The sequence below is a fragment of the Apis laboriosa genome, unplaced genomic scaffold, assembly GCF_014066325.1.
Source record: "Apis laboriosa isolate Shangri-la unplaced genomic scaffold, ASM1406632v1 scaffold68_cov148, whole genome shotgun sequence".
Classification (NCBI taxonomy): domain Eukaryota; kingdom Metazoa; phylum Arthropoda; class Insecta; order Hymenoptera; family Apidae; genus Apis; species Apis laboriosa.
This window is the reverse complement of record NW_025224135.1, coordinates 7,369,334-7,441,422: the sequence shown is the minus strand read 5'-3', so window position 1 is coordinate 7,441,422 and position 72,089 is coordinate 7,369,334.

Below are 72,089 nucleotides of genomic sequence, written 5' to 3'. Positions count from 1 at the left end.
GATATTAATTTTAATTAATATAATTGGAACTTCATAAATAGAAATCTATTTCACTTTTTAAATACTTTTTAATTTACATTTTGGATTTTTTCTACATTTTAAATTTTCTGTATAAACATCCACAACCTAATTATTAGACAATTATATTGCAGATTATATACACAAAATTTCTATCAAGATTTTTTTACGTTATGTGTAGAATAAATAAAAAAAAAAAAAAATTCAAAATAAGGAAATAGATTAATCCAAATCAATATTTGTGCACATCTAGCCATCGCAGATTGCTCCACACGAATTGCTGCGTTCAAATACTTCTAACGAGACCAGACACATTGAAAGGAAAAATTATGAGAGATGTAAAATACGGAGACAATATTTTACGTGACATAATATGATTGTAGAGAAATAAATTTTATTCGATTTACTCGTTGACAGTACATGGAATATATATTTTTCCAACTGTGATGATTCTTGATCGCGTTGCATTTATTGTTTCTGCTGCATTTTATCGAAAAGCGTAAATTATCGTGACAGATGTGTCATAGATATTTTATAAAAGTTTTACACGATCACTTAGTGTAAAATAAGTTTCTCTGAAAAATTATAAATGATACGCAATACTTTACTGTAAAAGAAAAAAAAAAAGAAAAAATCGGGACATCGTACGATTTGATCCATAAAACATATGCAGAGAAAATATTTCATACGAAAATTATCCCTGAATGAACGATCGATGAAGTTAATTTGCACCAATTAACGACTTTATTGTTATAAAAAAAATAAAATAAAATAAAAAATTCATTCAACAAACATGTCCATTAACATATTTACAAGTTTCAATGTCTAGAATGTTCGAAAAATTGTTCGAAACTCGTCATACATCTACTCGTATAAATCAATAAAATCATCGAAACGAGAACCGTAAGGAGGATCCGCAAGCCTTTCTCATTACACGATAACACGTGACCGTGCCATTTCAGGAATGCCAATATGACGAATTTCCCTGGGGAGTATCGCAGGTTTCCTCCCATCGTGGAGGAAGTCGCGTTCCATGATAGAGACTCGTTACGTCGGTTAACGTTAACACACCCTCACGCCACCCCCGTCCACGGTTTCCAGGAGCGTCCCGCGTCGAATTGGATACCGTTGTTCCGGACGTTCGCTTAACGTCCACCTTTGGGACCCCTCTTGCTAAACTGTGCAAGCGGTGGCGAATGACCCAGAAATTCGCGTGGCCGAGTCTTCCCAAACTTTCCACGGTTGCACAATTTTGCCACGGCGTGCGATCACATCTTCCTCCTGCGCGAGGAACAAAACCTCGGTTCCTCGTAACCTGTTCCAAAGAGGATTTTCGGATAACGAAAGAAAGACAATGAAAATGCCAATAACGTCGTGCTCTGTTCTTATATTTTTGAATATTCGAGAATTTATTTTCTCTCGCTCTCTTGAGAGTCTGTTCTGTTAACTGATCGGGTTAAGGTGTCAATGACGCGAGAGAGATAAATTGAAACGCAACGCGCGGAAAATTTGCAACGTTATCCGATAGATGTGTATCGCGGGGTTCGGGAGAGATCGGAAGGATTCGAGCAAGCTCGGATCGGATCATCGAAAGAGTCGATTTAGGGTATAAAGGTTTTCCCTTTCGGTTCGGCAATAATCGGACGCGATCGATTTAAGGATTCAATATGGGAATATTAATATTTCGTATGATTCCGCAATGAATTTTTCCAATCCATTCTCGAGTCACGAGATGATCCCGCTTATTATTATCCGATGAGCGAGCGATGATATCGCGGAGCTGCAGGATGCTGCAGCTTTTAAGTATTAATGTTATATCTTTCGTAGAATGTAGATCGAAGCTTTTATTTTTATCGATCTTTTGAATGAAAAAGAGGATCCTTGTAATAGCGCGATGATTGAAAGGAAAGGCGGAGCAGTAAATTGCGAAATAATAATAATAATTATAGAAGAAGGGAAAAATAATATGTTAGAATTGAAAGTTCGAGTACTATATTCATTGGAGCGCAATACGACAAGCTGTTAATGCATTTCATTTGCCGTCGTTAAATCAATAACTCGAGCTCTAAAAACTTGAAATTCAATTTCTGTTAATATTAACTCGCTTTCTCGTTCTTTGAAAGAGCTCTGATTTTGTGGTTCTGCTCGTTTTATTTGATAATCTAATATATATTAACATCTAGTTACATTCGAATTCTGTTGGAATTTAATATACATTTTTTTTTTTAAATATATTTACGATACTTGCAAAGATTGGTATTGTAATCAACGTTATCAGTAATAATTCTACTATTTATCTATTCCACTCTATGAGTATTCTTGTTAATATTTAAAGACAAAGTTTAAAAAGAATTTTTTGTATCTATCAGTATCACGTTCGTTTCGCAGTGAAACACACAGCACAGTTTCGCGAAAAATGAAACTGTCAATTTCAATACCACGGAACCGCGAACAAACCGCGGCATGATAAAGTTGAAGGCGTTGTCGGTTAACTATTCGTGAAATTGTGTAATCAGCTGTTCGTGGCTATTATTCATGCGTGGCATTGTTCGTGAAATATATTCGCATCCTTTATCGCTACCCGCCTCCCTTTATCGCGGTGGCTAACCTTATTGTGCGAATTTCTATCCACCGGCCAGAAACCGCCGATGCCCTTTTACCAACCGCAGATTCATTTATTTTTGAATCAAGTAAATTTTCGATCCTATTGTGAAACCCGTACGCGCGCTATTGTCACGACACGATGCGACAAAATTTTATCCAAACACGTTGGATTATGTGTTTTAATATCCATTAACATCTACTAATTAACTCCGATAAAATTCCATCATCGATATCAACTATCGAAATTACACTCGTGCTTCTCTTAATAATAACCTATGAATCAGTATTATCGAGTATCATTTCTACGACATCATACACTATCATTTCTGAAATTTTTCCCGAATTTTTTCAAATTTCCCTTGAGAATTTTTCCACACATACACTTTCCAAACTCGTGTCAAAATCACGAATCTCATTGACTTCTCGCTCTTCACCGACCAGTTACAGCTACAGCTCCGACAAAAGGAAGAAAGGAAGGAAAAAAGAAAAAGCAAGCAAGAAAAAGCAACATAAGCGCGGCAACGCGTAATCTTCCTCCCTTACAAGAAGGGAGGTGGTTTACTCAGAGAGGTGGTTTTCCTAGGCGAAACATCTAACGCGATAAAAATGCAAGCGTACGTAATACGCGTGTTTACCGGAGTTCCGATACCCGATACGTCTGAAAGCCGAGCTGTCGCGTGTGTACACGGGGCGCGACGAGTCTGAAAATTCCGGACGAGCCTCGAGAATTTATATACGCGAGCTCGTCGAACCTCGAAAATTCATCGTGTACACGTGCACACGAACGCATATTGTATACACTGAATCATCACGTACGGCTAATCAATTGCCCCGATTTCTCGAAATAATCGGATCATACTATTTCACGCACGTTGTACACGTCGTTTTTTAACTCCGTCGAACGGAATACCAACATTGTGAAATTTCGCGAGATCGAAGATAATTAATCACGATCTTATCAAATTATGAAAAGCAGGAAACTGATTGTATTGATATTATATGTTCTTTACTCGTCTCTTAATTTTTCTTATCGGTTGTTTCGGATGAAATTTGCTTGTATATTTTTTTCTTATCGATCTTATCAATCATAATAAAGATTGGGATAAAGAATAAGTTAGAGTAAGTTAGAGTGGGAAAATTTAGTACTAGAATTTAGTTGCAATGCATAATTCGTAATTCTGTACTAAAAGCTAAGAAATTTCGTAGGATCACGTAGTAGTAACCGACTGTGTTTTACATCGAGAAAGAAAGAAATTTACTTGGGAGGAATAATATATTATTCCTTTTCGAGTTTTATTAAATATTTAAATTTTTTTTTAATAAACAACAACGAATTATTTTAATAAATAATTTATCAAATAAAGATAATCTTACACGATAAATAATTTTATGCTCAACGTAAAACCGTGTAATTTGAGAGTGTAGATGCTCTTCTCTGGATACACGATACTTTTTATTGATCTCGTGAAATCAGAAGAAACATCGAGTTTTAAATAAATAAATACAAAAACATCACACTAAGACAAAACATAATGCAATACTCTATTTCTAATTTTAAATTAATTTACTATGCAATGAAAATTCTAAAAATCCTACTTTCAACGAATCTGACGTGCATCAACAAATTCATTCTTTCGTTTCAACTTTGAAAAAGAGAAAAGCACGATATCGCGAATTCTAATCCTTCGAATCGAGGAAGAAAACATTTTTAGATACTGTTAATTCGAAGCAAATGACACAAAGTTTATCATGCAAGGTTTATATGCAAGATAGAATGAAGAAGCCTCGTTAGCCTCTTTATATTCCGCGTGGAAAATCCTGGAAAGAGGAAATCAAAGGTTAAGAGATTTTGAAATCTTTTTATCTTCGAATATATTTTATTTTATATATTTTATTTCTCCCTGAAAATAAACTATCGAGATCTCTCCAACTTGTAATAATTCTTTAGGCCCTTAGAATTTGGCCGAGACTTGTTTTCAATTACATCAAAGTCTCGAGTATCTTCAGAAACTGGTGGCAAACTTTGCGGAAATCTTGTTCGTATTACTATCTTTCATAGACTAGTGTATAGTAAATTTAAACCATACCAGACGTACTAGCGAGTCTCAATTACAGGGGAAGTTTGTTCATTGTAGATTGCTTTATTTTCCACCTTCAATTCATCTCTAATTGTCGTATTTGTATACTAGATATTGTATTACAATCCATTCATTACGAATGTAATAATTTTTGTGACAATTCTTAATCCGTTTACTGCGTATAATATACACTCGATCGATTTTTCGACATCTCTTGAAAATTCGATTAATTCAAATTTTCAAATTTAAAAGAGGAAAAAAAATACGCAGGAAGAACGAACAAAGATAGAATTTTCGTCGAATCATTTTAAATATTTCAAATATCATCCCTTCGTGATTCTTTTTCTTTCTTTTATTACATTTTCCACCTTTCTGCTCCTGTCTTTTTATTTACACCACCTTCGTGCTCGTTCAATCATTTTCACGCGCGCCATTAAAAATCCGGGCGATGAATAAAGAAAACGCTAACAAGCATCGATTGAAACTCCGTTCGCTCGTGGAAAAGTCGATAAAGGAATATTGGTCGAGCGGAATTGGCTAATACGAAGGACGATTAACGCCCCGTATATCGGGGAACAACGTGCAATAAACCGATGCACGCGAAATTGGACAAAAAAGGGGGGAAACGGCGAGAACGACTTTCGTCGTTTCATCCCCATCGCGCGCGAAATCCGTGTTTTCGAAGAATCCGCGAATTACGTTTGCGTATGCAAACTAAGGTCGAGTCGGTAGGCGGATATCGATGTCAAAAAAAAGAAAAAAAAAAAAAAAGAAAGAAAGAAAAAAAAAAACTCTGTATTCCAAGGCTAATTTAACGGGATATTCTTCGAGCCATCGAATTACCGGAACTTACTCGAGAGGCAAAAATATACGATAGTCGCCTCGTGCATATGCAGCCAGCCACCTGGGGCTTACAAGCCCGACTATGCTAATTTATAGCGTTTAATGGATCTTGAGTGCATTTTCACCTATAATTTGCGGGTGTACAACGTTGCGGCTTGTGCCGCCTCTGTTCCACTCGTTGCGTACCATTTTCCTAAATGCATAATGACACATATTTTTTTTTTTTGTTGGTCTTGATCTTTCGTTAGTTTTTATTGTCTTTAATTTTGCGACGGAATTCCCTTGACGGAATTTTATCTCGCGTGAAAAATCAAATGTAGAAAGAAAGGTATTTCCATATATTGTTTCATTTCAGAAAATCGCTACCGATATTTGGTGATTGGATGAATTCAAAAGTTGTGAATGAAAAATGATTTTTATAGTCGATCTATTTGCAGAAAGAGAGAAAGTGTAACACGAGATGGAGAGAGAAGATCGTGAGATGAGAGATATAAATGGCATATTTATTCGGGCAAAATAAATTAATAACCTTCTGTTTCAACTCCATATCATATAAAATTCGCGTTCAAAATTCATCAATTTTATTCTGCGATATTAATTTATATAGCAGATATTAAATCGATTAATTCGAACGTATCTACCGGTCAATTTCTAATATTTCAACAAAAAAAAAAAGAAAAATATTGGCAAAAAAAGATCAAAATGAAAAATTGAAACAGACTTATCAATGTAATCGTATATTTTTAATAATTCGTATATTTCGATATCATCCGATATTTTATATCCATCCGTAGTAGTTAGATACATAGCTAGATACAATCAGCTTGAATGATACATAGCTTGAATTCAACCCGGTATAATCATATCGATCTCGCGACTTTATGAGATTTTTGAAGAAATGGAAATCGCATTCTGTCTTTATGATTTCTTGTTTACGTAATACGTGGACAAAGCTGAGTGATACATGTAGAATTAATGCACTCGCAACACGACCGATTTAATGTCGTAATTGCAATCCTCTTCCGTGTGCAGAGGTTGGAACGGTGATTCGCGTGCTTGATTGTACGAGAAATTAAATCTGCGACGGACGTTGCGGATACGAATTGCGATTGCTTTGCTTTTCGTTCATTTTCCTGCTCGTTGAGCATATTGTGATTAGCATACGTGACGTGCGGGCAGAAATTGGGAAATTTGTGGGGACAAAGTTTTCATTTAGCTCTTCAAAAGCTGTGACGGCTGTTCATAAATTTAAATGGGCGTTGAAAAAAATTGAGAGAAGAGATATCGACGGTATTATTCATTTTTCGAGCATTCGATATTCATAGCCGCTCAAATATTCTTAATCGTCGCGATGAAGCATTGGAAACGGTTATCAGGCATCAGGTACAATATTCATATCGTTTGAACGTTAATTTATCGACGATTATCTCTATTAATCCGGAGAGTGATACAATATAATATTAACGAGTAAACAGTTTTAATACTTCGTTGTGGTCGAGGTAAAAAAAGAATTTCAATCAAGGAAATTATCGTATAATAATAATGAACGAGTGAATAAAGAAAGTAAACGGTGCATTCTATTATTACTTTAATTCAAGGAATTTAATACAATCAGAAATGTTTATACAGCAAAAGTTTAAGAAGAAAGAATTTTAAGGAGAAAGTTATATCCGTATCAGCCGTTATATTATCTATCCAACGTATCTACTTAGTTAAAATCTTAATTTCAAAGATCTGTATGCAAAAATCTCTCAATTCTCTTCCCTTACATTTTCCAAAAACCGCATTTTCCACGCTTTGTATATAAAACCGGGGGAAAAAGGCGAGATTAGCGCCAAGATAATTTAAAAATTTACTCGTATGGAATAATCGAAAAAAATTTTTCATCCCCCGTAATTAAAAAAAAAAAAAAAAAAAAAAAAGAAAGGAAGGAAAGAAAAATTTGCAAAAACTTCCCAATTAAACAGATTTGTCCCCATCCTTTCAAAACTAATCCAGGACAACTAATTTCCGTGATATACATTTCCTACCTTGTGTGTACGTCGTTCGAGCAGCATTTAATTATGCAGGCTTTCTGCACGTGGACAGCAGAAATTCGTACGTACGTAGCGATTTATCGGAGCAGTAAATTAAGAGATAACAACAATGGTGTACACGGCGTACTTAAAACACTCAAGGCGATTACGAGGCGCTATGATTTTATTTTTCGCAATTGTCTCTCTCTTTCCTTTCTTGGGAAGTGCATCGAACCTGCCCCTCCCCCCACGATTCTACTTTTAACGAGTTTTCGAACGAGCTAAGATGAAAGATGGTTTTGTGAAACGATATAAATCAAGAGCCACGGGGATAGTGGAAATCGAGATCTTCCGATTATCTAGGAACATATTTTAGAGGAGGTAGAATGAGACAAGTGGCGCGAACTTGTCTCGATAATTGCATCTTCGAACGAATTTCGGGATTTATCTACCGACAATTACACGGAGCGTTATCGAATTAGATTATCCATATTTTACTTGCGCCATTCGTGTCAAGATTTAGAATTGTTTTCTATGTATTAAAAAACAAACGTAGATTATGATTTTTTTAACGATGCGTTATAGATGAAATTCCTTCTTCTTGGATAAAGATGTTGTCCAATTGTTCATAATTTGTACGAAAATTTTTTAATTTCTTAAAAAAGAGATTGCAATTATTACAAATTTTTACTCGAAAGAATAATATATGAAATATATTATTCTTGTGGCGATTCCTTTTCGGTAATGCAATCTTGTTGATTCGATCATTTCTTTATAAGAGAATCTTTATAAAGAGAAACGCGTTGAGAAACGCGTATCTGGGTCACGAATATAGCACACCTTCGACGATGACGTAAAAACAACTTGTGCTGAAAGGGTTAATGATATACAGGCTATGTGTGAAAAGAATGGTGTTCTCAAGAGAAATGACAGGGAAGAATAAAGTGAAATAAAAAAATTCTTTGTGAAACATTGTATTTGAAACATTGTATTCGACCAAATACACATTATCATACCAAACGCGTCACCATTTTTATGCAAAAGAATCGTAAAATTTATTAAAATTTCACGTCTCGATGAATAACAATATCTATTAGATCTTTTTATGAATTTAACAAATTTTATGAATCTCTTGGAAACAAGTTAAATTATGATTTAAAAAAAAAAAAAAAAAAGCAGACAATTTATCACACACGGCTCCCTCGAAATATTCACGATCCTGCGTCAGGATCCATTCGATCCGATTCGAAAGTTTCCGGCAAGTTAGTTCAAACGGCAAGGAAATTCGACGTTTTGGATACACACAGAATCACGGCAACCACTGGCAAAACTGTCAGAGACATTCAGGAATAAGTAACGACTTGGCAAAAGTTTAATGACGCGCGTGAAGGTTGGAAATCAGGGAAGCGCTTTATGCGAAACAAAATTTCTCAGACAGGAGCCTCAAAGGACCACGCGTATATGGAATACATGTATGCATAATATGAAACGCGTTGCTGCACACGCGTCACAACTTGTATTTGATGAACGGCCGGTTTCCAAAACGAACAACGAGAGGCCACGCGCCACGTAATAAATTCGAAGCAATCGCTTTTAATCTTTCGCGGAATTTCAAGGATTCATCGCACGAGCGCTCATGAATTTCATCGATATGTGTAATTAACACCGCGCGATATTCTTCGATAAATATTTTATTTCGATCAAATGATTGTATTACCTCTTGTACGATTGTATAATTATTATTGTATTACTGGTATAATAATTATGTCACTCTCGTTGGAATACCGATTTTTTTCACGAGCTAAGAATTTATTTATAGATTTATTTAACCTTTATATCCGAGTACTCAGATACTCTTTTACTTTTTCTGTCGTTACTCGATAGATATGACTCGTACTGTTTCGACTTGTATTCCAAGCTTAAGAATTTTATCACGAAAAAAAATTGGGGATATCAGGAATTTTTGAATAACGTCAAAAATTTTATCATTAATATAAAGATTAAAAATCAAATCAACTCGTGATATGAATTATCTCTACTCGCGCCAATCGTATCAAATTAACTGAAATCAAATCATTGACCATCATCAATCGTCTGATAAAAAAAGAAACATAAAAATTTGCAAGAGAAGAAAATAAAATTTATCGATCTGATTTAAACCAAACTCACAACCGTATCGATTTCGACATTCAATCCATAGATTCACTTAAACCTCGTTAACATCGACTCCTCCCACGCATAACTTCTCCTCCACTTCGAATTTAATCAAGCCACGAGCGATCAGATAAATTCAAAATTTCATTTAAAATCAATATAAACGGGATTGACACCTATTCGGTTAAATTCCATCGACAAATTATTTTACGCCACGTGCTCGCACGAAACTCCTCAAAGATCAGATTTACGTGCAGATTAGCCCTCACCATCCCTCCCCTCCTCCTCCGGCTCGCCTTTATGAATTATTTATCCGCGATACTTTTCACGATGGAACGTATTCCAGATTTTCTATAAACTTCGTCGTAATCTAATTTCGACGTCGAACGACACCCCCACCCCCACCCCCGCGGGATGGCCGCGATCCATTTATACCTGGTATGCGCGAATCCATTACGTGTCCTGCAAACAACCATAGTCTCGATTCCATCTACAACCAGCAGAAACTTTCGCGAAACTAGTTTACCCGTGATCTGGATGTAACTTGCACGGGGTTTATATTAAAGCAAGTCGCTAAATCTTGCAACTTGTAGAGAGAGAGAGAGAGAGAGACGTAGAGGGAAACCGATAGGCTCTTATCTGTCATGGCTGTTAACGTCGACTCGCCTCATCAGCGCTCCACCTATTATTATTTATGCACCGTGTTAAGAAGTTAACGTAATATTCAACCAAGGGTGTATCCTTGCTTATTTGCTACGTACGTTCGTTGCTGCGTGCGTGTGTCTATGTGTTTTCAGAGGAATACGTAATCGGTCATTAAACCCCTCTGTCGTGTCGAGATTGTCGAACGTTGGAGAGAAGGGGAAGGGATAAGTAGTATTGGAACTCGTTTGTGAATTTTATCGCGGAGCTAGTTTAATATCATTATACTATGGGGTGAATATATATGAAAATGAATGAAAGAAATAATATTTTGTTTGAACAATTATTGAGACTCGGTCGGATATTGGAGATATTAATATTCTTTTCATTCGAATGCTAGTTTTTGAGAGAATTTTTTTGTTGAATCGTTTGATCGAAGAATTGTTAAGTATATAACGAGGTTATCATAATCGATAAGAATTCAATGGAATAAGATATTCATTTAGGATTAACTAATTACAGTTTCAAAAGTACGACTAACTATATTTTCGTATTTATCAATTCATTTATATAATCTTGATTTGTATTATTTTTTATTGAAAGTTGTCGCAACGTTATGAGATATAAATTAAAAAGAGCGAAAAAGCTAAAAGAAGATATTGAATTTAATTTGATATGGAATTACAATTTGATGGATGGATGGAAATGATCAATCAGATTATTTCCTTAATGCCAAAAACATATTTGAATGCATGTTCAATAATACTTAGATTTAGTATTCTCTCTATAAAGTTAATCTTCTGCTTGTGCAAGCCCCACAGCCTTATCAAAGTTCAGTCCAACTCCTTTGCCCTTTGGGATATTGGTGAATAATGTTCGACCATAGTCGACTATACGTCCTGATAAACGTTGTAATAAGTGCCATAATAAATAATCGAAGATGCTGTCAATTATCAACATTCAATCTCAATACTTTTGCAATTATATTTTTTGAATCAAAATTTTCTCGAAAATTTTCTTTCCTTTTTCGACTTTCCTTTTCTAATTTTTTTTTGACGTTGAAATCAATTATCACGAATAATATCGATCGAAAAATAATTAAAAATTTCTTAATCAATAATCACGATATTATTCTTATTGTCATCAAGTTTGATTTGTCCCAAAATGACTCTGATGGATGGATGAAGACAAGAGGATTACAAGTGGTTGTAACAGTAATCCAACGGTTGAGCAGGAGGATTCGTGGGTCAAATAGCGACCAGTAACCCATGTGGTGATTAGAAGCTTATTTAACCCTAAGAATTCCGATACCTCGTGAACCGGCAAATGCTTGTCGACCACCTAAAGCAACCTCGAGTATTTTCTTTCACCCGCACACTCGAAAATTGCCCTCTCTCAGAAAGCAAATACACTGCGAACAATAATCGAGCCATACGATTTCCTTCGTAACGATAATTCGTTTAGAACTCTGAAATTTCAACGTATTGAATTGAATTTTTCAAACGCAATCCGCCAACTTTTTAACGCAAGTTTTCTATTCAGGAAAACAGAATCTTTCTTGCTTGCTTATTTCTCAACTGTTATTTCTCGTTTCACGAGAATACTTGATATTAAAAGAGGGAAGAATAAAGATAATAGATCAGGCGATATTTCGTCATTTTTCGAAAGAAACCGATTTTATAAACGAAGCGGATATGAAAGTGTTGAAAAGTATAAAAACATAGAATGCTTATCAAACATCAATAATTGGAGATCGATCGATCGGAAGCGTTTTTCAGTATCTTTATATTATAACTTGAATTAGTTATGAGAAAAAAAAAAGTGAAAAATATGTAAGTAATACGTTCTTTCCTTCTCTCTCTCTCTTTCTCTCTCTCTCTCTCTGTCTCTTATGTATTTTTCATTTTAATATAAAAATCATTGATCATTCTGCGTATTTGTCTAAAATATTAAAAAGTTCCATTAAGAAAAAATTATCAATTCCTCTGTGATCTACGTTACATTCGATATTTTATCCCATTTAATTAATTCATTCTTAACCTTACCTTCGAAAGCTGTCCAATAATTTAGCCGAATTTTCATATTTTCGTAAAACCAATCCTTTATATATCGATATACATATTTCCATTCTAATATTTTAAAATAAAAAAAAAAACTTCAAAACTTCAAAATTAAATTAAATTAATTTCTTGGATTAATTTTCCGAAAATCAATAACGATACTCTCTGAAAAAAACAATCTCTATCTCCAACGTGACGATCATTTTGCCTCGAGCCTTCCGCCATTATTAATATTTGCGATTCGTGGTCAGAAAGTATCGGCGAGGTAAGTCATACCGCGGACCAAATCCGATAACTCTGCGGGATCAATTCGTCGCACGTAGTCGGCCTCTGTGTATATTTATCTTTTCACATAGAGGCCAAGTAATATGTACCAAAGCAGATAAAAGCTATGGCGCGAGTTTCGAAACGTGGAGTTAGCCGTTATAACGCTACGTGTACGTGCACGATCGTTTTGTGTGTAGGGACAAGATAAGATAGTTTTTTCGTTCGAGAAAGTTTCCTACGCCCGTCAATCAATAAGCGTTATATCATCTTTCTCGATAAAATGGAGACACTCCTTAAAAGTCGGTCGTAAATTAAACACATAGCCATCCTCTATTCACGTAGATTCTTTCACGTTTCTGAAGAATAGTTGTGTATACGCGTTATATTTCTCTCCAATTCGAGAATATTTTTTTTTTTTTTGTTACGATACGCCTCCTCTTCGACCGGTTGTTTCGACCGGTGTAGAAAAATATTTTCATTCGAAGTAACGCGTAACGTGGGGATTTGGAGCGACGAGTTTCTACTTTAGGCGGTCGCTGTTTATGAAAGGTTTGTTTGTTCAGGTTTTAATTTTGAATTATAGTTTTTTGGCAGAGGGTTTTCGACAGAGATTAATATCCCCTTGTTGGAGTGGGCGGGGATTACTATTTTTGGTTTTTATTTTTGTTTAACACTTTGAGATCCTGTTTTAAATCCTGGATTCGATGTTAATGTATAATATTTGTTCGTGTTACGAAATGGAAGTTAACTGCGTGTTATATTGAAGTACAAGACGAAAAAAAAATTTCGTAAGTTATATTTTTCAATTTTTGTACTGGAGCTCGTTTCAGAGTTGGACGTTGTCGAGTTATATTTCCCTAAACGCCTGTGAAAATTGTCACTTCTAATTGTGATGCAAATTAAATTTATTTCCCTTAGACACTCGTTCTTGTAATATGCAGGCTACTGTGTTTTGAACGTTTTGAATCTTTAAATTCTTTCTCGTGAATATGTGAAGAACACTTGAAATTTTTAACAATATCTTATCAACCACGAATCGAATAAAAACATGGAATAATATTTGTTCATAGAGTATAATTTCTGTGTTAATGACACTTTTTATCTAATTCCGAGTAATTTCACAGTTTATCTTACGTGATCACATTATCACTTGTGCATACAATGATTCTTAAAAAAGATTATTATCGTTTGCAACCAAAATAATACAATTATCTTTTTATCACTTATTATTATCATATTATTATTTTCACACGACGAAAATATTCCCAGCTCATGATTGCTCTCCAAGAAATCACATTTCAAAGATGTAATAAAGTACCACCCCCTTTATTGGATATAAACCCTCAACTCTCTTTCTCTCTTTCTCCTCCACTAAAACTTTAAATCCTCTAATAAAACCTACCCACCTTTATATCTCCAGTTTAATATCAATTATTCAAATATATATCTGCATTATAAGATCTCACCATCTGTTTATATCAATTCAAAGAGATACGAAACTTCTCTCACGTGTGTCGTTTATCCTTATTTTCCACTAATAATTACGAAACAACGTAATTTAAGAGAAAACAACTTGAATTTATCCTTCCTCCCCCTCTCGCGCGAGTTGTAATAGAACGTCGATCGTTCACGATTACGCAAACAAGAAATGGGAAAGCAGCTTGAACGTAAGCGAGCGCGTTCCTTTGAAGTGTGGTTTAACAATGAAACGAGATCGCTTTTGGATCGAACCGCGACGTTGAACGAACAAAGAGAAACAGATGAATTGAAGTGGAAAAAAGAGGTATGTAGCATTGTTGCCTCGCTCTATTCATGCCAATAACGTCGAAACGGTTTGGGTATGTAGTAAGTGTGGCCGACTCGAAGCGCGAGTCGAAGCTCGATACAGCGTTATATCCGTTAAATAATATTTTCTATGCTAACGCGTTACGTGGAAATTGAACTCGATCGAGAGTCGAAGAATATTTTACGTCGAATATCTACGTTCGACTAATCGTCAACCGTCAACCTGTATCTGCATACGTATATTTATCACAGTGTAATATGATACGGTAGGATCGATGATGTCATAAAATTCCTTATTGTATATTTTCTTCGCTGGTATTCGCCGAAGATTATGACATAGAAAAAAAATTGCACAACAGAGGAAACACGTTGTCACGTTCCAAATTTACATTCTTTTAATTACTTCGTTCTGCAACATCATCTTTAAAATCGTGCTATCACATGCAACATCGTCTCTCCGTTAATTACTAGACTGTATCTAACTCGTTTAAAATTCTTTATTCTCGTATTCAAGTTCGCTCTCGATCTATTGTATTAAGGAGATAGATGATAAAAGTGCGCATAATATGAACGATCGTACATACATCTATCCGGATGATATCGTAGAAAAATTTTCATCCGACTGCACGAATGGGAGTTTCAGAAGAAAATGGAATATTGCATTTATCGTCACCTCCTTTGAAAGTGACCTTTACGGTTCTACCTCTTCGTGATATATGTCGTATCACACAGTCGTAGATATCTGAAAGAACGATGGGGCAAAAACTGGTAAGATCCTTTCGGCCGGAACAAGACAATGCACTTCCAGCTTCGTTCTTCGCATTATCCTCTCGCCTCGTAAGTTTCTTCGCTATTATAGCGCTTACTAAATCGGTTTTGCATAATCCCGCTTGAAACCAGCGCCTCTTACAGTCCTTACCCTTGGATGAATCGTATCTTCAAATTTACTTGCACACGAGAGATGTCCAAGCATACGCCAATGCTGAAAATTGCAACTGTGTGTCACGTACACACTGAATTTATATATATATATTTTTTTGTTTCTCCATAAACAAAAATTCTTCATAAATTCTTTTCGAGAATAAATAATGGGCATTGGTTTTTTATGGGAATAAAATTCAAACCCGAAGTATTTTTATTACATTTAAATGTAATAACTTAAACAAATAATTCACGCGATAATTTTTGGTAATATTAATGAGAAATTCGGAATTAGACAAAAAAAATTGAACGAGACGAATTCTTTATTTCATGTGAAAGAAATATATTGAATTATTTTTCTTCTTTTTTTACCGGAAAGACATTAATTCAAGAGGATTATATTAATTTTTATTAAAAAAAAAATAGGAGATTAATATGATATAAGGAGTGGAAACGTAAATGTAAAAATGTACGAATGATGAAGAGTCGAGGGGAACAATAGATTAATGGTCTATAGTCACGCAACAATTATCGCGGAAGAAAATCTTTCATTGACCTATATTATTCAATTAATAAGATAATTATATCTGGGCATATTTCTTTCTCGTATCAATATTCTTTTCTTTCAATGGAATTTTAATTGTCATCTTATCTAGTATCATCATTATCACGATGTATTATTTTTAAGATAAAACTACAATTTCCAGTTATTCTCAGATGATGAATCAATTCCTTGCAATAGAAATTGAAAATTATATCGTCACGGCTGTCAGAATGCCACCAATAGTAGCAATAATCCATAAACAAGCAGTGTCGTTGATGGCAATTCGGCATTATCGGGTTTACAAACTGGCCTGCGTTTGCAATGGGAGACTGTAAACTCATTGATGGCTAGGAACAATTCTGTCGTCGCTACTATCACGCTGATGTCATGAGAGAGATTCTGATAAATATTGATTGTTTGAAATTACACTTGATTCTGAAATTTTGAAACAAAGTCATATTTTTTGATTAATTCGATTCTATATATTTCAAAAGAATTATTACTTTCGTTGAAATAGAATTAAATTCGCAACAAAAGAGAATGGGAAGCTGAAGGAGGGGGAAAAAAAGGATAATACTTTATATTATGCTTTATCTATTCTGAACAGTTTATTATTCAAAAGTTTTTCCTAGAATATAGTCTGCAATTTGTCATCTTGAAACAGAACAAACCCGTGGAGGTTTGATTATATTACAACACGGTGTATTGCAACAAACATAATTATGTACATGCACATACTGGTGCGAACCTAATACCTCTCTCTAGCTAACATTAGCTATTTGCGTGCCGTAACAACGGCTATAAATTAGTGCAAGAAACTAAATGTAAAATAATTCAGAAATTTTAATATAATAAAACAAACAAGAGGAAAATATACACTAAAATAATAAAACTAAAATAAAAGCACGAATATTTAATATTTGTATTTTTACTCGTGTTACGAGTATTCTCATCATTTTTCATAAAACGTACATAAAAAGACTATCAATTAAAAAAAAAATTTCTTAGAAGGAATCAGTCGTAATTATCCATTAATTCCTCGCATATAGACTATCCATTATTCAAACTTCAACGATCATCTCTTACTCAGTAACTCCGTTATGTCTTCTTCCTCGATTCTTTTCCACAACCATTCCGATTTAATGACTCTGAAATCTTTCCTTTTGAAGAGAATCATTAGAATCGAGCGATCCTTCCATCATCATTTATCCGGCATTTAAAGAGATCCTCTTCTCATTGAAATCTTAAAAATTCAACAGCAAGTGTAATCTATCGTGATTCGAGATTGTGCTCATCGATTCACGATAAACATGGGAAAAAAAAAAATTAAACAAAATGAAAGAATTGGTTTCTCCCAATCCAATTAATTAACCAGATCGAACGAAGCGAAAATGCTCGTGATCATCTGGCTGCCAATATATCTCATCCTCCAAGTATAAACTTGATAGAACGTAATATGAAAAGCTCTCGACTTATTCGTAATTGGCGGCGCGTATGGAATTTCACTTGAGGGTGATGCAACTCCCGCGGGTTGAAATTACATATATAGCAGCAGGCTCTCGCGTTCGTGCACTTCAGCCCTCCATCGAGCGCAAGATTAGATACGCCGATCCAGCGTGTGCCTGAATAAAATTATTCCTCGTTCAAGGTCTTTTCTCCCACCACCTTGCTTTTTAACATCCCACGCGTCTGCGCGCTCGAGACGTTTCGTGCGCGCATGCGTGACCGCATACACGTTCGTCCGCGGTACACGTGAAATTGAAAATTATAATTTTCATGACGAGAAGAGGAAGTTTGGCGCGCGCAATTGTACGCCGGCACAGAGTTGGCGAACTTTCGCGCGACCGGTATTCCGAGCATCTATTAACCGATCGATACGGTCCGTACGTTGTTCAGAAACTTCGATTCTCGCGGTCAGTCGCCGAATTTTCGGCGCGGTCGTCGCCCTCTAACGGAAAATCCGAGAAACTTCCTTTGCATAAATGGATGAAGCACTTGAGCGTCAAGTTCGCTCCAAATGTGTCTTCAAATGTTGATGATATTGATGATTAAATTTTATTTCATATGAGATATTGAATAATATTTTTAGAAAATATACATTTAAAAAAAATAATAAGTAAAATAAAAAATAAATAATTATTTCAAAATGGCAACTCGAAAGATACACTTTTTTACAATTTGAAATAAAATTACAAATTTGCTTATTTGATTAAAATATTTATTTTGACCGAATATGAGTTGCAAGATAAAAGATTTCCGATATGTTTATTTTAAAAATCAATATATTTATTTTTCTCGTTAAATAGCAGCATTGCAGTTGATATTTCGAGTAGGTAATACATTTTATTTTATGCTTCAAAAAATTTTGCTTTGATTTAAATATTTTTCTTCAATTTTGACGACTCTTTTTGTTTATCAAGTGATACGATATAATGGAAAAATTGTTTGTCTATCAATATATTTTTATCGTAATGACGAATTTGATCGAATAATATGGAATAAATATGGAATAAAACAAAAATATATGTTTGAAAATAAACACGAAATTGAAGATACAGCTTTTATCACGAAGAAAATACTTCGAAGGAATTAGTTCAAAGCGATTATTGTCTGCTGTGCAAACGGCAATTACACTCCATTTTAGCATCATCGTCTAAGACGTGGCTATATGTATACCTTACACTGATTAATTATAGAAGCTTAACGCGTAACCTGTGGATTACTGTCATCTGTATAACATCAATTATGCAAGTGAAAATTTATTTCCACTGAATTCATTATTTAATAATTTACTTCTTTTTGTTTATAACTTTTATGTTCAGATTTAAATTTATCAAAATAAAAAACCAATTTTTTTTTATTAAAATATTATTCTTTGTATTTATAAAATAATTCCTTGACTAATTCAATAATTAATTTACAATTAGTCAGAATTCGAATATTATTATTTTTCTACATGAAAATTGATTGAATATTCGGTTTCTCAAATAATTGCTTTAAAATAATAAATATTTGTCTAAAATTACTTGGTGTGATTTATTTATTCGCTAAAATATTATAATTTTACATCAAATATATCGGATCACTTTTATGATCAACAATATATCAACATTTTTCACTGTCCAATTATACATAACATGTAACATAATTAATTAATTGTTGTCACTATCTATTAATTTAATTTAACTTAACCAGATCACCATATCCCTTATTTGTGTTTGCATTACGCGAAAGATTGTCTCGCGTGGTAATTCGGTAAATTTATTGGCAAACTTTCATTCACTCATAATAATTTGCACTCGTAATTATTCATATCATATCGATTCAAGAGGAGATTTCATTTAAATAATTCGTCTTACGCAATTTCGAAATTCAAAGATGAGAACATTGAAATTTCTACATTTCTTCGCCAAGTTTCTCGCGACATCTACCGTCCCTAGAAATGTATATTACGTCTATATAACGATCGAATTCGATACCACTGACACACGAGTATCCAAGATACACGAGTAGCGATAAAAAATATTTTTACGACCTTTCTTCTTCTTTCCTTGCCACTTGGCCTTTCCACCATTCGTGGCTGTTCGAATGTCAAAGATCGATAGTTCGCCGACCCGTGCAACGTCCTACGTATATTTTACGAACTTCGTAGTCCTCTTTCGGGAAGAGGGAATTGGCTTGCGTGTCGCCAATAATACATTTCGCTGAGTTTCGATGTTTCGTAGACGCGGTTGAATTACAGATCCGCTTGATCTTGATCCGTCGGCTGCCCTTGTTGCGGCTCGAGTCGCGAACAGACGAAGATAATCCTCGATCGTGTTGCGGCTTTCATGTTAGAATCCGTCGTGGAGCTGATTCAGTGGAATAGCGTGGATGAAAGGAAATGATAGATACTCGAACGATTGATCGTAATTCCCTTTATCTATTGTTTCCTACGATTAACAAGTAGGCAAATATATATGTTGAGTTTAAAGTAACGATTGAAAATAACGATATTAATCGACAAATTATTGTTAATACTTATGAGAAAAAGTTCGATGAACAGATAAATAAATATTCCTATTAAAACTATTAAAATATATCATGTTAAAACATTCATTTGTTAATTAAACACTAAAATCGTGAAGTAAATTTAACGGATAAATATTTTGTCGCTAATAAACAGAAATTGCTAAATAATTTGCACACTTAAATAATGTTGATAAAAATTGTGGAAATTTTATCTAAGAATTTTTCTCTCGGTATATATTTTTTAATTAATTCTAATCTTATCCACAAAGGCATAAATAAAATCTCGCTCGCTACACCAATTTTCATTCCAATTCCAAATTTCGAGTTTAGCCCCGCAACATAATCGCATTTCCAGATTTCACCGCGAAAATCTCCTCCAACCGGATGTACGCGTACCTTGTTACGATCATCTCTCGCTTGCGATATAGATTCAAAGGACGCCTAAGGGCCACCGACGAGAAGCTACGAGCGTGTGCACGACCGTGTGCGGAGTTAGAAACTCGATGGAAGTCGTGATTTCGTTGCTGACCGTGGTGGAAGCCGTTCCTCCTACCTGCATCCTCTTGTATCCGCCTCTACGTTTCCCTTGTCCCTTTTACCAGTCGAAGGACACGCGAAGCACGTCCGTATCCACCGAGCCAAGCCTGTTTTCGTTGCAACACGGATAGGATTGGATAGGAGGATAGAGAAAATTGAAGAAACAGGAAATATGTCCAACTTGGCGAATGATCATAGTGGCCTCTGAGATTGTAACGTGCGAGACGCCATTTCGGTGGAATTAAAGCGGAAGACACACGGTGCTCGGAAACGAGTTGATGGAATTTTCGCGACACGGATAAAACTTAACTTTTTTTTCGTTATTTCGTTGAATTCTACGTTGAGAAGATTGTTTTAATATACGGTATATACGTGTGCCTGTGTGTGTGAGTAACCTCGTGCACTCGCCTTTGGTTCATTGAAATCGCTTCGGTGGCTTTATAACGGTTGGGTCTCGAAAAGTAGGCTATCTCGGAGAAAGGCGTGTAAACCCTTGACCTTTGACGCGAACTTTCGTGCCTAGGAAAAATAGTCTTAGTAGATCGTTGCGAGAGATTGAGGGTTTATGGATTATTTTAGACGAGAAGATTGTGTGGATCGTTATGAAGTGATTTTATTGGAGAAATTGTTCATGGAAATTATTTATAAAGAGATTATGTTAAATGTATAATTGATATTATATTGATTGATTATTTATACGTATGCGGAATGTTATTACTACGGTGAAAGTTTTATTAAGAATTCGAAGCTATTTGCGCGACAAAGTTACGATATTGTTTGTTGTACTCCTGAAATGCTCCAACTAACAAGTTGATTTGAACTTTAGAGAATGTTGATTACAATTCTGAACTGTTACCAAAACAAATGTTTCGTATTATATCATAGAAACAGATTTATTGAAATAACTTCTGTGAAACGTGCAGTGAAAAAAATAAAGAAATCTTCTCCTAATTGCTAGTTTCGTAAGAATACTGTCATCGGTATTACCAGTGAATAGTACGAAATGATGTAGTGCATGGAATGAAATAAGATCACATTACGTTTCTCGTATATGAATTCAATGTACACATCGGTTTGACGTTTTGATTAATATGGTTAAATGTATATCGAAGCGAATATTTCCAAGAATTCCAATGTGAAATGCTTTAAATCAGAATGATTGAAGATGTTGCGAACATTTTAATATAATACGCATACATTAGATGCACGACGTACTATTCACAAATTGGATGTACTCTTCTCCTTAAATTCTGTCCTTCTCGGATTCGTGGAATTCTCATTTAATATTCATTGTGCAGCTTTAAAGGAAACCTTTCATCCTATTTACGTAACGCTCAAAATATTTACAACAAAAAAAAAAGAAAATAACTTTATTTACTAAAGAAGAACGATTCTAATGAAATTTCGTACAATTATAATTAATAATGAAAACAAAAATATACAAATTTATAAGAAAAAAAAAAAGAATTCGAAAGAAATCTTTTCATTAACAAATTACTTAAGGCACTTTTCATCCTAAGATCTAACTAACTTTTGACGATTCGGTGTAATCCGGATAAAAATCATCGCCAACATCCCCTCTACATCTAGATTAATAACCGATTTATCAGCACCTGGGAAGTGAAGAAACTCTCTAGATAAAATAACGGTATCGTGACAACGGTACGCCGCCTGTTTGTTGACCGATCGGAGAGAGATGCGTCGAGCGAAGAGGAGGAATTTAAACCGCGCGCCAACCTTAGTTTCTCACGCAAACCCGAAATTGCCAATTAGTTTGGCAATCCTGTCTTCGCGTCCGGTCCTCGTGGCAACACGGAACCGGTGTATACCGGGATAAATAATTGCCAATTCCGGCGAGGCCGGGGATCGGCGGGAGATGGTCAGGACACACACCGTTGGCAGGTCATTTTCTCTCATTTACGTCGCCACGAGGAGAGGAAGATCCGTGTTGGCCGTGGGTCGAAACCGCCCGTTTGTGTTAACACGGCCTCGTCGTTCTCTCCAACGTCGCATTAGGCGGCGCCCCGTTGAAAATTTCGTGCCACTTTTGAAGCCCGGCTTTAAAACGAACTCCGGCGCAAGGTTGTTGCGGGCCGCGCGCCACGTGCATACCTCCGTGGAAAATATTCGGTTCGTTAAGCGTGTGCAGGGTGTAAGGGTGGGATGAAATAGCGGGTATGATACTTTGACGCGAGCGTTTTAACCGAGAGTTTCGAGGGCAAACAAAGAATGGGCGGCGCGCGTTTAAACGGGATTCTCAGGAGTAAGGTTAAGTGGATTCGTTGGGTAATTGCGTAAAAATTTGCGGCTGCTTGCATGTACGTATGTATTCCATGATATGAGGGTTGCAATCGTTTCCGCAGGTTGCCGCATTGGAGACGGGTCGTGACTTCCGGTGATTATGATCGTAACGACCATTTTCGTTCGTTAATAATTCCTTTCCTGAATCTTTTTTTTTTTAATTCGTTCTTCTTCTTTGTTCCAGGGTAAGATCTTTTCTCAGGCTGATGAGAGATGGTTCTCTTTGAGTTTTGATCTGGATTGTGCATAGTTCTTGTCTCATGTAAGTGTAATGATATATGTATAAGTTGTTTTAATTGTTTTATTGCAATTATTCTATTTGCATGGAAATGTAGGAGAATGTAAAAAACTGGTTCCTATAATTTATAGGTTTTTACATTTTGAAAATGATGATGATAATTTTAAATAACAAAAGATATGATTATTGTTTCATTGTACGCATTGTGCTTCTCGTTTATTATATATAATACATGATATTGCATAAACATGGTCAAAAATGATTATGTGATTATTCTTTTATGAAGAGAATGTACCATTTTGCATGCAAATGATTAATTGTTTTTTTTTCTCGTTGTTAATGTAATTCGGTATTGCATGAATTTTATATGATTCTGGAAATATTTCTGGAAATATTAATGTTGAAAATTAAAATTAAAATTTATCGCCATCTAAGATAATATAAGTTGCGATTAATTATGATAGTTTATACTTGTGCAAAATATATATATATATATAACTCGACGTTTAATAACTTCAAGAGTACGTGAGAAAAGTCATAACAGTTAGCTTCTCACCGTGCCGTTATCAAATTTCAGCAAACGTTTACGCAGCTCCCTTTTCCCACCCTAAGCACACTAAGATAGTTCTGAACTTCCGATCCAACCAAAGACTGCTTACAAAGCACAACTGTTACAGACGCACGAATATCCTTGATTGTGTAGAATAATAATATAGATTATTAATACGTATACTCGCGTCAATGAAATCAACCCAAATAACCTACATCCAGGAAGAAATAATTTTAAATTCTCATTCTTTGCTAGTTAAATTCTACTCGATCTCGAAATTCCGCTCGAAACGAACTTTTACCCAAGAACAAATAAAGAACTTACTATCTGAAATTCACATCAAACCCAAGCAAGCATAAATCAAACTTAATCAAACACGCCAAATGCACATTCACGTTCATCTGAAAACGTAATTCTATATTTTCATCTCAAGATTGTACAATTATCCCATCCCGTCTAAACATCGTCACACCTAAACAAACGTAAATCAAACCTAATCGAACATGTTATTCGATTCAACTCTATATATATCCGAAAAAGTAATCCTATATTTTCATCCCTCGTCTCAAGAGATTCTGTTCGAAATTAATTTTGAACGGCAAGAACAAGTAAATAGACAATTGCCATCCTACCTAAACATCGGTATCAAATCCAATAAATCAAACCTAATCGAACACGCGAAATTTACGCGAGGCGCGGATTCGGCTAAGCGCGCGCGTTATGCAAAGCGACAATCGCTCGAACGATTCCTCCACCCAGTTGCATCGAACCGTGGTATATCCAGCCAGATCCCCGTTTAATTTCATCCGCCTCGATGTATCGATCATCGGGCAAAGGCAATATCTGTTCCCGCCTCACCTTGAGCCGCACCGTTTCGATCACGCTCGGGCACAAGCCGATTTCAATTTAGTTTTCGCAGTCTCGCGAGAATTCCCGAATCGTATCGATTGAATAGCCCGGTTCCGGGCTCGTTCCCATCCTACTTACCTGATCACGGTTACGGCTGCTTCTCTCGCCCCGACGAGCCCCGATTTTCAACCTTCCTCCCCATTCCGCCACCCATTCCGCGCGCTCTGCACGCCGGAACGGACACGTACACGAAGATCAGACGCTTGTAAAAGGAGGATTCGTATCGTAGGGCGGCCTTTGAACGACTTGGTTGGAGCGTGGCGAGTGAACTGTGAGCGCGAACCCTCGTCGTGTGCTTGTTGGGATTAAACGTTGGGCGATGGGCTTGGCGGTGGGGGGTTGGTTCTCACCGTTTCATTTTTGAGGAACGTGTATTATGTAGATATATTATAATAGATAACATTTGTGCACATGAATCTCGTTCATGGTGAATCATGGTAGATCTAGATGGAACTAGGATACTTTTGTATCTCGTAGAATGTTCTTTTACAGGGAAAATTTTAAGCTTCATTTTTGTAGTAGCAAGAACACTTTGCGTAAATAAATAGAATGCTTTATCTCGAAGAGATGGGTTATAAATTTCTTTTAAGGAGAATACAATCGATGGAACGTATTTTACTGGATTCAATGACAAACGTATACAATTTATTATACAATTTTTGACGTCTATTCTCCATCGTCCTCACCATTCTTAACTCCTATCCCAAATCTTCGTGCTATTTTTTTACGAAAAAATCGAAATCGAAAAAAGAAAGTCTTATTTCATGGGAAACGGAAATGCTTACAACCGCTTGAATTCCTTTCTTCTTTCTCTGCCGGTTTGACTGGAAGACGGGTACACTGCTTGTACGAAACGCGTCGTTCCATTGTTCCCGTACAGTGCAGCTGGTTCCTACGTTCTCGCATGTGCCCTCGTGCATATTTCGTATTTCGATTGCACGCGCGCATTGTATGGCTCACCGACACACACGTCTCGGCCAACACGGTGTCACGTCACGATACGTATACACGGTTGCTCGCCTGAATGGACGAGCTTGGTTTGGTTGGAAAAAGAGGATCTTACTAGGTGGACAGATCGCGGTAGCATTTGTGAAAAGTCGCTGTGAAGTGATATCTTTTATTCGATGGGGTGGTCAAGAACGTCGAGAGAATTGGATTGATTCTCTGTTGGATGTGCTGGAATAGATTGAAAAATTATAAATATTCAAAGTGTGTGTTATATTATATATATAGGATAAACAATAATTAATTGAATCACAAATTGAGATAATTTAAAATTATCTTTATTCAGTCGATATCTCAATATCTTCCATCAAATATTAACACTTTTTTTTTAAATATAATTTACATGTTGTATTCATTTGTTATTAAAAAAAATAGTAATATTTATTTATATAACAGTATATTTTTCATTTGAATCTATTTAAAGCAATTGTTAAATCTTTCCAAGAAACTAAGCTTACTAAAAAGTACAAATTATTTATCTTTTAATCATCATTGTTCCAACTAATTTTCTCCAATGCAATTCCAAACTATTTATGAAAAAAATATCCATGAATAATCTCAATGATAAAGAAATAACTGGATAATTTAAACCAAATGAGGTAGATATTTTATCAGATCGTCTTCCCTGTTCGATTCTCACGAACAAGAGAAACCATTTCCGTGGACGAACAACGCGTTACACCAACGATTCATTTCGCTCATATTTATCGATTCGAACCCATTGGTCACAATACGATGCAAATTCGATCAGTTACACGTTACTTGCTATCCAAAGTAAGCAAGATCGGCGAAGATAATCAACACACTCAATTTTATCGGAGAACGAATCGCGATGGAAGCGCTTAGTTCTGTCGAAATTTACGACGCTGGGATAGATCGAAAAATCCGATGTATGGGAATAAGCAAACTGAATTAAACCATCGCGAACTGGCGGAGCGGTGAAAACGGCTCGGTTGTAAGTAATTTCTTTGAAAAGGTGCCTCGAATTTATGACGACGCACTTTCTGAATTCTCTTGGAATTTTCAGCGAGAAATATTACGGATGAAACGTTTCCTCACCCTGTTTTCAATTTTCTTCTTCTTCTTTTTTTTCCCCTCTCTCTCTCTCTCTCTCTCCCTCCTCTCTCTTCCTCCCCCCTCCTCTCTCTTCTTCCTAAAAAAATTGTAATTCAAACCGCATCGGATTGAATTGAGTATACATCGATTTAAAAAAGACGCGTTACGGAATACTCAATAAGGCGTTTATACGCGAGAAAACTTAAATATAAAAGGTTATACAGAAACAAGGATTGTATAGAAACAAAGGGAGAAAGAAAGTTTATCCTGTGCTCGCGTTTCATAACTTTAACGCGAGTGTTGGAAGGGGAGGGGTTGTTCTACTTTTCAGCAAGGGAAATCTTTTCGAGTCGAAGGGGAGAGAGCGAGTGTCGAACGAGTTTTACCTACAGGGTAGAGTGTAATTTTCCTACATTTGCATCCTCTGTTGTAGAATCAACCGTGGAAATAGTATTTCACGAGTGGAAAATTAAATAACCTTGCTCGCAACGGAAAAATCGCGATGCTCCTTCGAATGGGCCGAACGACTATTAATGGAAGAATACCTTTTCATTTCGAGTTTTGAACAAGTGAATAAAAAAAAAAAAAACAAAAAAAAAAGAAAAAAAAAGAAAAAAGGAAGAGAAAAGGAAACAAAAAAAAGAAAAAAGAAAAAAAAGAAACGAAACAAAGAACGTTCGATTCGTTAACCATTCAATGAATACCAAAATGGAAACGTAATCGAGAATGTAGAAAGAAGAGAGGGAAAGAGAGAGAGAGAAAAAAAAATTGCATTCTCGTGTCACTTTCGTCCATGCGGTCAGTATACGATCAATTATTCGATAGAAATGAAAAAAAACTCTGGGAAAAAGTTCGCATTGACGATCGATCGATCGAGATCGAATTAATTTTCGAATCGTTGAACGACTCCTCGCTTCGACCAACTGTATATATAAATTCCGAATACAAATTGAGATATTTAGCGTTCGAATACGTTCGACGTGTTGTTATATTATTTGTACGAATTTAAACGTTGTTATTAAACCCCCTCTGTTTCTGTTGTTTTTGTTCTACATGTTACGAATGGTAATCGAAATATAATTATTATTGGAGATAAATAAAATATAAAAATTGTAATTTCTTGTGATTATGGGAAATGGATTTTAAAAATATTTGTTTTTATTTTATTATTGGTCGATTGATGGAGCAGTAACGAAAGCAAAAATAAAACAAAAAAAAAAAATTCCAGCATATTCCTTTATTTTTACATTGATAAATTAGTCGACGTTAGAAATAACCGTTTTAATTCTATTTTTCAATTATACGTTTTATACTAATGATAATATCGAAATTTGGATTAAAATGACGGCCATGTCGGGAAAATACAATATTATCCTTCCCTCCTGCATAAAATCAATTTATCCAGCTATTTTTGATTTCGCCTATCGATTTCCTGTAGAATATAATGGCAATTTTTGGAAATTTTCGCACGATTCACCGCACGTCTGCCTCAATAATAACATTTCAACTACCATTTCACGGAAATTATTGTATTTGTTCATTTACGTTTATCGACATCTGATTGCTCATTGAGATTTTTTATTGATATTTCGGATTTGAATCGAGGAATTGAACCGAGAATTTCGTTCATTTCATTGATGTCCTATTATTCACCGTAAATTAAAATTATATTATTCAACAATGTTCGTATTCCATAATTTTTTCTTTTATTTTATTCTTTTTTCCTCCTTTTTTTTTTTTTTTGTTCGAATACATTCGTGTTTGTTCGAATAATCCATACAAAATTAAAAACTGATTTTTTTATATATTTTTTTTCCCCCGTGACAATCAATAGGTCAGTTTTAACAATGTTGATCGTCAGTCGTACAATGGCAACAGATACAATAGCTCGAGCTCTGTATAACGATATAACGATTGCTTTGTTCTTTATACGATTCAGTTCACTTATACGACTAGTTTATTTAAATTATTAATAAAATAGCACATCCGTGTATCACATCCAATTCCATATTTATTTCCTTCCAACCAAATTTTATAAATATCAAACTCAATTCAACTTATCCAACGTCCAACGAAGTTTTCACCCCCGAGTTAACAATTTCACTAAACTAATAACTTCATTTTCTTCAAATTTCTAAATTATCGTTACATATGTATGCTTAAAATAAGAACCTAAGAACAATTCGACACAAGAAAAGTTCATCCAATAATTCTTTCTTCGTCTTCACACACCACCCTTCCACTCCTCGTCTTTCGCGGAATTTAAAAAATCAACGATTGTCTCGTTCTTTATCCATTAAAATCAATGTGGGAGAAATTACAAGTAGCGGGAAGGATAGGGGGGGGGATAGGCCAGACGAATGTCTCGTCGGCCCATCTCTTCGTCGGCGCGGGGCGAATTTATGCATTGTAACGCGGTTGCGCGAGGCGAGAGCGTTTCAACGATTGTTTATAGCAGCCAGACTACTTTCTTTTCCCGCCCTGTCCCACTGCGTGCTTCTGCATGCACGCATCTCGTATCCGCGTGGATAAACAACCGAACAGCTTCCCAACGGAAAGCCATTGTTCAACGAGTTTATATATCCTCCCCCCGTTACGCTTCTTTCCGACATCCACAGGGAGGGCGGCTCGGCTTTTTGAAGTTACGATTCCTCGTTGCGCACGCTTTCCGTTTTCCCGTTTTCGGAATTTCGGAGGCGACCGTTCCAACTGTGCTGCGACTCTGTTTATGGTTTACAGAACAAAAAACAGACACAGAGAGTAGCGGGGAAATACAAATGTGAAAATGGGTAAAAAAAATATGGGCGATGGAAGGGGTAGGAAGGGGAGGGAAATTTTTTTTTCCCTCGATTCTTTCGAACAATGTACGGAATGTATGGAATAAAGAAAGAAAAAGAAGAAGAAGAACGGTGTACAGCGGTGATTAAAACGATGGCAATTCATTGGACGGTTTTTTAGGATCGGGGAAACGCACGAAGATGAAGAACGGGAAAGGAAATTTTTAGTCGTGAGAGAGGCCGCTCGTTGAATCTCTCCCCACGCAACCGGTCACGGGTTCTTTCTTTCTTTCTTTCGTTCGAAAGAATCGAAAGGCTCTCGCGCGACAATGCTACGTCTCGAGTCGAGATAGCTGTGACTCTTTGGAGATGTTTGTTCATCGGTTTCCGCGAAGAGAATCAACCGATTGAGGCGAGTTTACATGGTTTATTGTACTGAAAAGAATATAGTATGAAAAGGAGATCGTTAAATCATTTATTTGCATATCTTCTCAAGCGTTCATAATTGAGGAAACGAAGAAGATGTAATATTGTAGAGATTGAAAATATTAATTCGCAGAGTTTCCAATTTTGGCGAGGAAAATAATTCGATTGAGATTAAATAAACATGATAATGTTTAATTATATTTCGAAACTACATAAGTATCGATTTATTTATTTGCTTTTACGTTGTCTTACTTTATTTCCCTCTCCACTCGTGTTAATTATTGTTTCCAGGTATTCAGATCAAGATGAAACCCACCGTATAATTTTCTTTCGCGCGAACAATTTCACAATAAACGAAAAATTCCTGTTAATGAGGGGTTAACGTTTCATTCATTCTTATCTTTCAAACTTCTACAATAATCTCTACAATATTACATACACGTGATGATGATTGCAATTTTTTACCGAGTAAGTCTCACAAAATTATATATATAACATAATCAAGAAAAAACATTATTTATTATATTTTACACGAATATATATTATACTCTCATTCATGTTTCTCACCTCCGATACCAAATACCGGCATGACTCGTCGCGTGACTCAACTCATGCTGCGCAACAGAATGTATCAAGATTTCGTGGCAATCTTCTTGAATATACTTTCTTTCCATAAATAACGCTTGATTATACCGTCTTCTCGCTTTTTTTTTTAAACCGTCGTTCTCAAAATTGGCCACCAAAATAAAAGAAAAAAATTTCTCTCGAAATTATTTTCGAAAAGATTCGTCTAAAAGGAAACACCCTTTACAGAATTCGTTCCATCTGTGGAACGAGAGGATCCGACAATTTAATTCCATTGTCTTTAAAAATACATAGGGAGCATAGGGCGTTCCTCTTCCACGAACACGCGGGAGAAAAGGGTTATTCGCGGGGTCATCAGTTCGAATGGGCGACAAAGGATGTCAAAGGGAACTCTGGCTCCTAACGTTTTCAATTTTCCTCCACTGATGTACAATTTCCTCTGTGAAATCTCCAATAGTCGCTTTTGCATAGCTCCCAACGGCGAACCAAGGACGAACGCATTTTTGCGGCGAAACGACGCGACGCAATCGGCTATAACATTCTCGTTTTCATCCTTGTTCTATTATTTTTCGAGAACGTTCTTTGTCCGTCAAAAACTCCGCCCCTTTCTTTCGAATATTTTCGCTTAAAAAACGAATCCAACTATTTCGTATAATTCTTCATCCCGTTCTAAATCCTTTCATTCTTCTCATAAATACTTGAAGTATGGATCTATGTTTTCTCTATGCAAGTTGATACACGAATTAATATTATTGGATGGAAGAAGTGTATATCGATTTTTATAAAGTAGTGAAGTAGTGACAAAGTCTATGTGTTTGCAAATGAGCAAAATGATAGGATTCGAGGAGTGAAGACTTCAAAAGTCAAAACCGCGTTAATTATAGTTCCGTCTAGACATGATGTGTTTATAGAAACTATAAATTTTACGTTTATTGCCCCATTGCGCTCCATTTCTGGTCTAGCTCGCTTCCACAGAATCTGTGATTTCTCGGGTCAGTTTGAACTATTCCTGGATAGAAATGATTTCATCTTTCGTAGGAATACAGATAATCCATGCTCGATTCAGAATCTATTCTGAAAAACAGGGGGCGTTGTACACGTGCGACCTTGGATGTTGCTGCACCGATCGATCATTCAGTTTCAAGATAGAAAAATAGGGAAATCACATTAGAAGTTAAATCTTACTTTTTCAAGTAAAAGTTTAAAGAAGTTTATCCAAGTTTTTTTGAAACTTTCTCTTAAAACAAATGCAAGTTTAATATTCAATAGAAAACTTTACTGCTACACAATATCAATTGAATTCATCGGTATAATTTTTATTCCTCTTTTCCAACAGTTTTAACATCATCGAAAATATTATTTCGCGGTAATATTCTTGTAATAATCTTATCAAGATTTCGACTACAAGCCACTTACTCGTAACAAGGAAAAATAAAATTTATATAAAATCTCTTCTCACAGCTCTTCGAGGAAATTTTCTTTTCATTTCCACCGATTACACACACGTACACGAAAGAGGGTGGACTGCGTGGAAAACGCGTGCACGAGATTACTAGCCGCATCCGAATCTTGCGACGATCACGTGTCGGAAGATATTTCGAATGATTTATTTGGTAGAGCAGCCGTAACGGGTCGTGGCAGGCTAGCATTATGCTAGGGCGTATATGACTCCACGAGGATTCCGATATTTCCACTGCCTCGCGTGCGCCATCCCCCTTTATGCCGATTTTACGGTGCAGATGTTGTGCCGCCGTTCGCGACCACCGAGCCGATTGCTTTTTCCTAGGTTTTCAGCAATATGGAATACCTTGAATCGCGATCGCGACCACCATCACCACCGCCGATTTCTTTTAGAAATCGTAGGAACCGTAGAGGAATCGCGGAAGCAGCAGAGGAGCCGTGTCTAAGCGATTTTGTCTCCCGAGTTGTAGACACGTTGAAATTCGTGGCAGGAGGTTTTTAGTTTTAGTGAGAGTGATATTGGAAAATATTTGGTGAAGTGCGTTTGCCCGTGCGAGAGTTAGACGAGTTTATTTTAGGAACGAGGGAATATGAATATTGGGGTTGAAGGGTAGTCTTTTGGTTAATAAGAGGATGGTAATATTTGAATAAGTATATGAAGGTAACGTGAATATTGGAGTGAGTGTTAACGATTGTTTGATTTAATTTGGGATAAGTTTTAGAGTTTTTTGCGTTAGTGAAGCGTGTTTGTTGATGTTTGAAACGCGATTAGAAATATTCGGTTCTTTCTGTGATGAAGATTCTATGGATAGTTTATTTATTTGTTTGATCCTAAGTTTATATTTGTTTAAATTATGTAAATATATTGAAAAATAGTTTGATATTAATATATTTATATTAAATATTTATATTTTCAAATATATATATATATCTTTCAAATCTTTCTGAGCTATCTTTTTAAATATTAAATAGAAAGAGGAAAATTTCAGAATGAAAATTTCAACATTCTCTATATATTATTCAAATTTAATCTATAATTATTTAAATCCATTTGGAATCATTCATCTTCTAATCAAATCACACACAAAGTAACGAGAACCCCGTTTTTTTCATTTCACGAATTTTTATATATTAATGAAAACGTACTTTTCCCTCGAAATTTCAAAAAGAGGACAAATTCCATGAACGCCCTATTTATGCAAAACAGGGAAAGACAGGGAATTTCGTCGCGAATTCGTGTCGCCTCGAACAAAGTCTATCATTTCGCTTGTTCATCGTGCACGTCACATCCTCCTGACGAGCAGAGGTCCCTATTCGCAATGACACTGCGAAATTTCACCGTAGGTAATTATTGCTACTTGCTCGTTATTTCCACGTAAATTTACCTGTGCTAATTTTTTCCTTTATCGACAATTTTTTTCTTTTTTTTTCTTTTTTTTTTTCACTCTTCATTTGTACCTTCATTGACTTCTTTATAAACCCCGTAATAGTGGGAACGAGGTGGTCGGTATAGAGATCCGCTAATTATGCGAGAGTTTAGGATCGTTTCTATGATGGACATCGAAGAAATCCGATAAAAGGATTCCATTAAATCGGGGGCTTTTTAATTCCACTCGGTCCGCTTTCAATGGATTTCCAACAATGTGTAATGCGAGCGGAAACGCGTTTTATTGGCTGGATATATACTCGATTGGTTAACAGGTAATTTACAGAGATCATTAGTTCCTTCCTAACGTTTTAATGGCGGTATGATTGAATCGTAATTAATTTTGAATGTTTTATCCCGGAGGGGTATAAAGGGAAGGTAGAGTTATTTGTATCATTATAGAGTAACGTGTTTTCCGAGTTTGTTCGAATATATGTTTTAATCATAATAAATATCGTATCGTAAATAAAATTTTTGATAACGAGATGTGCATAATTACGCGATACGAACTTAATTTTTGCGCGATTTATATTCTGAAACTTTACGAATTAATTAATTTTATACGTAGCTGTGAATAATAATAATAATTATGATAATTAGTTGGAAAAATATAAATTATTTGATTTAACTCGTATTATTTTTAATTCTTTAATTTTAAAATATCGAAAATTTTTATTTTGGACGGCCATTAATTTACGAATGAGCTGTTTAGGAACTATTTTCAGCTGTCGGTTTAAGTGGACCGGCCTATATTTTAAGAAGAGAAACGGTTGCTCGTGCTCTACCCTTCTATGATTTATTTCAAAGGAACGTTTCAGCAGAAAAGCTGGTTTCCGAGGGCACGTATCACAATAGCACGTATTTTCGCGCCTATCTTCTTCAATTTTTCCGTTGCAACATGTGATATAATCTTCTCTCTCAAACGTATAATGCGCAATTTGCCGCTCGAGCGTTTTCTTTCATAAAGCGTGCCATTCTTATTTTTCAAACTTTATTCAATTTTAATTCCACGATATGCGAATAATAATAAATGTGAATAATCAAAAAGTCAAACAATAAACTTTAATAGAGTTAAAGAGTTTTACAAAATTAAAATATCTGTTGATAAATTTTAACCATATACGGATTAATATTTAGATAGAGAGAATATGAATTTCTTGATACCAATTTTTATTAATAATACTGAGAAAATGAAAATATAAGATAAGACATCTCGTACATCACGATACAAAAATAAAAGACTTCTTCCAAGTCTGAATTCCTAGACAAAATCAATATTTCACACGAATATTTCATTTTAATCCAATTTTACTTCATTCAATCTCTCTTATTATATCTCACTCCTCTTATTATTTCATTCCCCCGAGAAAAAATTCGTCCGAATCTTCATTAAACGTTATTATTACCGCCAACACAATAACACAGCGTCGCATAATCTGCGCGAAAAATAAAAATAAAAATTTTCCGTAGCTGCCCACTTTATCATTCTTATCCATCAGAGACGCGCGCGCACACATTTTTTCATCTCAATGGTTTCGCGGCAAAATATGTAATAAACATGCAAAGAGTTAAGAGCTCCATCGACATCAAAGAGCCTCGACACTTGGAGATTTATACGACACTCGCTACTATCTGTCTCCCTTCATCGTTGCGTGTACATTTTTTTTTTTTTTTTTTATTTTGACGTTTGCCCGCGTCGTTTCATTTTTTTTTTTTTTTCTCCCTTCCTCCGTCGTTTCGTGCGCGTATCGTTTTATTTCTCGCGCGTTAATGGACAACGTGGGCGCGTTTCGCGGATAATGGACGGCGTCGCGCGGGTCATTAGGCGTCGGTAAATACCATGGAGAAAAGAGCGTCTCTTTCTTCGTTTCCTTGGCGAGATGAAAATCGTAGAGGCGATAATTGGCGCTTGTCGATCTTCTTCTTCGAGTGCTCTGAGTAAAAATTAGATAGGAAATTTTATTCTTTCTCTGATGGAATATTCCTCCCCCGCGAGATGAAACGCGAGTTATTTTGTATTTGTACAGATGCGTTGTTAATGCGTTCGTGAAAGCATGTTCGAAAAGCATGCCGATTTCAGTGGCCAAAATCAACGTTAAAGTTGATCGAGGTTTATTTATTGAGCAAATAATTGAAAGATTAGTTCTGACTCGACATCGTCTTGATTCACCTCTGTCTCGCTTTGTTCAACGAAAATCAATCACTTGCTCGTGACTCAACCGACATTTTTGTTCCAATCTTACAAATTTAATAAATAATTCAATCTACATTTCCTGGAATCAGATAGATTAAAATCTTAAATTTCTACTCTATATTCGAACTCTGTTCCTGTTCGCGTTCCTCATCCTCATCCTCGGAATCGTCACCTAGCGCTGTAAAAATGTGAAACGACCGGTAACTTCATTGCACGTAAGTGACGACGTGAGAAAGTGAGGAGTCTTTACGATTCACCTCCCTTTTAGAAGTTGGAATATTCTTGGCGAGAGAATGGACCATTTCACTGATGAGAATTACCGTCCCTGGATGTCTGCGAGGACCATTCGGAACTCTCCACTTCCCCAATGGAACGATAGCGATTGTTCTAACGTGAATTTTCGTCAATTAATCGCTCCTTCTCTCTTTCTCCCCCTCCATCCTCGAATGAACGTGTCCCCTTCGTCGTGAGTCGAGACAGGAGGAGTGGAAATCCATTTAGTCATCCGGCTGATTGGATCGTGCGAAAGATTTGGGGGTTGGGGGTGTATCGTGACGGATTTTACGTTTTCAGATGTCAATCAGATGCGTGGGGTGCGCCTGGTGGTATATGGCGCCACGCGCGTTGATTCACGCCGCGTATTGTCGAGTTGGATGATGGGTGGAAAAATTAGAATGCGAATTGTTTTCGATGGCTGCGAGAGAGGAGAATTGTGAATTCTGAACTTCGAGCAAAGCGAACTTCGATACAGAGTAGACGTAGTTCATAGCAAAAAAGATGATTCTTTTATTACCCTCTTGTTTAAAGCGTAAAAGGTGGGGAGAATAATAGGTGGTATATCATCCAGTCGTTCTGAAGTACGAAAGAATTACGTGGGATGTAAGACGCAAGAAAGATACGACGTTGAAAAACTCCCACGCGAGCGGCCATGAATCAGAATAATCGAACAAGTTTGGCGGACTTTAATAACGTGCAAGTTCGCTTTAACCTTACGAGCTTCTCTCTCGGGAGAATCATCGAGAATCATCAGTGCGAGATGCGAGGAACGTTTTCCCGAAAATGTGTAAAAAAAAAATGTGTCCACGAAAACACGGTCCAAAGACATTTTTTCACCTTCTTTATAAAGGTTCCAACCCTTTATAAAAGTAGTCATTATGGAGAATGAAGGAGGAGGATCGTTTCGAGCTTTTAGCTTGGTTGTGTTAAACTGTGTACGAGCCGTTTCTTCCGTTAAAACTCGATCTTCCTGCTAATATCTTCCCTCTTATTCTTAGATTCTTGCCTTTTAAAGTCTCGCGCTGATACCTTTAAGAATTCTCTCCTTTACGCGAATATTGTATTCTTTACACATTTTCTGTACACCTTCTTGGAATGTTTGTGTTTCAAATATTCATTTCATTCGGTTCATTAATGATGTCTTTATCGATATATAAGTATTTTTATATTATTTTTAAATATCGTTTTATATACCATTTAAGAGTAAGATGTTTAATTAAGTTTGAAGATTTTTGGAAATGATAAAAATTTGGAAAGTTTTTCTTCCAGATTGAAAAATTTTGAGATTTTGCATTATCCTCTTATATGATCTCTTATATGATTCGAGATGGCGTTAGTGTACTATAGCAACGTTGTAATACGCGCCAAAAAAAAAACTGCAAATTTATTAAATCTGTTTATATAGAAACTGACTTAGATTTTATAGATCGGTTCTATTTACGCTGTCGCCTCGTATCTTAGGATTACGTCTTAGGGCTACGATTCTCAGTACAAACTAATCTGTTTGAAATGGACGTTCGTTCGATCATAGGAACGTAACTGAAACACGTGTTCCAAGTTCTTAATCGTTTATCTTTTACTTATCTCGATTCGAGATTTTAATAATCCGATTTCCTTCCCTTTTTACAATTCACTTTAAATTTTTGCAAGTTATAGATTTAATCTCTGGATCTCGATATTATCAAAGTTTAGAATTCATGTCTAAAGAGTTTCGAGTTTCCTTAGAATATTAAATTCGGATTAATTCAGATTTCAATGTCATGAATTTCGAGTCTCGAGATCTTAGCCATCAAATCTCGAGTTTAAATCATGATAAATTAAGAAACTCCAACACTAAATATATCGAAAATCTCTTTGAATAAAGCGCTTCGCAACTCGAATTCTCCTACCATAAGAGAATACCAGGAAACTCTCGAATGTTATCGACTAGTTCGATAATGATTCACAGTCTCCTCGAATCGATTAAGACACCGTTTAAGATTGCAAAGTTTCGGTGGGGACCAAGAACAAGGAGCAGTTCGTACCTACTCTAATATATATATCTATCAAACGTTCTCGAAACCTCTAAGTTCCTGTAGTCTCAACAGAGACGTTTCCATATTGTTTCCTCGAGTCGCTCAATTCAATTTCAAGTTGATCAAGCCACGCGAATAACAAATCGAGTCGAGTTTTTTCAAGTATCGAGATAAGATTTCAAATTTCAATTTTTAAACACCCTATTCAACGCGTGTCTTATTATATCTACGACGAATAAAACCAATCGGTTGCATAAAACGAGACAGTCGATTTATCAAACGAAAAATCTTCCTTGCTTCTCGTCTCGTCATAAAGTGAACAAGAGAGAATGAACTCGTGAACAGTCGAAATTGTCGTCACAGCGTCGAGATGCGACACTTTTTGCACTGAGACGTATCGTTGAACTGGATACCCGAGCAAATTATCACCATGAAATTACAAGCGTGCTCGATGACGATGAATGTTTAAAGATAATAAAGAGGAAAATTGAATTGTTTACGTATATATTTCGAAACGAAGAGTATTTATAATCGAAGGGGAGCATTTTAACGTTTCATCTGTAATCTATTAATTAATTTTAACCAACGTACTCGCTCCAGATCTGAAAAAATAAAACCAACTACTCTCCTGTTACGTTATACTAATATATCGACCGCGTCGTATTTTAATTAAAACTGGTGTCGATACCCCAGAAGAAGAGTTCAAAGAACGCAAGTGTCCCCGAACCGTCTCTCGACGAACACGATTCCAGAAATAACTCCTCTTCCTCCTCTTATCTCCGCGACATTATTCCCTTTCAACGAGCTAATTAATACATTTCCCTCCCTCTCCCTCCTCCCCCTCTACTTTAATAACATCTCTCTTACATAACGTTACACACATTCGAGAACAATACGAAATTATCGGGAATATCTCGATAATAATCGTTTTGCAATATTCTGCTCGAAATAATCGATTCTCGAAAGAATTCTAATTTTTTCTAAACGAAACCCTTTTGTTCTCGAAACCAACGTCCAAGCCAACGATCGTTATCATATACCCTTCCCTTTTAATAATACCTATGAATAGACACAGTTCTTCTCGCGAGAGAAGAATTACGCGGCTTCCGGTTTATCGCTTATCCATTAAAAAACGGCATCACGTTCGAATAATAAATCACGTAAGCTGCCCACGCGAGCGGAGAGGCCGACCACTATTTTTCACGTGTATCTTCCATTAACCTCTTCCCACGGACGCGTGCAACCATCGAATCGTGTTTCCTTTTTGCAGATACACGTATAGCTCGCCGGATAATACTCTCGTCCCCCCTCCCAATGCATTGTCGCGGATTTTGAGACGGAACAAAATTCCTCGAAGAATTCTGTTAAAACGGGGGGTTGGATACTTTTTTCTTTTCTTTTTTTTTTTTTTTTTTCCAACGGTTTAATATCGTCGCGGGAGGGAGGAGGTTCTTCTCGAGCTCGAAGCTTGGCTTGAAAAATGTTTAGAAAGCTGCAGGTCGGTAGGAATGCGAAGGACGAACGAGAGGAACTCGAGAGGGTTGGTTACGTTTTGGAGGGTTACGTTGCTCGCGCGAAGGATAGTTGAGAAGAGAAGAATTTCGAGAGAGAAGATTTTTGCGTTGAAGAAATTATTATCCCTTCCTTCTTCGACTTTTTCGATCTCGAAGAGTAAAACGTACTCTTTCCTTCTGTTGTGTGTCGAAAGTACATGATGGTGAGATGTATTATTTTGGATTTGGGAATAGGTGTCGCGAAAATGTTGCCAGTCACGGAGGAAGAGGAGGAGAAGCTGCTTGGTCACTCGATTTGGGCCTGTGTCAACTGCAATTAAATTCGCGTCCATCAATTGGCAATTTGTCACATCGTACGTGATCTGGTATTAAGCTGCCAGAGAGGAGATTACTACTCGTACTTCCGTAATTTCTTCTTCGTCTTTTTCGACCATCATTTCTCCCGATTCCTTTCTTACTTCACTCGACCTATTATATATTCGTCCAATTAAACGATCAATAGCGATTTTTATTAAACACTCTCTCGTTTCATCGAACGCATGAAACAATTCTAACAATTCGTAACAAACACGCCGTTCAACCACACGTGTAACATCGTCGAATGGATTCGACGCACGGCCGATGCGAGCCATGATGATTCGTCGTCGTTTTTCGTGCGAACGACACCGCGAATCGCGAATGCGCGAGACAGAAGAACGAGAGAGAGAGAGAGAGAGAGAGAGAGAGAGAGAGAGAGAGAGAGAGAGAGAGATTGGAAGTAGGCAGAGAGGAGGAGAGAAAGGAAAAGGGGAGGGAGAGAGGGGAAAAGATCGGTGGACGCGGTTTGAAATTTTCAACGTGCACGTCCACGCCAGCGCGCACAGTAACCGTGCGGCCAGTTACGGAATTATAATTGCTAATCACGATCGTTATTTGCCGGCACGGATTGAATTCGACCGCCGTAAATCAGCTCGAGGAGCAACGTGATTCCATCCGGCTCATCTGCTCCTTTTTTCCCTCCCCCGTGGTTGTTCAATTTTCCGCCCTGTCCGGCGTGGAAAGAGGAAAAAGAAGACGGAGAAGAAGGAGGAGAAAAAGGAAGGGGGGAAGGGAGGGCTGGACAAGGTAAACAGGAACAAAAAACAAGTGGCCTCGGTTTTTCCCCTGACTGAGGTGTTGCATATTCATGAACAGCCCGCTCTGAATCGCCTAATGCCTAAAACTTGGAACTGCGAGTTCAATGGTCGCGAATGGTCCCCGTGTCTCAGTTTAGTGATGAGAATTATCTGCGTAGGTGAATGCAGGTGTCGATGCAGTTATTCGAGGATATGGATCATTGGTTTTGTTTTCAAATTATAGATAAAGCTCAGCGTTTCTTTTTTTTCTCTCTCTCTCTCTTTTTCTCGTATGAATCGTGAAATTTAATTCTAAAATATGAAATCAAAAAAATATATATTTCGATACACTTTTTATATTATACTTATGAAATTTTAATTTTATATGTACCTTTTTTTGTGTGCGAAATTAATATTATCTGATTTTTTTTTATTTAATTTTCAAGCAGATATATCTGATAAATAAATTAGATGTAGATGTGAAATATCTTGGATGAGGACGGTGTTGTAATCATAGGGAAAAGTAGAGATTAGTAAAGTTAAACGAATAAACGCTTTTTGATTAAATATTTAATTGTGTAATGTGTATTTTGAAAAGATATTTAGAAAATTTATTTATTAATTTTTAAACGAAAATATTTGCGCATTCTTTTGTAACGTTATTTTCTCTTGATACGATCAATTTTTCAAATATTTCACATTACCGTCGCGACATGCTTAAAAATTCCTCCTTCTACCAGTTTATGCCATCTGAAGTTAATGTTTTATGATATAGCGATATAAAACGTTGGGTTATTGCTGAATTATTCGACGAAAACTCGTTATACGGAATTTCTACTATTTTATTTCGAACTTTTGCACGCGTAAAGTTTGACTATTTATTCGAACATTAAAATATAACTCATGCAAAAATAAATTTTTTTATGATATATTTGAATCTTTTATGATCTTTTTCTATTTTTGCAAAATTTAACAATCGTTTTATGATTTTTCAATATGTTTCGAAATCTACTCTACGAGAAGAAAAAGAATAAATTAAGTTGAAGATTTATATCATATATTTAAAATAGTTTGAAGATGCGTTACGAAAATGAAAAATGTTTGTGATACTTTTAATCAAAGAAGAAATTTTTATCTATGAAATTCTGTTTTACGTTTATTTAATTAGTAAAGGTAGTTGAAAAGATATTCATACTCAATTTATTAACAACAACCAATCAATAGTAGTTCAATTCGATTTAAATTTGGAAATAGAATGTTCTTCGATACTCGCTATGTTATATATTAGTCATTGGAGACTTTTAAATTAGATATCAAACAATAAAATTAATCAATAGTTAGGTAATTTATTCACCAGTTAATTAACTCTTCTGTCAATATCTAAAATTCTCAATATTGTTCAATTTATGGTTTCAGTAATAATATATCGGCACATTGAGAAGTTACAAATTATAGAATTATGGATTATAGAATTTCGTTTACAATTTTACGAACACATATTACCATAATGTTATTCCAATGTGTTATTCCATATTTATAGTTTCGTTCACGATACCAGAATTCAGATTCAAAATTTTCCTATTAAAATTACCTCGAACGAATTTAAATAAAATTTAATACAGAGAACTAAAATTTAATTAATACCGTTTAGAAATTTTCACCTCGCATTTTGGTAGCACAAAATTTTACCCACTTCCCTATTAATTGATCTTATCTGCGTGAAATCAGCAATTTATCAAACCTATATTATACTCTGTAGATATTCTCTGTTTTTGAACGAAAAAAAAAAAAATTGAGAGTCTCGACGACGTGACAGGATTAAGATTGTACTTTTCTCAACAAATATCCACCTAATACCATGTATCGCAAAGATCAAGAATATGTGTCGAGTGTAAGGTCCCGATTGTTTGCCTCCCAATCCCCAAATGTAAACCGTGCCCTTCCTCGTCGTTCCTCGAGAACGTTGAAGAGTCGGCGACACGACCGGTTGCTATCGAAGTGTTTACCCTTATATCCCCCTATGTGCGTGTACCGGATACACCGTGAAAATGCTACACTCGCTAAAGATAGGAGGAACTGTTACCGAGAACCGTAAATTCGTCAGAATTGCACCCGTATTGCTCGCTCGTAAATTCGTGACGCATTCGGAGAAAGGTTGAAATTTTTTGGGGTAGAAACATATCGAGATATAAATCGAGGTGTACGTACGTATCCTCATTTCCCCGTTTAAACGATAAATTTTTATCTACTTTTGAAAGATATATTTCAATGACTTGCATCGTTATATAGCTAATTCCATCAGAAGTTGAACGATACGTTGATAGCTTTGTACTATTGGAGATCTAAGTTTCGATAACTTGATTTTTAGGTAAAGTTATTCAGAATATAATAAAATATATACTTTCTTACGTCTACATCTCAATTAAGTTTTCTAATTGAAAGTAAAACCATCGTACTCGATCGAACTTTGATGGAAAACTCTCGATGCCGAGGAATTACACATAACATTAATTAAACACATTCTACGACTCAAAGTTCGAAGGGCAAGTTTCAATTTGAACGAATTCGTAAAAACGTTTTGCGGAGCAAAGCGCGTCTCACCTTAAAAGGCAGGACACCTCGAATCGGCGAGGCAACGCTTCTGATGATGGAAACAACTCGAACAGCGTTATTAATCCGAAGATTTCATTGGCTCGAAGGGGATAGGATTCGCGAAGCCTTTGGCCGATATTAATTCGGAAGGAAAAGTGACGTGAATTTTGGTCACGTCGCAAAGCCACGATGGGACGGGTGTTCGACCCTCGTCGACAAGTTCCATTGAAACTGTAAATATCTTGCAGTGCAGGAATTCGATGGTTCGCTTTGCGAAAGTAAATACGGTACGGCATGGCATAAATGTAATGGTTCCTTTGAAGTAGAAAGCCCCGGGAGCCGAATTGCGCCCGGTCGTTTGCCCGCGTCAAAAGTTCGTCACCGTGTCCGCGCATCGGCTGAGGTATAAAGGGAGGGGGAGAAATAAAGAGAGGGGGATAAGAAGGAGGGAAGGTGGTAGGTACACACCACGTGTGCAGGAGGGAGCCGTTGCTCTCGAGTGGAAACAGTGGAGTGTGGTCACGACATTGCGGGACATTCGAGTGGGAACTGAGAACTTGATTCGATCGTGAAACGCGAAACAATGGCCCGCATGGCCGATGAGTTGCGGTGGCTCAGGGATCGAAAGTACGTCCCCTGTCGATACCAAATTACCGCATTTTCAAACGGGACAGTCCCAATTTACGAGAATCGCTGTCTCGCCGCTGTCTCCCTGTAACTCGTCTCATGGTTTTGCGCCACGTCCACGCCATCTCCGTGAGCTGGCTTCGATATCTCTTCGATATCGGATCGTTGTGAACGGAGGAATAAACGTTGACATTGATTCGATCGAGAAAAAGATTTCATTGCTATAGATTATTTTTGACTCTCCTTTGATTCTTTCTTTTCTCTTCTTCTTTTCGTTCAATTTCTATGATATTTTGTTTATCTTTTTGCATTCGGAATTTTCCGAGAAGAGCAAGTATATCCCAACAACATCGATCCTCAACAAACCAGATGTCCGATTTTATTATAGGTAAACAATGTATCTTTCTCCCAAAATTTCTATATTTCATAAATGAAAACTCTCAATGGAATCGCGAATCACTTTCCTTCGAACAAGTTTCTTCACGCGTGTATATCGAAACGGGCCATCACCATCCTTCAAACTCGTTCGAATTTCCGTGACACCGATCGAGCAAAGCGAAGTAAACAATCGCCTAATCCCAGGAGATAATCGAGGGGAGGAGGGATGCCCGTAATTAGTGAGATTCGAAGGGTGATATAGGTATTGGGCGCGTTGCCCGAAGGGGTCAAAGTAGATTTGCGTAGACGCGGATTCCACCCCCGGCCCGGAAGCGCATCCCCTCCCCCCGCCGCCACCGCTTTTGGCAGCCACCTCTGCCAACTATCACATTGATAATCCCAGCTAATGCCGAAGGAATAATTGAGCGACGCCGTTCCGCGCGATCTCCGTTCCACGAACCCGATTCTATCCGGATGGGCCCTGTCGGTTCTGGTTTCGACGTTCGGCCCGAATGTCGATGTTAAGCCTCTCTCTCTCTCTCTCTCTCTCTTTCTCCACGTCCGTGTTTCCACGCCTGCCAACCCGCAGGCCTGATAGAATAACTAAGCATTGAGTTTCAACGACGACAAACAGTTACTCGGAAGTCAATTATTAGCCAGGGGGCACGGTAATGCGCCCTCCATCCATCCATCCATCCATCCATCCATCCTTCTTCATCTCTCTCTCTCCACTATCGCGTACACCGTACATACCCCCGCGCAAATAATCCCCGTCTATGTTGGTTTTTACCCTCCGCGAGAGTATATATACGAGGGCCCGATGAAATTTTTAAAATCCGCCAAATTGCGGGAAATAGACGCCCCCCTCCGTCTAATAGCGCTCGTTACACGGTAATGACGAGCACACCCCTCCGTTTTAAGTTTCGTGTCCCGTGTTTTTCATCCTTCAACGAAGGAAGGATAATAAGTGCGATGGGTAAGGGAACACGCGATCGAGTATATGTACTTTACGGGCTGTGTGCATTCATTGGCTAGGAATCGAGGAAACGAGGAAGGAGTAATGGTAATGGATAGTTTGAATAGCGGTTTTCTAATTAATGGAATTTTTGCGAAATGATTGGTATGTGTAAATGTACAGGAAGTAGGCAAGGTAAGAAACGATTAATTTTTATATTCTTTAAATTTAAACATTCATATCGGTTTATATTGTAAAAATACAATGTAAGATATTAATATTGAAAATTATTTTTTGGTTCTATCAGAATAATCTTTTGAAAGAAAGACGATAATTATTGATTTAATTTGTATAATTTTTTTTTTATTTCCTTTGAAATAAGAGATTTTCGTGCGGTGATTCTATAAATATATATATATATATATAAATTCTATGATTTAAAAAGGTTTTCGCCTGTGCGAACAACGAGTCTGATGTTATTAATATTTATAAAAATTTTCTGGAACAATAATGGCCGAGGATTAATTCTAATTACCGGAGAATATCAAATGAACTCTTTATTAAATTATTCGTTTTTCGGTTTGCGTTAATATTTTTTGATATTATTTCGGTCAAGGGGAGGAGGAAGAGAGAGAGAGAGAGAGAGAGAGAGAGAGAGAGAGAGAGAGAGAGAGAGAGAAAGGAAAATGTATTTTCCTTCTACATAAACTCTCACATTTTTATACGGTTTGTTGTGAAAGCAAATAATATCTGGTAGAAATATTTGCCCATATTTTATGGAGAACGAAAAGCAGAGAAGAGATGAAAACAGGAACTCGTGCAACGATAGCCAACTTTGTTTTAAATATCAGATGTTCGAAGTAATGTTGAATGTATATAAATAGAATAACAAAATGAGCACTTAATAATGGAATCTCCAATTTAGAACGCGTTGAATTCCAGAAAGTAGTACTATAATGTTTCTAAGCTTTTTTTTTTTTGCAGAAAAAACGCGTTATAAAGTTTTAACGATGTTTAAAAACACTAGTTAAAAATATAAATACTTTTATAATACATAAATATATATAAATATATGCATATACTTTTTAATTTATAATTTGCAATTTTTTGTTTTTTAGTTCTAAATGATTATTATAGAAACAATTCGCTCAAACTCTGATCAAGCATTATTTCAATTCTACTACATACACGCAGTACATAACACAAATGGTTATTTCGATGAAAGTAAATTGCACGTCTGCAATAAACTGTAAATTTTACGATACAAGTTGGAAGGAAAATTTTAAAACTAATATGTGGCAAACTAAACGACCCTCTTTCTACATCCACCAATATTTTTCCCAACTTAAACACTCGAAGCAAAACGATTAAAAACAATTATAATAACTTCGATATAAAAATTTTACATTCCACTTCTCTCTCTCTCTTTTTTTCTAAAATAACATTTTTTAGAAAAACATCCATAAAACATTAACCTTCGTGAGAACGAAATAAATATCACTCATTGTTTCTAATCCTCATACAAAAAGATTTACGATGAAACAACAAACAGAAATACAATCAATATTCAAATATCACACTATTTACACTGACCACACACAATCGTTAAAACATGCTTTTTTTCACGATGCTTAGGCGCATTCGAGACATATACTCTTACGATTCCTCCTAATTCTACTCTCCGAGAAATACAACCGATAAAAAATTCGAAGTATCCACGCAGACTTATCGCGGTTCCAAGTTGCAAAATATAATCCGCAAAAAAAAAAAAAAAACGATCGACCACGCATTAATTATGAAAACGCGAGCGTGGCCAGTGGTATCAGAGACGAATGCTTTTGAAGGATGCTTAGTGGGTGCCCCAGTGTCCGCTCTCTTTCAATCCGGCCGATGAGCCCAATTGAATCGACGTTTCGAGCGTAATCCAGCTTTATTGGGGAGCGGCGACAAAGCAAAACTGGTTCGTATGCTCGCCTTAATCCCCACGGGCGTCAATGGCGTGAAAACTTGAACGATTCGAGGCCGTGGCAGCCAGCGACGAAGCCGGCCACTCGATCCGTGGAAGGGGCTCGCGGCCATTCAGTAGTCGCTTTTAACGCTGAAAGCGCCCCAAAGAAGAAAAGCGGCTGCACCCTCCTCCTCCTCCTCCTCCTCCTCCTTCCTCCCCCTCCTCCTTCTCCTTCTAGGCTCGTTCGCTCGTGAAAGTGAGGCATGCCATCGGAAAGTGGACACTTCTTCCAAAGACTTGGAGAACATCAAGCGTCAAAGTGCTTGGACACATTTTCAGGAGGTAACCATTGGAAAATCTTGGAAAGTAGTATCGTCTATTCGAAAGAGAAGAAATAGTTGTATAGGTCCGTATCCATCGAATCCGCTTCATATGTTGTAGAAATGTATCTTGCTTTTTGAAACGTGAACTGTTTCGAGAATGAAGTTTGGAGGATTAGAGTTAACGCGTTTTTAGATGGAGGAGGGATTAATGTTTAAGTTGTGCGTGACAATGGATGGGATATCTGAATCCAGTGTCCCTGAAACTTCCAAAAGTGTTTTTACATGTAGATCAAGAGTTTCATTTATATATACACTGATGAGGGATATACAATATATACAATCGAGTTTCAGATTCGTAAATGGATTTAATCATATATTCGGCTTATTTTTCGAATTATACAATTAACCTATTGTGTTTGTTTCCATTCGTAACATACGTTCGTATGATTGAAGTAACAGCATTAACATAAATGATAGAAGTTTAGCTAGAGTATAATTGATCGGGCATCGACCTAGAATATTTATTTACATTAAACATAACGTTCGTTATATCCATTGCTATTTCTTCAAAAAGACGATCGAGGGAAAAACTACGTAGGCAAAATTCGATTCAATCTACAACAATAGAGTAGATTAATCGGTTATCTTTGGGATACAGAAAGGTCAGATATTTTCATATTTTTCCATCTGAAGACAACGGATCGCTATTCGGTGGGCCAATGATAATTTTCTATTCTCAAAGAAAGAAAGAAAGAAAGGAAGGAAGGAAGAGAGAGAGAGAGAGAGAGTAATAGGGCGCCAAACGATCAGCACTTTCAACCGAGCTCCGGTAAGCTCCTTTTCTCTTGCAGCTTGTTCCTCTAATCCTTCGCTCTCTTCCTCCTCGCGCTCTATTCAACTTCCTCGAAATTCTTTCAGCAAAGCCTCCCCCCCTCCTTTATCTCTTTCGACGATGTGCTCGACGTTTAAATACTTTGAGCATAGTTCTCTCGTATGAAGGGAGCCTCGAAGCGTAACTCTTTATCCTCCTCTTGTCTTTCACGTGAATGCCTGGACCGTGATTTTTAGTCGTGCCTGCCGCGCCCTACTGCTCCCTCTCTCTCGATGCGACAACGACTCCGTTTCAACTGTTAATTTGCTATTTCGAAAGAAATTTCGACGAAAATTAGACTTTGAGGCGTTTCGAGAGGCGCGCAATAGAGGATGGAACGTGTAGGATTTTTTTTTTATCATCCAAGAATTAGTTTTTTGAAAGTATCAAGGGGATACTAATTAAGTGATTAGTATTGTTGGATTGCATGATTACGACAGACGTTGCATTCGGAATAGAAATTTTGTAATTTGTAAATACGATGAAAGATTATTGCTTCTCTTTGATTCTGTGAGTATAGTTCAAAGAATTATGACAAGTCGCGGTTATTGACTTTTTAATTTGTCTCTCTTTTGATCTTGTTGTTACATCTTAAGATCTCTCTCGTGCCTTTATTTCACGACGAAGCCGTTTAAAAGCCTCTTTGAACATAATACATTCTTTTGGAAGTTTCATATCAACCTCTCTTTCTTTCCCTTTTTTCTTTTTTTTCATTATATTGTTAAAAGGAAAGATAAATACAGTAGATTCGAAATTGTGTGGAACTCGAACTGCACTTTAAGAAACTTTTTGAAAAATTTCGAACAAAAAATTACGTTTCTACTAACCTCGAATTTAGATTGTTATGATATACGATTTTTGTAAAATAAAATTTGACATTAATATTTTTAAAAATTAAGTAAAAAATAAGTATCTCAAGTGAAATTTTAACGTTTCTGAAAAATATGCCAATTTTTTAATCTTTTGAAATTAATATATATCTTTTTTTTAGTATTACGAATATGAAGATTAAAAGAAGCAGATATGTGTTTTAAATTTTAACTCTGTTTCGTCGTTCTACGTGGTAATGTGCGTAATAAATATTACTAAACGAAATAACATTCTGTTGATAAACATCTCTATATTTTTACCAAAATATTAAATTCATAACATAAATTCATTTTACGATATTACGTGTATTTCGTATATCGTTAAAATATTTTTCGTAACGATACGATAGATCGAAAAAAAAAAATCCATGAATAAATTAACTTTAGCATTTGATTGAAATCTCTTAAAACTCTTTATCGAGATCGTTCACGAAATTTATTATATTGTTAAACGTAACAATTTATTTCCGCACAATCCAATAAAAACGTATCCATTAATATCCATAATTCCTCCCCCCAAAAATTAATCCGATTAATAGAGATAATTTAAATCAACTCATCGATCGATTAACTTTTCAGTTTAAATATCATCGGTGTATCACTCGAACGAATTGTTTCGATCATCGAGTGAAAATTTTGTGGACAATGTATGGAACAATTTTTAACGGGGAATTATAACCAGCATTTTTTTACCTTAACGAGGCTTTGTTTCATTCTCGATCGAATTGCATTGTAAACGCGATCGCTTTAATGGATAGCCCGCCGTATCGAGTCGATAATACGTACTATCGTGTATACCTGTTTCGGCCTTCAAGTAGTTATAATCCTCATTTCGCATATCGAATGAAGTTTTTAGTCACGCGTCGGTACCCGTTCCTCCACGATGAATAAACTCGCTTAATTAAATTATGCATGAACGCACGCTCGTTTCTTTCCACTCGTTGGTGAGATTTTTTTAAACGAAATCGTATTAAATCGTTGAATCGCGTTTTCGGTTTTGCACCGGTTGCTGGTTCTCCATCGTTGCACAACTCGTTTTGTACGTTTGATGAAAACGTTCGAATTCCCGGCAATTTTTTAATCGGTGTTCTTTACAGTGGATCGACGATTAAAAAGTACGTATTTTAATAATTTTATGAACGCGAATTTGTACACGTGTACGTATAATACGCATACATGATCTATTTTTTTGCGACAGATAAGCGAGTACTCTCGTTGCGCTTATTACCGTGTGTATCGGATGAAAAAGTTAATTATGGATCGAGAGAAGAATAATCGTAAAGCGCTGAAGTGTAATTTAGACGTTTTAGCGAAAAAGTTTTTTGAAATATTTAACGTTTAAACTGTCGACCTATATTCCTGTCCATCCCAAGACAGAAGGGATACGTATTACTTTTAAACGTAATATTTTTAAAAATAAATTAATATTAAAACGTTTAAAAGATAGCGTGTAATTTTGTGTCTATCTATTATTTGAATCTCAATCGAATATTCAGTGTAACATATCCAAATCTTTCGTCCATACTAATTAATGCTATTAATTATTCCAATTTGCTTAAGTATTCAATTCAAAATAGTCTTATAATTCTGTATAATTAATCATCAAACATGGACCCGATAAATTATTATTATCAATTTCCCTCAAGATACGTTTAAATCTCTTACACAAATTAACTCGAAAGAAAATACTTTTGAAAAAAAAATAACCTCGTGATCGTCTCATGATAATTTCATTTTATTTCTATTCGAAGACCGAATATATGAAAGCCGTGGTGTACGGCATGCTCGCCCCGAATCCGTGCGTGTAGCCCCCGAATCTTCGTAAAATTGGTAGGGTCAATAGCTCAGGGTGGCAAGTTCGATTTTAACGAGCACCGCCGATCGGATTTTCACTATGAAATAGAATATTGATTATAATGTTATATCTCCATCCCATTCTATATAAATGTCTTACGACCCCATAACACGAATTCGTTCTCTGTTTTTCTCTATGGCCGCCGGTGATCCCCATGAAACGTTTATTGCCAAGTTAAAGAAATCTAAGGTACGATTATTCGAAAAATTTTTATTGAATACGATATTCTTCTATACGAACTTTCACACTTAGGGAAAAGTAGTGGATTTGTTGAAGAGATAATCGTTAAATTCAATGACTTCGTATTGACAAAATCGCGATAAAAAGAGAAATTTGTATGAAGTAATTTAATTCGAATATTGTACGAAGATTGACATAGAGTATGTAACAGTTTTCTTCTATTGCTTTCTTTCTTTTATGCTTTACGTTCTTGCCAGATTACGTTCGATGGAGAAAAGAGAGATTTTACGAAATTTTTACGCTCCTCGTCTCTTTCATTTTGCTCGACTATATTTCATTCTCGTTTTTTCTTCCTTTCCTCTGATCCGTTCACGTACCTCCGCACTATCCAATCATCGTTCAATCACTGTTTCTCTATCATATACTCCTCTTCCTTTTCCTTTATACAGAATTTACAATAACAAATCTATATAAAATCTATATAAAATTGAATACAATGTGAAGATATAAGAATTATCGATGAGAGATATATTACGTTAGTTTCCAGTCTTTTTGAGAAAAGAAAGAAGATTAAGAAGAAATAAATTCAAAATAAAAAAAAAAAAAATCACGCGCACAATCTAACAATCACAAAATGAAAGGTATATTTCATCTAAAATTATTATTATTCGCGAAGAAAGAGAGTCAAAAAACTCAGAGATCGTAAAGAACGCTTTAAATTCCAATTCCAACAACATTACGAGGAGTGTACCTACCGCATCGCGCAAAATGTGACCCAACTTCGCAATCATAATTCGCAAACGAAATTAAAACAGATGGCCTCTACATCAACTCTCATCCCTTTATCCTTTCCTCCCATTTGATACGAAGTTTTTTTTCCCCACCTGAGTCTGGCATCACCATACGTCTTACCTATCATCTTCCGTCGAACAAAACGTCGTTACTCGTTCAAAGAGATTTGCCACGCTGTTAGTTCCGCTTAATTAGAACTCTCCGGTAATGGAACATCGGATCATGGAGGGGGATGTGCATGTTGGAATTAGCGAACGAAAAGGAAAGAAAGAAAAAATTAAAAAAAAGGAAAAGAAAAAGGGAATATGAAAACGTAGAGCGTGCGTGATGCCATTACTTTTCTCGCGGTAATTAATTGTCATCTCCGGCAGCCGGAAATAAAAAAAAAAAGAAAAAGAAGAAGAAAAGGGCGCGCACCACCTGTCGCGACGAGACGAGGCTTTACATTTCCAATATTATCTCGCCTGTAATTTCTCACCGACGACGATGCACGGCTCGCAATGTTCCTCGAGGTTAATCCTTTTTGCGAAATTATGATCTCCCCAGTCACATTTAACCGCGGCCAATAGTTTCGTTCCGGAACTAGATGTAGCTCATTTCCAACCGACTTTATCAGCTGTCCAGAGGCGCGAAGATAAATCTGGGAATGGAGTCGGTTGGATGGCCTGTGCTGACTGGTGATTGGCCATCATGGATGTAAAAAGAAAGGGATGACAGTGGAAATGTCGGAATGAAGGAAAAGGATAAGGATATATGGATATGCATGCATGGAAATTAATATTGAAGTAAGAAGGATATGAGACTGGTTAATGAAAGTTTAATGAAAGATAAGTGAGAACAGGCAGTTCGAATGTTTTGAAATAGAATGTATATAGAAATATCTGTAAGTTTTTGTTATTCTTGATTTAATTTATTCCTTATTATTGCGATGAGAAGTATTTTTGTGTAGAAATATTTTTATAGCAAGAATGAATATACTTCCTATAAAGAGTGATCCAATGAATGTGATCAGATCTTAAAAGAATATTTTACGATTTAACTAAAGAACTTGCAGCCAACAGCTTTCGTGGATCCAAAGAGCCATTAAGAACATAACGACGTTCATAACGAAATTGGCAAAAATTCTTTGGCATCTTTCCCAATATCTCAATTGTAATCGTTTTATCATCCACAATTTGCATCACTTTGCATCTCGTGCAATTCGATGATATCGTTATTGTGAATCGATGAAGCATTAAAAACTATGCAGAAATCTTGACATTTTTACAAATAAAGGATGCACGCAATTCGAAACACAATTTTGAAAAATTTTAATTTTGTATCGATTTTTCCAAGAACATACTTGCTTCGTTTCAATGGCGATTCAATCGTTCGGCATCAATTAATTTAAATTATAACGAATTCAATTTTTTATGGAATCTTATTTGGAATTATCAGTTTCGAGTATCAGCAATAAAACTTTGATTTAACTGCAATGGCGATATGAAATAATTGTTGGTGACGAAGCGTACGATCGTATAAATTTTCATTTCACCTGTCCATCTCTGAAACGACTTTTATTATTTGAGAATGGCGGAAATTGTTATCCATCGTAATCTTCCAGAAACGAGTTAACGGATCAAGATGGAAGCAGACTGTCCAAGACCGTCACGCTTAATCCCTCGTTTCTTTTTCGAATAACCGGAAGCTCGGTATAGTCGAAGGAATTTCCGCTGGAATCGCACCAGAATGCCTTCTCGAAGAGTAATCCACCCTTAAAATAAGCCTATTCTGGAAACTCTGTTCTTCGATCTTATATACAACGTGTTATTTAATCTATTTATATAATATTTCTTACGAAACCAAAAATTCAATATAATCATAATCAAGTATAATAACTTGATTATTTGATCAAGATAAGTGATTATTTTATATGCTTGAATTATATTTGATTTTGTATTTAAACAATGAAAATATTAGCCTCTTTCTTCGAAACGTCAACGTACGATTTTTCAATCAAATGTAAATTATTAATAAATATTCATAGAATAATTTTGACTTTTACGACTAAAAGGAGGAACCGACAGAACTTCTTCGTCATTCAAAATTCTCGCACACAATCAAAACACACAAACACACACAAGCATACACAAGTGGAAAACGTTCAAACACACATATTCAACGACCCGTTTATTTATTCCGTATGAAATTTTAATTCCAACCTTTCGAACCAAATCTTCCAATTCCAGGTTTCCAATTTATCCGCTTTGATCCACTATCGCTCCCGTTCACGCCATAAATTACCAGACACCCAGTATGCACGTACACATGCCAACGAAGACGTGCACCCGGCCTCGAAGCAGAGCGCAGCCGGGGTACACAAGCAGCGCACGATCTCGCGAGGAATGCCACATAACCCCATTCCTTCGGTATCCACCAGCTGGTGGAGCTTGCGAGCATTAAAAATGGTAGAACCGCCTCGGGCTAAAAGCTGCTCGCGATACGTGCCTATCCCTCTCTCTCTCTCCCTCTCCCTCCCTCTCCCTCTATCTTCCTTCGCGATGCTAAATTGGGATATTCACGACGGCTTAATAGTCGGGCCCACGTGCCGTTCCACGAGGACGTGTTCATATATCTATATCCCCGGCTACGTGTAAATATACACACATATATACACGTGCACGTGTTAGTGTGCGGGAATAACGCGGAAACCGGGGCCTGACAGTGAGTGAAAGGGATAAGAGAAGAGAATAGGCAGGATGAGCGACGATGACGGGAAGACGGTGCCAATTCCGCGGGACGTTTACACGAAGGGTATGTGACGTGCGGGAGCCCCGTCGTGACGAATGATCTGTCAGGTGGTTACTTGGCCCCTCGTGCAACCCAAGGCTGCAAGGGGGAACGGAGAGGGACGGAGGATCGAGCGCCACGATTTGAGCGCCTCTTTTGAGACCGTGCCAAAAAACACGTAGCCCGTGAATGAAACGGGCGGAATCGCTGCAAATCGTTCGGGCATTCCTCTCGCCCCGATAATTCACGATACACCATCGCGGAGCCATCACTGGTTCCGCGGCCGAAAAAAAGCTGCAATTTCGAGTCTTTCGCTCGTATAATAAAAAGTTACATCGAGCGGGACACGTGATGGCGGCCTGGTTGTAGAGGGCGCGCGAGGATTGGACGCGAGGGCGGGGGTTATATAAAAATGTTTATTGGCCGGACGAGGGCAAACAACGCGTTATTTTAACGTTTTTTTTTCTTTTTTTTTTCTTTTTTTTTTTTTTTCGTATGTTACCAGCGCGACGGGTCGGTGAAAAATTTATTCCCGGTGAAAAATATTGGATCGACGATGCGCGTGTTTTTATGTAGGCCCTTGAAGGTATCAATAATGTCGCTCGGTTCGGTACTTGGCGCGTTAACGTGGTGGTCGATCAATTTTTTAAACGTCTGCCAAGCGTGTTACGATATTGAGCATATTGGCTCAAAATTTACATTTGAAATATAAATGGAATGAATGCGAAATGAATGGTTTCGGGAATGATCGATACTAAGTGTAAGTGGTATTTGGGATACGTTTTGTGAATCATTGTATTTTGTTCATTTTTTATTATTAATTTGTCGAAATCAGTGTTGTACGACTTCGTCCCAATTGAATCGTATTAATTCTTATCCGTTAATATTGTACGTATCGTATAACAATATCAAGAATTCACGAGACATCTTTCTTAAACGTATAAACGAACAAATGAAACAAATGAACAATGAAATTCTGATCACCATTGAACGTGTTTTAATCGAATAGAATATGGGATCGTGCAGGAACACCTTTCTGTTTTCTCCTATTTGCCCGGATACGCATGCCGGAAGATCTTGCTCCCGCTTTCTGGAACTATACACAAAAATCATATTACACTCTATTCCCTTCTCTCAGCTGAATCAGTCCGGTGCACACTGGTAGAAATCACTCGAATGCGAATATCAGCTCGTAGCTGACCATTCGACCGATCTCTCTCGATGGTATTCCTCGCACGTACATCAGAGAGGTACGATATTGTTAGGCGAATTCGTTTCATCTCCGGTTTTCCACCACTACATCTCCACGCTTCTCTGTTCTTTACGTTTTCTATTCTTCCTGCCAATAGAGCAAATTGCACCAGGGACTTTACCGAAAATGAGAGACACGCCGTTGAATTATTGCGTTGGAAATCAGAATTTCGAGTAGAAGATACATCGATACAACAGAGCTGGCCATGCGAATAAACTGGGCAACGGATCGATATGCGCAAACTTATCAAAATATTCTGCAAAACGCATCACTTATTTCCATCTTTTCCTAGATTTTCTAGTATTTTTTTTTTTTTTTTTTTTCAAATTTACGACTCTTAACTCTTCTCCATTTCTCGAAAAATATCCTGAAATGAAATATTTCGATTAAAAAATCTCTAACGTGACGAAAAGAACGCTTAAAATAATCGATCATGATAATCGTCTCGATCAACGAAGCATTGTGTCGCCATTTGAAATTTCGCAAATGTAGCAGCACAACAGAGAGTAACGAACCCAACACGAGGATATTTCCTGCGAAGACGTTCCACCATGGCGTTCATTGACTCGAGAGATAATCCTCGTCGATTGGCGCCGATGATTGACATTTGCTTAGCGAGCCATTCCAGATCGACGCGTAGCTGTATATCTTCGGGTACGATCGCTAATTGACTGGATTCTTGTCCGACACACGATTTGTCATCGTTGTTGACGCGATTCTCCATTGTCATCGATCGTTTCCTCGTACTTATTAAACGATCCACGGCTCGAATGGAATTTTGATTCGCTTGTGTGGAGATAATTGCCTTCCCGATCATGATCGTGAATAAACGATTTTTAACTTTGTAATAAGTTACGAAGTCGTTACGTAGTTTCTTTGTATTTTTAAGAAGAAGTTTTAATACGAATATTTCTTATTTCATGCGTCATTTTTTTTTTAAGTTTGTTATTTATATTTAATATTATTGTTTGAATAATATAATTTTTATTATTTCTTCGTTGTTGTTGCAGGTATTCACTTCTAACGTCTAAGACTCTTCGAAGCCTCGAATTTTTAGGAAGATTATTTCAAAGGTTTAAAAATGTATGTAACATTAAATTACGTTTCTTTTTCTTTGTAATAAGATACATTTAAATTTTTTAACAACATTTATTGCATGAACGAAAAAGGAAGAATAACGATACAATTGCTTCAAGAAGAATTGTTTATTTTTAAAAATTTTCTTTCTCAATCTTTTATTCTTGAAAATTTAAAATCCCTTTGAGCTTGTAACGTTTCTTAGCATACACTGTCTTTCGCGTACATCGCAGCGAATTTTATTATAAATTTCAAGGATGCGCCCGAGCGTGCTTTCCATTGACCGCTGACCAAGATTTTTAAGTAGTCAACTGTTTAATCAAAAATTGAGAGAAATATTCTCTGGCCCGTATTCCAGTTCTGTACTTTCTGAGAAACTAGGTCTTTGATTCGCCTTCTACGTTAGTTTCTTCTATCAATATTTTATGTCAGTTTTTCGTGAGTCGAGCTCTTCCAACTTTTTCCTCTTTCTTCTAAAAAAAAAGTTAGTTCGAACAATTTTTTTAATATCATAACCAATCTCATCAACAATCCCAAGATGTATCATAACTTCGACTATGACTACCAACTTCTCTTTACTAAATCAAATAGAAATTGTTCTAATTTTAATTCAAATATCTCTAAATTACGCGTTTCTTCAAAATCCATCTTCTCAATACGATCGTTCAAACAAAATTTTAACTTCAAAGTTCGAATAATTCGAGTAAATTTAATAATTATTATAACACAAAGTAAAGAATCGTCTTGTCTTTTCTTCAACTCTTTAACTCTTCGATTTTAAAAATTTCTTTTACCTTTTTTTTTTTTTTTATATATAATTTCTAAAACAAACCAACAAACAAATTGTACATCTAACATGGGGATGAATTTTCACGTAGAAGTCTGCATTCAATACGAACGCTGCAAGCTCGCGTATAAACGTTAATGACCAGAGGAGCGCTTTTACTTTTCTCTCTTTCTTACGTTTATGGGCAGAAGTACAGCACGCAGAGGGAAGTAACGTTTGCAAATTGTTTGCGGTTTACCAAGCTGCATGTAGGACGACCAATATCAACTCTGTGTATACGCGATATTCCTTTCCCCGAGACCTGTGGCCGCGCGGCCACGCAGCCCGTAAGAGAACCAATATCTCGCCAAAACTCCTTTTCGCCGTGTGCCGTCCCATTTTCAACTTGAAACGCCGAAATGAACTTTTCTCCGGCCCGTTTCAAAGGATTTACCCTCCGAGTTTCGCGATGCTGGCTCTAGCCTAGGCTCTCCCAATCACCTCCACCATGATCCCACCACGTTAGCAGCATCCGGGATGGTTCTTCTCTTGCGAATAACTTCGAACTCCGCGCGGTGTCACGCGTGTATATGTATGTACCTTGCACACGTAATATATATATATATCGTGTATGTGTGTATACGTACCTGCGTCAGCCATTCGGTCTTTAGTTCCGGTTCAAAGATCAAAGCCTACCAACCACCTACCAACCCGCTGCCTTGTGGCCAACAAGAGATGCTTGAATACATTTTTTTCCACCTCTTCCCTGTGTGTTTCTCTTTCGCCGATCTTCTCTTCGGTTTGCTCTCGCATTCGCCGGTGATCGTTTCGCGAATTCGAAATTCGGAAATATTCCGCTTCCACTCGATTATTATCGAGGATAATATTGAAATCTATCCATTCGTTAGATTAATATCGCAGTGGTAATTCTAAGAGGAGCGGTGAATCGTTAAAAACAAGAAAAAAAGAAAAAAGTCACTACGTGGCTTGTCCGTATTATATAAAGTCTTCAGCCGATAGCGGCCGAATATTACCGATCCGACCCGAAGTCAAACACTGGGAGCTATATAGGTGAGGAGTGCATATCCAATATTCGCCACGACGATTCTACCCGAACTTGCCCGACTCGTGCCGAGCTCGTGATCTCAGGACCCCCGTGTATTTCTACTATTTGCATTCCAATCGAAACTTCTCCACGCGCACACGTGGAAATACGCTGTGAGGGACGAACGAAGGGAAAGGATTCGCGTATTCGTCAGACATTCGTGAATTCGGCTCGATTCGACGGGAACGTATCGAGCGTGTGTTCCGTGTATCCTGTATAGAGCGTGCGCGGATCGGTCGCGTGTTTTTACGACGAGTATCCATTCGAAATGTCGCGCGAGGAGAAGCGCGAATGGGGGAGGGGAGTATCGTGCACTCTACTTTATTACTTCTCTGGCATAATTTACTTTCGCCTCTCTTACTTGCACGAGCCACGAAATCGAATCCCCGGCGACGGGGAAACGAGAGTGACGATGTCAAGTGCTACGCGAGTAAATAACGTCCGTTCCTCTCTTCACGTACCCTCCTCCTCTTTCCATCTTTTCGATTCTCTCTTCTACCTTTGCGCAATTAATCGTTCTTGCGATCTTTTTTCATTTCTGCATGTTGAGCTTCGAAAATTCTGAATAAAAGAAAAAAATTTTCCCCACTATTATCGATAAATTTGAAACATTTTCCATATCCGGTTTGATTATCGATTTGAACTTGGAACGTGGAATTTTATTTATGGCTTAGAAAAGATTTTGGATAATATCGAAAATTTCGCGATAAAACGAGTTATTCCTCACAATTTTTCAAAATAAGAATATCAAGTTATTGCTCCATTCACCGCTTAATCTTAATCCAATTTCATTCGGTACGAGAAGTGAATGTATAATAGGAAAAGAAAGAATAAAATAACAATGCCTTTTTCTTTCATCATAGGTTAAAAAAAGAAAGCTGGAGAGAAATAGCCGACAACAATCGCGTAGTTCCCCAAGATTTCGCGGCCAGGTTTACAAACGGCCGTGATTTCGAGCGGAATGAAAGTAAACCCCGTCGAGTTGGCGAGTTTACAGAATTACTAGTTTCTACCGGTTCTAAATTTCCGACAACTGCTACAAGGTATCGAATAGTTGGCGAGTCGAGGAGCACACTGTTCGAAGTTCGGTCATCGGTCGATGCGTTCGCTTCTAAAAAGTGATCTAAACCAACCTTCGGCATTCCGTTTTCCTCTCCATTTCCAACTATCTTACGTGAACATCGTGAACTCCTGAAACGTGAAAATTTCTCGAACGCTTACCCCGAAACTTTCCTACCAACTCTTACCACCATTATTTACACGGTTCACCATTTTCATGATTCCATTCCCTCGAAACAGACTTTCCATCGATTGATCATTCAAACGAGTATTTTGTCTTCCGTGCTGCTTTGCATAATCGACGGTCTATCCTGGCAAAGGGATGATAGAGCGGGAGGAGAGGAGCGTGGAGAAGGATGGAAAAAGGAGGCAACTTCAAAGAGCTTCGCGGTAGCCGCGTTAGCATATTTTTGACTCGGTCCTAGAGTTTCCATGCTTCTTTTTCGACACGTGTCCCACATGTTTTCAGGAATCTTGGTGAAATAGCAGCACGCTCGGACCTTTGAAGGTATTTCATCTGTCGGTGGAGCGTGGTAATCGCCAAGGGAAGGGGTCATGTAGTCCGCGCGACCGATTAAATGTTGTCAGAAATTTCTTTCTCTCGCTTATTTTAATTAAGTTTCACGGAATCGTATCACCGACCGTGTTAATACGCGACGACATAATCATGTTCTTTGTCCGTAAAGGAAAAGGAACAAATCGTAGTTTCCAAATTTTTCCTTTTGTCCCTTCCAGGTCTTCTCATCTGACTGCTTTAATTAATTCCTGACTGTTCTTTTGATACTTCATGCCTTTTGATACTTTTGCTTGTACTCGTACAAAATTTTAAGTCGTAGGAAATAAGAAATTTTTACACATCGCTTGAAAAAAAAAAATTTCGAAAATTTAATATTTTACCTGTCAAAGAAGGCTCAAAGTTCTCATTACCTGCGTGATTAAGGTCAAAAAGGAAAGCTCAAACGAAGATCATGGTCGAAGGTTAAGGTCGTAAATTAAAATTTTTAAATTAAATCAAAATCAGAAGAGAATTGAAAAATGTGATAAGATTAGATGATGAAAAAGTTGAGTATCCTTATAAAGAAATCCTCAGAAATAAGGAACAAAGTTCATTGACTTGGAAGAAGTTTCGGTTTTATTATTTTTGATTTATTTTGATGGCCTAGAAAATATTAAATAGAATCGACAAAGAGGAGTAATTCAAGTCCAATACTCGTTATCGAGCAACTTTGGCTTTCCTGAATTTAATAATCTTCCATGTGGATCAAGTTGTTGAAAAACTTTATAATTTTTTGATAAAGGAACGGAATATTTTTCTATTTCGGAGACAATCTACTTTAAAGCCGTGAAATTTGAAAATTTCACGAAGAACGAGACTTGTTTTTAAACGAGATTCTTCAAGAATATGAAGTGAGAATATCGGAGATACTTTAAAATTTAATTTTGAAACTATTTACAGTCAAATGATAAATAAAAAAATATTGGAATGAAAAGTTGTACTCAAATTTTTAATATATTGAATAATACATGTAGTAATAAAAAATCTTTTTTTTTTTATTGAAAATTAATATTTTTAAATAAAGAAGAAACAATTTCATATCTTTTTCAATTTGCTCATAAGTAAACTGTAAATATAAAATTGACTTATACCATTCTCTCTTTCCATGTTAAATAAATAACAATTGATTTATTTTATCTCGTTTATTAAATTTTTCAGGATTTGGTGTGGTATATAATATTCATCAATTGGTTATTTTTATTGCTTCGCAATAAAAAATTTAATCTACGCTAAAATTCGAGTAAAAAAAATAATAATAATAAAATAAAAATATCTTATAGTATCTGATTTCAATTTTAAAATACGTATGGATATATCATAAAAATTAAAAAAAAAAAAAAATCAGTGTTCGATTCGAAACACATTTTTCCATCATTTGATTGATCAATACATCGTAAACATTATTATCCTTCTCGCTGCTCGATAAATTAACGATAAATTTTTAAAAGAAGAGAATTAAATCCAATCGATTCGAACGAAGAAAAAATACGCGTCTAACAAAGTCGATATATCCCCTGCATCGATAAAAACGCAGGAGTGCAACCGTACCGAGATACCAAGTTTAATCTCGGTTAGAAGCAAACTCGTTACTTTCATCCTCCCCATATCGCATCATTCATCACAAGAATATTCTGGGTCACGAGTCGGACTTATATTTCGTTCCACGTTCGGGCGTGAAATTCGATTTCGATATCGCGGAGGGAAGTTTCCGGTTGTTGAAATTTTAATGCCGTCCCGCGCCACGAGGGGAAAGATGGATCGCCATCAAGCCTCATTTAAGTCCCACCGATTAAGAGGGGGTTCTCGCGCGAGAAATCTCGTAATTCTCCGCCGAAATTCTTCGGGAGGAATAATGGCCGATGGTTTTCACAGTTTTCACAGGAGAATTTTTCCGAGTCGGACGAGAGCGGAATATGAAACATTCCACGGGCGGAAGCACGCAGGGAAGCGCAATTCCCGCGTGATTGACGCGCAAGTGGCGTTACAAACTTCCGTGGGTAATGTTAATTGAATTGGCGTTGTTGCGTTGTCGATTTTTCTTCCCCCCCTCCCCTTCGCCCCCCTCTTTTTTTTCCAACTCGTTCCGTTCGTTTTTCTCGCGCGTGAAAAAGTTGTCAACGTGAAATTTGCCGATGAAATTTCCCGGTGAAAAACTATTTCATTAATGGGACAATATTCGTTCTTTTGTGATGTTCATTCGTAGAAGAACGCGGAAGTTGTTTCGTAGTGGGGGGATAGTAGTCGTGGAAACATCCGATGGAATGATCGATAAAATATCATTTTCTAATTTGAGGTTGGGTATTAAGTAGAGAGGAAGTTTGGCTCATCCGTAATACCGCTAAATTATGAAAGTTCTATGCGCAATATTCGTGGGAAAGTTCTGCGGGAATCGTTACAAGTAAGAAACAGCTTCTTGACATATGCACTTCCGAACTAATATCCTGTGTTTAATTTCTTATCTTTGTTCACTTGTCATTTTGTTACTTCTCTTACGAAAGTTATACATATTAATAATAATCTATGTTTAATAACTTTATTTATTTTTCGCAAAGATATCGAAGAATTGAATGTTTTACTATATATATATAGCAAAGATTTTTTCACGATTAAGGAAAAGGTATTGGGGCACAATGGTGAAAAGAATAGAGAAATTAAATGTATATAAAAATCTGAAATTAAATAATCATTGGAGAATATTTATCTAGATATTCTCCTATGTTCGTGTCTTTTCGAAGGAATGTTCTTTCCGACAAAATTCAGAGAAATAAATATGAAATTGGAATATGGGTTATTCAGAAGTCAAACTGAACAAAATACATAAAACACTCCCCTTTGAAAATACAGGATTACTATTTAATCAGCTTAGCTCGAGGCTCGTATATTGCAGAAATATGATTATAAAGGTCATTAGCAGATAATACAAGGTTTTTTAAGAGATTTACGTCAATATTATTCCAAGTTCTACCGAGATGAATCATAGCTATTTGAATATATTCATAAATATTATATTAGATTTCATGTATATTCATATATATTCTTGTTTGATACACACCACGATCAAAATCGCTTAAAATTTCAAAAATATTATCTGCAATATTCATAACAAGGTTCATAAAAACAAATAGTTTGTATCGATGAAAACAGAATTTAAATTAATATTCACTCGTATTAAAATAAAATGTAAACTGACACTGTAACATTTAAAATTTCAATCGATACATAAACCAAACGTGTAATTCTTTCGCATTCAATCTTCTTCAAAAAGATTTGAATTTCCATTTCTGAAAGTTTATAAAAAAAATTTCATCTCAGATGAATTTTATTTTAACCCGATTTTAAGTATTTAAAATATTCCAATCCATCAACAATCTATTAACTAAACCTCAAAACGAATCTATTAAAATATCAAAAGTTATCCCTCCTATTCAAAAATGATAAACCTATTTTACACATTTAAAAATATTTCGAAATATTTAAAATATACCATATATCTCGATCTTATCAGCCTGTAAAACCTCACAGAAAAGATCGAACTCTACTTGTTAAAATCATATTTATTTAATAAATATCATAACTTATATAAAATGCATCTCACGTTACATACATATACATATATATGTATAAAACATATCTCATCAAAAGTGTTTGCCAAATGTATTTTCATCTAGCAATATTTCAACCATACATAGCACCGAGGACAATTTCTCAGTGGATTCGAGGGAAGCGGAAACGGCGAAGATCCGAAAGTTGGACCGAACTTTCAATATCATTGATCTCATCTATAAACCGGTGCATTTTCTTCTCTCTCTCTCTCTCTCTCTCTCTCTCTCTCTCTCTCTCTCTCTCTCTCTCTATGCCGTGGCATATTTCTCCTTTACTGCGGCCAGATTTCAGCCGGATACATTACTTCCTGTCGAAGATTATCCGTCGCCGGCTGCCACCACCACGTCTTTTACGTGGATCCCGACGAGGAGGGAAGCCTCCGCCTGAAATAAAAGTAACGGAGCCCGAGATTTTCTTGTCCGGATTCGTTTCCTCGCGTTGATCACGTCGAGTGTAATTGCGTTTCCTCCCCTCGCGCAAAGGACGAGTCGTGTTTTCGCGAAACCGAAGATGTAGAAGAAGGGGATGACCCTTCGGAGAAATTGATCCATACTGTCATCTGTGATCGTTCCACCGTGAATACTCTTTGCCTTTGGAATATAAATATGCGGGGATACGTGGTGGAATGAGTGATCTGATTTTTGAAAGTCTGCGATATAAAAATTATGCGATACTCTATCTTTTCTTTGTTATTTTTTTTTTTTGTTTTTCTTAAATCGAATGTTTAGCGGATTGTGCAAATAGAATAACGAAAGAAATGTGTAACAATATTCGATGAGATAATGGTTTTTGGTGTAGGGTTAATTTAGAAGTTTAGAAAAGATAAGAATTTTGAGAGGTTATCTTCTATTTTGGATTAAGAAAATATATTGATATTCTTATCTGTATTTTTGCTGCTAAGGTTTAAGGGAGGACAAGTGTTGTAGGACAAGTGAAGTATCAGGAATGATACTTTAGGATTTTCAGCTGCTTAAAATCCTTAACTTGGTATTACCATAAAAGGCCGCCGTTCCATTTAAGAGGATAAAACGAACCTTAATAATCTTTTTCACTTCCCGACTTTGTAACAAAGTTTATTACTATCTATGATTATACGTTTTTCCTCGAAATCATAAATTTTATCGTTGACTTCTTGTTCCTAGTATTTAGAATACAATGGAGGTATTGCAAGATTCAGTAATTTATCCTCTACAAGGAAATATATTTTTTTCTCCAAAATATAAACCACTCCAAAAATTTCAAGAAATAGAACACTCGTGTGAAAAACATTTCTTTAGATCGTTTATTATTTCAAATTTAATTATTCAACATTATTACTATATTACTTGCTGCATGACAAAAACAGATTTAAATTCCAACATGAATATACGATCCCTAAGAAAACCAACGACAATGTTGTTCAACGAACATCAAAGTGTACAATAACGAGCGCAGATAAATAGAAAATTCTTCTCAATTAAAATATCATTAAAACATTTCACTTCTGTTTATTCATATAACAAAAATAAAACATAAATCAACCATGACTACTCCTACTTATATTCTTTATAATTACCATCAAATTTGACGTAAAAATCGCTCGATCGATCACCGATTTCACTCTCAATCAAATTCCAATCTCAAAAGAAAATCTGTCGGGCCCGCTCCGAAACAGTCCGACAATTTGTCTTCGAGAACTGTCGCGATCAAATCGCCAGATTTCAACCCCGTCTTAGAAACTTTCAACGTAACGTTTCCCTCCGTGAAAAGTTTCAATAAGAACGGCAAACTGGCCGTGGATTTCACGGCCAACGGAACCGCTCTCTCGCGCGATCCTCACGAATCGAATTTCGTGACTTCCACTCGCGTTTTCATTCAACGCTCCCCGTCACCGATCGTCACCTTTACTCCCTCGCCCACCTTTTTACTCCCTCGAGTCCACCCCCTTAACCGTCCCCCTGGATTTATAGGGCTCTCATTGTCCTCTCGTGTGCCGATATAGGAGGGCGGAGGTAAAAATAGCGGAACCCTGGCTCGAGTAATACTTGGCGGAAGAAATAAGGTGAATTTGAGAAAGGGGATTGACTTCTGCAGTGGCCATGGAAAGTGTTTGGGGAATTGGGGATGCAATTTGCATAGATCGTGTCATGCGCTAGTTTGTTTGTGCCGCATATTTTTCTAATATTATTTTTTCATTCTCTCTCTCTCTCTCTCTCTAAATTTGGAAAATAAAGGGGAGGAGTAGAACGAATTTGAATTTTTAGAATTTTAGATTAGGATTCAAACGAGCTGGAAAGTTTGTCGATATTAGATATTTTTATAAATTTTTTGGTTCGGAGGAGAAAGTTGAAGGGTAGACGTTTGAATTTTTAGAATTCTAGAATTTAGTATGCGCAATGGTGAGAGAATTTATCGAGCGGATATTTTTATAAATTGTTAAATTTGTTAAATTTGGAGGAGAAAATCGAGCGGTAGTAATTGGAATTTTTTGAAATAACAATAAATTTTTAACAAAAAGTGAACTTTTGATAGAATTTTGAGAACAAAAATAGTTAAATGAACGGAGCTTGATGTCATATTTTTTTATTATTCTTCTGTGACATAATAAATTCGTGTTAAATAATATACATATGCGTATATCCACAAGAACAATGTGCAAAATGTCGTTTTATTCTTTGCTATACGTATAGTCATCTTTTCTCGTCGTTTTCAAAACAGGGAATGGTTCTATATAATCTTGGTTGCTTTACCTTTCCATCTCAATAACTCGACGAAATCTGACAACTGAGTAAAATACTAAAATTGATGAAAACGAATAGTTCTACACGTATGTATTTGAAAATAAAAACTTCAATGTGTCTTTTTTTCTCAACTTTTTATTTGAAAAATATATAAACTGTACTTTTCTTTTAGAATTATATTTTCTTCTTTTTTTCGCGTTGTTGTATTCCGTAAGCGTATATAAAAATAATTGAAGCGAAGAAAATTGCAGAAAGAGGGTCATCTGTCATATCGTGTAGTACAATTGAACTATACAATAACAACCCCTCGAGAAATGAATTGATCTTGAAGAGGTTATACTTCTATTGTCTTTATTGACATTTCTTACGTATATTTATTTAAAAAAGAAAAAGGATGGTATATAAACTCGATGGAAATCAATAATATGTTGTGAACATTTTAATCTTCAGAAAAAAATCTAAGGATAATACGAATAATAAGAATCAGAATACAAATAATAAGAATAATTTATGTTAGATTATTAATTATGAATGTACTAATTTTGAGATAAGTTTAACTTGAATGAAAATAAAAAAAATATGATGTGAAAGCAAAGAAAAAAAGAAAAACGATACAATATACACTATAGTTATAAGGGATCGAAGAAGATTAAAATGTTATTTAAGGTTCAAGATCACCTATGTTAAAAAAATATTACGTTTTTGGTTGCAAAGATGGTTCTTGAATTCCAATGTAGAATATATAGACTCTGCTAAGTGGCAATTAACTGAATGTGGAAGAAAAGGGGTTAAAAAACGAGACAGACGATTGGATAGTGATAAAAATTTGTAAAGAGAGAAGATGGGATTGGCAGAAGGATGGAAATGGGAATAAATATTTGATTTATTGTGCAATGGTTACTTCGTTTATGTCGCAAAAAAGTTTAAGTAGATTTTCGATTAAATTTTTAACGTGATTGGTTTTTTGCCCGTTATCAATAATTTTAATCTCTCTCAATGATTAATAAAAATCAAATCAAAAGTATTGTAAAAAAAATTCTTTAAAAAATTTCAAACGTTCAAACAGACAGATTATTCCTCATTGCAATTGGTAAAAATATTAATTAATAACGCTTTCGTGTTAGATTTTCGCAAAGCAACAATTTATTTGCTTGAAAAAGTAAAAAACCCAAACGCCGTTTCGGTATGCGAGATGGCCGGACGAGATGAGAGAAATTCATGGTGGAAATTTAAAGAGACGTCCAATTATTTGGTCTCAGAATCGTTAGAGAAATAAAAACGAATAAAGGAAAGAAAGGAAAGAAATATCAATGGCGATCGAAGAGGGAAAAAAGCAGTCTATAATTTCCAGTTACATCTTAAAAATATTAAAAAGAACTTTCTATACTCCATGATTTTATTTGTCTATGGAAGTGACAGAATTAGATGCCTAATTGGAAAGAGTAGTGAGTACAGAATATTAAAAAAAACAGGAAGAAAAAAATTCCTAGTTGAGTACGATCAACGAAGTGATTCCTCGAAATCCTTATCGACTTCAATTTGATTTTACTTACCATTTCCACTCACCAGTATTAAATACTCTTTATCACGACACTTCGACCATCTATAAATTCTCCAATTTTCATCCAATTTAAATGGTAGATCTTCCTAATGAAGAACCGGTCACTGATTCGAAACTGACGACGAATCGAAAAACTCTGGTCTCCTGGATTTAGTTCAGTCTTCTCTCTCTTTCTCTCTCTCTCTTTCTCTCTCCCCCTTTTTTTTCGTTATTTCGCCCTGACCGCACGCCGCCACTGCCCCTTCACCTCCGCATCCTCTCCGTCTGCGCTCTTCCCCAGGCTTTTCCGCTTTATTCCGCGAACCTCTAATGACGTTCTCGTTCAGTGGTCTGTTCCGTGCGCTTTCCTCTCCTCTGCTCCTCTGTCTCTCTTCCACAGAGACATCTAGTCTCTCCCTTCCTACTTCCGACTCCTCCCCTCTCCCCTTCACTATCCCTCCCCCCCGTTCCTCCTTATTTCATCGGCGACATGGCCGCTGTGTTCCTTAACCTTTTGTTGCTGCCCTTCCAATTAATCTCCGCGAGGGGAATAAAACGAAGCCAAAGGATTGCAAGCCACGCGAAGAAGATGCCCTTCCCCCTCGTATTTGATCCGTGATTCTTCCTTCTTTTTGGCGTGCTCGCTTGCTGATATTTCGTTTCACCACCGGCCCGTATTCCGTCGCTTTGAACCGGAATAGTTTTCTTCGTAGTGTTTCGAAAGGAACATTGAATTTTTCGGATAACTAATTTTTGCGCTCGTGCGATTAATTTCTGCGACGCATGTTCTTGAAAATTGTTAATTTTGAGATGAGAAAAAATTTTTCTTCGATGAAACTCGATGATCGAAAATTGAATATTGAATGAATGATAGAATGAATGATAGAATTTAAATAGGAGATAATTTTGGGAGTGAAAAAATAAATAGAGGAATAGGAAGAATAAGATTCTTTCGTAAGAAGAATCCTTGTTCTCGAGAAAATCGAATTTAAAAAGTTGTGGAGTGAGTATATCAATGTGGAAGGCTATCCTAGTAAAGTTTCAACGAGGATTTTCGAAAAGAAGAAGATACGAATAAAAAAATTGTATTTTCGTTTTATCTTTGCCCCTGACCGGTTATATCCTGCGTAATCATAGAATCAAGAAGTTAATTGAATAAACTTTAAACGAGGACACTTTATATTTTCACAGGTAGAATTGTGAAACGCCTCATTTTCCATTCTCAAAAAGACGAAAGAGAATAAATTTCAGCATCGCGTGGTAAAGTAAAATAAGAAAAGGAAAAAAGAAAAAAGTGAGATTCCACTGCGAATAAGTCCAATATCGTCGCAACGTAAAGGTCAATCTTTAATTTTAAATGCCCTTACATCCGGTTCCCTTTCTTTGCCGCCATTCCACACCGCCCTTTCCGCTTTTTCCTTCTTCCTCCCTTCCTTCCTTCCTTCCTTTCTTTTTTTTTTTTTTTTTATGACAAAATTGAATGTTTTCTCCTATAAAAAGAAGGCTACGGCCCCAGAAAGATAATTCGTAATGCCGCTCGGCTCGGCCGCGTGAATAAGGCCGACGCTAAATACACGCGCTCATTAAACGCTCTTTCGTGGCGTTGCTCCATTTCGCGGACACACGATCTCAAAGGATCTCTTCTCCCGCGTGACCTCGCCCAGACTTCGTTTCCAGGGCCACGGAGGCCGGATTCAGAAGCCAGGGAATTTTTCCATTTAACCCGACAAGCATCGTGAACGAAGTCGTGCCACCCCCTCCACCTAATGTCCTCCACCCCTTGGATTATTCACTCGACCCATAGCCGATGGACGATAAGGGATGGACGATAAGGGGGGATGGGCGTGTTGCATTGTAAAATGCGGGCAATCCTTCCGTTGATTCTGGATCCACAACATTTTGAACTGTATAAGTGTGTGTGTGTGTGTGTGTGGGATGGGTAGTTGTATCGCGGTAAGTGGTGCTTCAACTCTGCACGACGTAAACTTTGTGATACGTTCGGGACAGTTGAGTGGATGCTGTAACTCTGAATGCACTTTTGAAATTTATGGAAATAATAGTCGTGAAATTTATTTTTGGGAACGATGGGATAGGATGGTTTGGGTTTGGATAAGGTTATGAAATTGGAATATGAAAAATTACGGGGCCGTAAATTTTCTATGTGAAAATAATAGAATAATTGAATTAATACGCTCTCCATTTCTTTTTCTTTTTTTATTGAAACTATTAAATATTATTTGGATTACGATGATAGTGTGAGAACTATTGAATTTTTGAGCGTAAGTCACTTTTAGATTCTAACTCTGTGCGATTCATAAATCTTTTGCACCCATTCATCCAAGCACACGCGCTTCTTTGTACTTGTACTTGTACGCTTCTTTCATCGTAGCCGTTCCCGAAAAGCAGGCCCACTTAGAAGCTCGGATGGCTACCTATTGTTCGCACCTCAACCACTCGTCTGAAACACTCCTCTTTCGCACCTCTAACACTTTAGACCAAGTGGGTGATGATGTAACCTCGAAATTAGGTTCAATGTCCTTTTCACGTTTAAAGAGTTGGATATCGTTGATGAAGAGAAGTGTTTCTCTCTCTCTCTCACCAAAGATATCTGCAAATTTGCCAAATATTTATCCATCCAGTGGAATAAATTGTTGCAAAGATCAAATTGTTGTAACTCTTCGCCTCGAAAAGGGGATGAACTTTGATCTTAGCCGAGATTAATTAGCCACTCAAAGTGACCTCTTCAACTTTAAACGACGTCGTCGGTGACTGTTTCATTAAAAAAATAGAGAGCGTGTAAGTACTTACTTGCATGTTTGTACGCTCTGCCCTTAAAACAAACAGAAGGGAGAACAAACTCATAATGAAGAGATAAAGAGACAGGGTTGCTAAAGGATTTCATTCCTCGATTTCTGTCTTTGAACGATCGATTCACTTTAAACTAAACTAAACTTTAAACTTGTCGATACTTGTCTGAGCTTACGCGTTATACGGGAAAAATTATAATTATTAACGTCGTTTTGTACACGTTTATTATACGTTCGAAAAAAACTTTTCAAACTCTGACCATCGAATTTCAACTTTTTAACAACGTACCCAAGGGACCAAATTAAAAAGCTTGCAACGAATTCTGTATCCGCAAATGTCGAGAGGATCGAATAGAAAATAAAATTTTACCGATTTATATATATATAAAAAAAAAGTCAAATCAAAAATTTCCTTCAAAAAATTTTTCCTTCAAGTGAATTCACGAAATTTGTTTTATTGTTTTATTTTCGATTATTCCGGACATCGCTTATCGCTTTCTATTCTCTCTCTCTCTCTCTCTCTCTCTCTCTCTCTCTCTTTCGATCGAAACAATTTTTCCGCAACGAATGCGCAATTTACGATCGTGGAGAGATCGTAATGGGCAATTAGAAGGAAACGTGTACGCGCTCGGTCAAAAACACACGATGGAAAATACGAAATTTCGCGTCGAATTTTAATCACGACATTTGGTTATTTTGATATTCATAAAGGGGCACTCGCTTCCATCAGGAATGTTCGTGGTCGTCGTTATTATCCGAAGAGAGAGGGGAAAAAAAAAAAAAAAAAAAATCGATACGCGATAAAACGATGACGTTAAAATATGGGTATACGCGGAATTCTCGTTTCATTTCACGGTCTTTCCACGCTTTCGTCGGTGTTCCAACGATGGCGACACGTCACGACATCTTACTATCAATCTCTTTAACCAGAGGATCTCGAAAACGGTCATCTGCATTTTAAAGGGGTGAAATTTCAAATAAAGCCCCCAGAGATGGAATTTTCTTATTCGGGAAATTGTTTCCTTTGTGATGGAAATTATTTAATTGTTTTTTTCTTTTACTTCTCTTCTTCTTCTTTACCTCACTTGTCAAATCGTGTTACGTTCGGTATCGAGTTCTTCTACAGTTGTGAACTCTTC